The sequence below is a fragment of the Antechinus flavipes genome, chromosome 3 (assembly GCF_016432865.1).
Source record: "Antechinus flavipes isolate AdamAnt ecotype Samford, QLD, Australia chromosome 3, AdamAnt_v2, whole genome shotgun sequence".
NCBI classification, from domain to species: Eukaryota; Metazoa; Chordata; class Mammalia; order Dasyuromorphia; family Dasyuridae; genus Antechinus; species Antechinus flavipes.
Genome location: NC_067400.1, coordinates 182825275 through 182897363, shown reverse-complemented (window position 1 = coordinate 182897363; position 72089 = coordinate 182825275). Strand labels below are relative to the sequence as shown.

General features: G+C 33.8%; 1 protein-coding gene across 1 annotated transcript; it reads left to right on the top strand.

Moving 5' to 3' along the window:
• Positions 1-40223: 40223 nt before the first annotated feature.
• Positions 40224-66998, top strand: IL1RL1 (interleukin 1 receptor like 1). The gene is made up of 10 exons (XM_051984329.1): positions 40224-40426; positions 41801-42011; positions 50529-50703; positions 50794-50956; positions 54079-54150; positions 56182-56323; positions 56421-56566; positions 61249-61395; positions 64137-64304; positions 66459-66998. The coding sequence occupies exons 1-10, from the start codon at positions 40363-40365 to the stop codon at positions 66806-66808; spliced, it is 1638 nt and encodes a 545-aa protein (XP_051840289.1). The 5' UTR covers positions 40224-40362; the 3' UTR covers positions 66809-66998.
• Positions 66999-72089: the final 5091 nt, after the last annotated feature.

The window sequence follows — 72089 nt, the reverse complement described above, 5'->3', positions numbered from 1 at the left end:
TTAGAGTATCCTCTACCTGGCTTTAAATTCTCTGCTGGTCTACTGCTTTGTAATCAAGGCAGAGCAGTAAGCCTATGGAAGAGTCATCTCTGTAAATTTTCTAACTACAGAGGTTACCTCTGCTGGGTCTGCTCAATATGCTACCCTCTAGTTCTATCCCTGCCTGCACTGGTCTGTTCTTGGCCCCTCAGAACAAACCTTTCCTGGAGATCTTCCAGATTATCTTCGGCTGGTAAGTTGTTGTACTTCTACTCTTCATGAATTTTACCAGTCAAGTGCTATTTTTGAGCCTGAATATAATAATTGGTCGTGAGAGTATGAGAGTAGCTTAGAAAGTCGCATGTGCCTTCTCTGCCATCTTCATCATCAATTATTATAATAGTTTTCCTAATATTAAACCAGCCCTGAATTCCTGGTATAAATCCCACTTGGTCATAGTCTATTATCCTGCTGATAAGTTGCTATAATCTCTTTGCTAATATTTAATTTAAAATATTTGCATCAATATTCATTTGAGAGGTTGTCTATAATTTTCTTTCTCTGTCTTTGTCATTCTTGGTTTAGGTATCAGTGTTATATTTGTGTTATAGAAGGAATTTGACAGTACTCCTTTACCTATTTTTCCAAATTGCTTACATAGTATTGGAATTAATTGTTCTTTAAATGTTTGGTAAAATTCACTTGTGAATCCATCTGGCCCTGGAGATTTTTTCTTAAAGAGTTCCTTGATGACTTGTTCAATTTCTTTTTCTAAAATGGGACTATTTAATTATTGTATTTTCTCTTCTGTTAATCAGGGCAATTTATATCTTTGTGAATATTCACCCATTTCAGTTAAATTGTCAAACTTGCTGCCATAGAGTTGGGCAACATAGCTCCTAATTATTTCTAAATTCTTTTTCATTGGTAAATTCACCCCTTTCATTTTTAATGCTGGTGATTTGATTTTTTTTTCTTTTCTTTTTTCTCATCAAATTAACCAAAGGTTTACTTATTTTGTTAGTTTTTTCATAAAACCAACTCTTTGTTTCGTTCAATATATACTATTTGTTCAATAGTTTTTTTTAGTTTCTATTTTATTAATCTCTCCTTTGAGTTTCAAAATTTCTAATTTGGTATTTAATTGGGGGTATTAATTTGTTCTTTTTCTAGCTTTTAATTGCATGCCCAATTTAATTGATCTCTTCTTTCTCTATTTCATTTATGGAGCTATTTAGAGATATAAAATTTCTCCTAAAAACTGCTTTGGCTGCATGCCGTAGGTTGTACTATGTTGTTTCATTATTGTCATTTTCTGAGACAAAATTATGGATTGTTTCTGTGATATGTTGTGTGACCCACTCATTTTTTAGAATTAGACTAAAAGTCAAATGGAAATTAAATAATCTCTTTCCCTGGCCCTTTATTGAATATAATTTTTATTGTCTTGTGGTTTGAAAAGGAAGCATTTACTATTTCTGCCTTTCTGCATGCGATTGTGAGGTTTTTATGCCCTAATACAGTCAATTTTTGTGTAGGTGCCATGTACTGCCAAGAGAAAGATTTATTCCTTTCTGTCCCTATTCAGTTTTTTCCAGAGGTCTATCATATCTAGCTTTTCTGGGATCCTAATAATCGCCCTAGTTTCTTTCTTGTTTATTTTGTGGTTAGATTTATCTTGATTCTGAGAGGGGAAAGTTGAGGTCCCCCCACTAGAATAGTTCTATTAACTATTCTTCCTGTAAATGACTTAAAATCTTCTCTAGGAATTTGCTTGCTTTACCACTTGATGCATAGACATTTAGTATTGTTACAACTTCAATATTTATGTTATCTTTTATCAAGATGGATTTTTCATACTTATCTCTTTTAATAAGATCTATTTTTACTTTTGTTTTAGCTGAGATCAGAATTGCCACCCCTACTTTTTTTTTTTACTTCATCTGAAGCATAATAAATTGTATTCCAAGCTTTTACCTTTACTCTGTATGTCTGTTTCTGTCAAATGTGTTTTTTGTAAACAGTATATTGTAGGATACTGCTTTTTAATCTACTCTGCTATTTGCTTCCATTTTATGGGAGAGTTCATCCCATTCACATTAACAGTTATGATTACTAGCTCTGTATTTCCCTCCATCCCATTTTCTCTCCTATATATTCTTTGGTTCTCTCTTTTCACTCTTGTCTTCTATCAACCCTTTCCCCCTTCTCTTACCTTCTTTTGTAATGTTTCTGCCCTCTTTCTGTCTTGTCCCTTCCTTTTCTTTTCCTCTTTTTCTTCCTATTTCTTTATAGTGTTAGATAAATTTCTACACCCAACTGAATGATTAAATTATTCCCTCTTAAAGCCCAAACTGATGAGATCAAGCTTCAGAAAATTCTCATCTCCTTCCTTTCTTTCCCTGGATTGTAATAGGTTTTTTGCACCTCTTCATGGGAACTAATTATATTATAGTATATAATAGTATATACTATATACTATACATATATATGTATGTATATATTTATATTATAACCATTATACCTCCCTTCTTTTTTTTTTTTCAGTCCAGACTGTTTCCCATCCCTTAATGTGTTTTTCTTCAATGTCATCACATAAGAGACCATTCACAACCACACCCTCAGGCCATGTGATGCCCCCCCCCCATCCTGCCCCAGTGACAGATACAGTTCCCAAGACATTGTTTTCCTATTTAGGGATATAAATAGTTTAACCTTTATATATATATATAAAGAGAGAGAGAGAGAGAGAGAGAGAGAGAGAGAGATACACATATAGATATAAATATATATATATATATTTTTTTCCCTCTGTTTATCTTTTCATGGTTCTTTTGCATCCTGTGTTTGGAGATTAAGTTTTCTATTTGGTTCTTTTTTTTTTTTAATAGAAATGATTGAAAGTTTCTTACTTCATTGAATCTCCATCTCCTTCTCTGAAAGATGATGCTAAGTCTTACTGGGTAGTTAATTCTTTTGTAACCTCAGGTCTTTTGACTTCCAGAAAATGATATTCCAGGCTTTCCAATCCTTTACTATAGAAGCTGCCAGATCCCAGGTAATCCTGACTATTACTCCTTGATAGTTGAATTATTTGTCTGACAGCTTACAGTATTTTTCCTCTAAGACTATAGTTTTGGAGTTGTGGGATATTTTTCCAGAGGTGATTGATAGATTCTTTCAATGAGCCTTTTCCCCTATGTTTCTAGAAAATTGGGGTAGTTTTCCTTACTGATCTCTTGTAGAATGCTATCCAGGCTCTTTTTTTGGTCATGGCCTTCAGGTAGGCCAATAATTTTAAAATTGTCTCTTCTGGATTTATTTTCAAAGTCAGCTGTTTTGCTAATGAGGTATTTCACATTTTCTTCTATTTTCATTCTTTTTTGTTTGATTCTTGCTATCTTACAAAATCATCAGCTTCCATCTGGACTGTTCTAGTTTTTAATGTGTGATTTTCTTCAATTATCTTTTGTATTTCTTTTTTCCATTTGGTTTATTCTACTGTTTAAGGAGTTGTTTTCTTTAGTTTTTTTTTTTTTTTCTTTCCTTTTACTCTCTCATGTATACCTCTCATTTCTTTTCTCATTTTTTCTTTTACCTCTCTTATTTTCCTTTTGAAATCTTTTATAAGCATTTCCAAGAAGACTCTTTAGGCTTGCAACCAAATGATCTTGCTCTTTGAGATTTCTTTTGTGGACATTCTGTCCTAATCTGAATTTGTGTTTTGGTCTGCCCTGTCACCATAGTAGCTTTCTATGGGCAAGGTTATTTTTTTGTTTCTTGCTCATTTTCTTTCCTTTTCTTTTGATATTTCCTTTTTTTTTTTTAACTTTTAAGGTGGAGCTCTGCACTGTCCCAAGCTTTCTATGCAGTTCTAAGGGGCCCTTGTGTTGTAGGGGTAGCTTTGCCCAATCTGTTCAGGAAATAGTCTGATTTCCCAGAGTTTGTCTTCTGAGTTGGGACTGGAAGCTGCCCCACTGATGGGCTCCTCTACTGAGCTAGGACTAAGGGTCTTAGTTGATGATTTGCTGTGGTTAAGACCTCTTACCTTTTCCTAAAGTCTATTTGACCTGGGCTGAACACCTTTTTCACCCCAGTCAGACTGACCTTTCTTGAATTTTTTTTCAGTCTATCTTGAGCTGGAGAATGGTTTCATTCCATCAGACTCTGGTTAGAGGCTTGTTTTCATGTAATTTTTGAGGGAAACTTGGAGAGCTCCAGCTACTTTCTGACTTTACTCTGCCATCTTTGCTTCATCTCTTCCTATGCTTTCATACCATTCTTGATACATTTCCTCAACCATCTTGTTCTCAGTCACTAGTTTCTCTGGGTTTGATTTGTCCTTTTTCTCTACTGTGGTGCTTGTCAGGAACCAAAGAATTTGTTTTCAGTTTGATTCCTTGGCCCCCACTCTCTAAAAGTCAAAGTCTAACTAACCCCCCGCTTTAGGTTGTTCAATTTTTCTTCTGTGGAAATCCCAGTGATGTCTCTAAGGTTAAATTTTCCCTATAAAATTTACTTGTGGGCCATTCCATGGCCACTACTCTCTCCTGGTCAGTCCACCACAGCATTCTGCTTTGTGGTGTCTTTCCCTTCCCCCATACTATGTGGTATCTCTCCTAACTCCACTATGCTTTCCAATTCTACTTCTCCTCCTTAAAGCTAACTGACCTTTTAGGGTGCTGAGTCTCTTTTAAAATTTAGCTTGCCAGCAGGATGATTTCAGAAAGGCCTTGAGAAACTTACACAAACTGATGCTGAGTGAAATGAGCAGGACCAGGAGATCATTGTATACTTCAACAATACTATATGATAATCAATTCTGATGGACCTGGCCATCTTCAGCAATGAGATGCACCAAATCAGTTCTAATGGAGCAGTAATGAACAGAACCAGCTATACCCAGCGAAAGAACTCTGGAAGAAAACTAAGAACCATTACATTGAATTCCCAATTGCTATATTTTTGCCTGCCTACATTTTTTATTTCCTTCACAGGCTAATTGTACAATATTTCAGAGTCTGATTCTTTTTGTACAGCAAAATAATGGTTTGGCCATGTATACGTATTGTGTATCTAATTTATACTTTAATATATTTAACATCTATTGGTTACGAAGTGGGGGAAAGAAGAGGAAAAATTGGAATAAAAGATTTGGCAATTGTCAATGCTGTAAAATTACCCATACATATAACTTGTAAATAAAAAGCTATTAAAAATTAAAAAAAAAAAAAAAAAAAAGATTTAGCCTGCCAGCTAAGGGCTTGCCCCAACTTCATGGAGTACTCCCTTTTTCACTGGGAAATTATGAGTTCCACTGAGGATCTTGTCTTTTCCATTGTTAATTGTTAAAAGTCTTTTCCTTGCTAACTATATGCTCTCTTAAATCTATTTATTTTGACCATGGCCTGGAATCTAAGTAGCCTATTTGGTATACAAATTGAGGTTCTGTACTCCCAACTCCCATCTGAGGCCATCTATCACCTTAACCATTTATGTCCCAAGTAATTAGAATAGGTAACCTTTCAGAAATAAAAATGCCTATCAATAAATTCAGCAACAACAAAATTGCTAAAAGAAATAGATATATGCATTTAGCAACAGATAGATGACTAAGCCAAATACTCACTTATTTACTTATTTAGGATATAATGGCCACATATTTTCAGATGGAAAACTTACATACTTGAATTCTGCTCATAGATACTACTGAATACTTGCCTTGATTATAGAAATTTGCTATATAAGGAAAACACAGCGACCTGATTATAATCAAAAACTGGTCCTTCAGGCCTCAGCCTAAGAGCACATACATGACAGGATAAAGTATCCTTAGTTAATTGTAACAATTTCACCTTATTGCCAGACTCAGGAAAAATCAAGTGGGTTCTTATTCAAAGGAACACCACTGGGAAACTGAGTCAGAAGGATCTCACCTTAAGTGGAAAACTAGGTTGTCCTTCAAACTCTTGTCCAGGTCCTTTTATCCTTTAATGTGGAAGCTGCTAGAGTCTGAGTCATCCTTATTGTGGCTCCCGGGTATTTGAATTTTTTTTCTGGCTGCTTGAAATATTTTTTCATTAATCTGATAATTCTGAAATTTAGCCACAATATTCCTTGTGGTTTTTATTTTGGGGTCTCTTTCAGAAGGCATTCAATGAATTCTTTCAATGGTTATTTAACTTCTGATTCTATAACATCTGGGAAGTTCTCTTTGATGATTTCTGAAAATAGTGTTTAAACTTTTTTTCATCATGATTTTCAAGGAACCCAATAATTCTTAGATTATCTCTCTCAGATCTATTTTCCAGATCTGTTGTTTTTCCAAGTAGATATTTAACCTTTTTTCCTATTTTTCATTTTTTTCTTTAGTTTTGCTTGATTGATTCTTGATGTCTCATCGAATCATTCATTTCCATTTGTTCAGTTCTGATTTTTAATGAGTTATTTTCTTCATTTACTTTTTTTTAACTTCTTTTTGTATATGTCCAATTGAGTTTTTAAATGAGTTGTTCTATGGAATTTTTTTCCATTTCACAAATTTTTTTAAATGTGTTATTTTCTTTTTCTAATTCACAAATCCTACTTTCCTAGGAGTTCTTTACCTTTTCCATTTCACATTTCAGGGACTTGTTTTCTTTTTCAAATATTTCTTTTAATGAGTTATATGCCTTTTACATACTCTCTTGCAGACCTTCTCTTTCCTTTCCCCATTTTTCTTCTAGCTCTCTTTTAAGATCTTTTTAAATTTCTTCTAGGAGAGCCTTGTGAGGTGGGGATCAAGTTATATCCCCTTTGGGGTTTTGTCTGTAGACTGCTATTAGTCTCCTCAGGGTTGGAAATCTGTTCTTTTTCAGCATAGAAGCTATCTATAGTCAGAGCTTGCTTTGCTTTTTTGCTCATTTTTTAAAAAACCCTTGGGGTCTGCCTTTAGGGCAAGAAAGTTCCAAGCTTCCTCTACAGAACAGGGACAGATGGACAGTGGCTGTCCTGTGAACAGGCTGCGACATGCTATGGAAGAACAGCTGCCCTGGGAAGAGTAACTGCCCTGGGAAGAGCGACTGCCCTGGGAAGAGTGGCTGTGTTGCAGAAGAGCTGCCACACTGCAATTGTGCTAAGTCACTCCCAGTGCTGGGTGAGTGGCCAGGTCCTGTGAAACTCTGGCATTTTGGGTTATACTCTACCTTTTGCGTTTGTGCAACTGCTCTGCTGATCTACTGCTTTGCAACCAAAGCAGAGCCAACTTGTGGTAGAGACCTCCCTGCAAATTCTCTGCACCCCACCCCTGGTCTGCTCAGCATGTGCTAACTCTCCATGTTCTGCCTCCCTGCCTTCACTGGCCTCTTCCCACCTGATCAAGACAGACCTTTTCTGGTGATCTTCCAAATTACCTTCTACTGGTAATTTGTTGTACTCCCAATATTATTCCCAATATTTGTGGATTCTACCAGTCAAGCACTATTTCAGAGGCTGAATTTTGTAATCAGTAGTGAGGGTAGTGGGGGAGCTCAGAATGAAGCATGTGTCCTCTCTGCCATCTTGGCTCTGCCTCGGTAGATGGATTTTAAATTCAACATTAACAAATCATTTTACTTTAAGATGCTCAATAACTAATCTATATCAAAACATGTTCAGGTATTAACCATGTTTGAAGGGACAAAGGACCATTGATCTCAGAATCATAGAACTCATATAGAACATAGAATATCCTAATTTCACATTAAATAACCCTATCACAATTAATATTAATAATTTATTCATTCTAAAAAATATCAATTCAACTTCCTCCAATTGAGGACTTTTTATAAACCTTTCTAGAAATATGAATTACAAGTACAATATTAATGCTGTTAAAATTCCTCTAAGCACAATTAATCTTCCCTCCCACCAAAACATTCCTATTGCAAAGTTAATTTTAGAGGTTATACATTGTTTTTAACAGTACATTCTTGAAGTTCCTCCATAGGTCCTTTAAGTCTGGTATTCTCAGCCTCCAGACTGTTCTTCCACTCTTCTTTTTCCAGGTCTTAGTAAGTGCCTACTGTTCTGCAAATTGTAAACTCCAAAGGCGTTGTCTGGGTCAGCAATCCTTGGTTTCTAAGGGCTAAAAAGGGATGAGGACACTGCCAGTACATAACTCCTTAAAAATTTATCCTTGGTTTGAAGAGGGTCTTTCCCTTTCTCCTTCCAAATAAAATTAATTAATCTCAAATGGGGAAAATTCCAGGTCACTTTCTGGGAACAGTTATAAATCTTTAAAAAAAAAAAAAAAGCAATATACAAACATTTGGCTTAAGGCAATTTAGTCTCTAACATCAATTTATTAATCCATTTCTTAAAAATCTGATTCATTCTTTACACTTTCCCTGAGGAGGGCAAATGCCCAGGTGTGCAGAATTGCCACTCAGTTTGCAATCCCTCTTCATTTTTTTTTTATAAAACTATGGAAATAAAACATGTTTCTTTATTAGAATCAATAATCTCTACCAAAGAAAAATCAAAGGGAAATAAGAAAATCTTTACTGACTCAAACTGCCTATAATTTTCTAATAAAAAAGGGAAATAAGAGACCTTAATAAACTTTATAAACCACTTAAATTGTTCCAGTCCCAATCCCAGTCACCAAGGTGGCTCACCAGTTCTTGAGGATGGGAAAGCCTCTTAGAGATCTAACTACTTAGAGTCTTCTCCCCTCCCCCGCCCCACACCTGTTCTTGCCCTTACCTGAGCTGTGCACAATTTACCTGAATGATTTCTAACTTTTCTCAGCTGGTTTTATCTGCTTTGTTTAATTAGTTCTCTATATTTGCTAGTCTACTTCCATTTTTGCTTTCTCTGAGTATCTCTCTTCAGTTTACCAGTCAGAGTGGGAGTTCCCAAGTCAAGTCCAAAGACCACCAAAAAACTCTCTGGAGGATGTCTGCCCAAGGATTTAGTATGGAAGAGACCCCTCACAAACAGGAACTATCCCAGATGCGTCCCCAAACTGTGTAGAACAATAGCGACCACAAAAACAAACAGAGACTCTCAGGGTAAGAAAAGCAAAAAAAGGGGTTGATTACAATCTGGGGGGAAGGAGCAACTACTAACAGAAAAGATGTCAGTTAAAGGAGTATAAAACACTAAGTGAAAAACCCAAGATTAAGTAGAACAGAAGCCTTCCCCTTCTCATTGACCTTTGCTCCCATTGTCTTAGGGAGTCCAGGTTTATGCTCTAAACACAGAAATCTATCCCAGAAACAAAAGAATAAATTGCTTTTAGAAGTACTTAAATTCTAATCAAGAGGTGGTGGTGTGTGGAAAGGTGAAGAACTTATAGATTAAGCATATATTGATCAGAGACTGTTAACTAAAGTAGATCAGGCCTATAAGCCCCAGTCATGTGATTTTAAATGAGACCTGGACTGCATTCCATTGTCCAAAGAAGGAATTAAGTGGCCGAAGCTGAATATCACCTTTTTCACTGCATTCCACTGACCAAATAGGGGGATAAAGGTTTATGTAACCAATCACAGCCTGTAAAAGGTGGGATTTTGGGGGTTCTTTGTCTGAAATGTATAAAAGTTGTAAGCATCTTCAAGTGAATGACTCTCCTCCTGTGGGTATCTTTGCTGTCCTTTCGGGCCCACAGGCCAGGAGACGGTCCGCTTCTCGAGATTCTAATAAATTCTTTCTGTACATCATTTGGAGTGACTCCTAAGTAGTCAATTTGGGTAGGTGCAATTGCCCCAAACAGTGGAGGGAACTTCATTAAGACAAGCACGTACAGCTTTTCAAATATAACTTAACTTGTTATTGCAGTCTCAAGTCATAATTAGGGCAAAGGTTGAAGCCACATCCTTATGAGAGTTTTCACTCAGTTTATCTCATATGCTCCATTCTTCTTCTTTCCCCTATTCTTTTTCTTTCTTCTTTTAAGATAATTAAAACATAATAAAACCCCTTTAAGCTGTTCAATTTGACTCACTCTAGGACTCATGATGACAGAATTCTGGAGATATTTGCAAAATTTATTCCTCCATTAGAATATAAATTCTTCTTTATAAATATTTTCTAATTGCTCTTTTACATTTACCATTTTATACTTCTCAACTCCTATGTTTATATTTCAAAGTTTCTTTTCACTAAAAACATCAGGAATATTTGGAAGTCCTCAATTTTGTTGAAGATCCACTTTTTCCTTTGTAGAATCATATTCAGTTTTACTGAGTTGTAGTCTTTGAAAATATCTTACTCCATGTCTCTGCTCCATTATAATGGTAGATGCTAAATCATGTGTGATCTGTGATGTGAACTGCCAAATCCTGTTCATATAGAATAATGAGAAATTAGTTTATTGTTAATTCATCCATTCGGTCTCCAATCTAGTTAGTATCTTTAAAGATAGTCACCACAACTTTTGAGACAACTTTGATAACTTAGCTTCCCAAGCCTATTACCATAAGTTAAGAAGTTAAGCTGTCCCAGACTATTTTGATTGGCATATATTTAGGGAGGTCTGAGACTACCACCTAGCACCCTGACCCTCCCTTATCAGTTTGTACCTTTGTAACCCCTATGGTTAAGTTTTCCCTTTAAAAGATCTGCTTATGATGACGATTTCTGCTAAGTTCTCTTCAGGACTAAGTCCATTATGAAATATTCTCTTTCTCTCCCTCATAGTATCTTCCTTTTATAATGGTACCATTCTCCTTACTCTAGCTAATTCTGGTCTAACCTACCAGGCAATGACTTTCTCCCAAGTCATGGAGCATTTCCTTTCTCCTGGTTAATTGTGAGTCCTCCTGGAGAACTTGCCTTTTTCCTTTGCTAAGTAATGGGATGAGAAAATGGCAAGGCTTGAGAAAAACCTAAGACTAGCTGGCCTTCGGAGTGGCACAAACAATGCTGGCCAATAGCGTTATTCAATACTGATTCTGTTAATCAATAAGTTGTAGAACTCAATGATGGCAACTACCCCACCCCTATCATTCCTCAATTGTACCTTTAGATCATAATATTGGCATAACAACTTAATCTCTGTTTCTCTTTTCCATAAAGTTGTCTCCCTGATTCTAATTCTTTGCTAGATTCCCTTGGAACTTTAGCCTACTTCAACTGGTATCACAATTATCTGGATTATGTTAGATTCTCCTAAAATAAGCCTGCTGTCAAGAAGAAGCAGCATCATTTCTTCTTGCTTCTGCCCCTTTGCTAAACTCCTTTGGAACTTTAGCCTGCTGACAAGCAACATAATAAATCTTTGCCCCTTAACTTGGAGACTTAGTGTGTGAATTCTTTCACCAAATCCATGACACTGATAGGGAGGCCCTAATCTTGCTGGGGGTCTTCTCACCATAACTATATGTTTTCCCAACTCTATTTCATATGTAGCATTTCTGGTGTCTATTGTATGCTTTCATTTTTTATCTAACCCCTTTTGTCAAAGAGAATGGCCAATGTGAATTTGTCATGTTTATTTTAAATTAGGTATTGCTATTTCACCACATCAATTTAGTTCCTTGGCATTTTCTGGCCCCTTGTAGTATTTTTTCTTGGACCTGGAAGCACTGGATTTCACTTTGGATAATCTTGGGTGTTTCTATTTTTGAAATTCCTTTCAGGAGGTGATCAAATCTTTCTATTTTCACTTTGTCCTCTTATTCTGATCTATATGGGTAGTTTTCTTTCATGACTTCTTGAAATAGGATATCCAAACTTTGAAATGAAGTCATTACCTTCTGGCAGCCTATTGATTTTAAGTTATTTTTCATGATCTGTTTTCTAGATCAGTTGGCTTTTGATGTGCAATATTTTATATACTCCATATTTTTCAGTGTTTTGACTTTGTCTTAATATTTCTTCTTGTTTAATAGAATTATTGATTTCTATTTCATCTACCCTAAGTTTCAGAGAATTTGTAGGTTAAGACATTGTAAATCTTATGCTAAGCTCTTATTTATCTTTCCCAGTTTCCATTCCACAGTTCACATTTCTTTTCTAAGTATTTCTTCTAGTGCTGCTTCTAGTTCATTTATAGTATTATTTGATTTTATTAGATATTTAATAAATGTTTGCTGGTTGATTGATATTGACAGTATATCTCACAAATCCTACTCGATTGTGCCTTTTCCCTCCCTCCCATTTTAAAACATTTTTATTTAAAGTTTTGAGTTCTGAATTTAATATGTCTCTTATTTCCTTCTCCTCTCCTTCTCTAAATTGGCAAGCTATCAGATATAGGTTATACATGTGCAATTATGTAAAATGTTTACAAATTATTCATTTTGTACAAGAAGAATCAAATGAAAAGAAAAAAATTGAAAAAATGGCATGCTTTACTCTGTTTTCAAATATCAGTTCTTTTCTCTAAATGAATGGAATGCTTAATCAATACTCCTTTGATATTGTCTTGGATGATGGTATTGCTGAGAATAGTTAAGTCACTGACAATTCTTCATTGCATAATATTGTTGTTTCTGTGTATAACATTGTCCTGGTTCTGTTCACTTCACTATATATCAGTTCATATAAGTTTTTCCAGGTTTTTCTGAAATCATCCTGCTTGTCATTTCTTATAGCACAATAATATTCCATTATAAACATTTACTGCAGCTTGTTTAGCCATTTCCCAATTGATGGGCATCCCTTCAAATTTCAATTCTTAGTCACCACGAAAAGAAATGCTATAAATATTTTTGTATAAATAGATCTTTCCCCCCCTTTTTTTTTGCATATCTGTAGAATATAGACCTAACAGTGATATTGCTGGATCAAAGAGTATACAGTTAATATAGCTTTTGGAGCATATTTCCAAATTGTTCTCCAAAAAAGTTGGATTACTCCACAGCTCCACCAATACTGATTCTGTTAATCAATAAGCTGTAGAATTCAATGATGGCAACTACCCCACCCCTATCATTCCTCAATTGTATCTTTAAATCATAATATTGACATAACAACTTAATCTCTGTTTCTCTTTCCCATAAAGTTGTCCATGTGTTCCAGTTTTCCCACATCCACTTCAACATCCAACCTCTCCCTTAAAAAAAAAAAATAAATATATAACATTTTCTCCAGTTACATTCAAAACTAAAAAATAATTTACATTTGTTTTTAAAATTTTTGAGTTCTAGGTTCTCTCCCTTATCTCTACCAACAGTTAAAAAAAAAAAAGTGAAGTTATGCAAAACATTTCCATAAAAGTCAAGTTGTGAAAGAAAACATATATCTCCCACCCTAATGAAAATAAAAAACTATCAAAAAATCAAGTTAAAAAGAAAAAAAGAGATAGAGAAAGGAAGATTCGATCTGTATTCAGACACTATCAGTTTCTTCTCTGGGTATGGATAAGATTTTTCATTGTAAGTCCTTCAGAGTAGTTGTAGATGATTGTATTACTGGGAATAGCAAAGTCATTTACAACTGAGCATCCCAAAACATTGCTATTATTTTGCATACGGTGCATTTCACTTTGCTTGAGTTCATGGAGGATTTTCTAGATTTTTTTTTCCTTCTGAGAGAATCCTGTTCATCATTTCCCGTAGAACAATAATATTATATTGCAAACACATACCATAGTTTATTGAGCCCATTCCCCAATTGATAGGTATCTTCTCAATTTCCTTTTTTTTTTTTTTTGCCCTGAGAAGAGAGCTGTTATGAATTTTTTTTAGTACATATAGATAATTTTCCTTTTTTTTTTTTTTCCCATGAATTTCTTTTGGGATTCATGTCTAGTAGTGGTGTTGTTAGGTCAAAGGATATGCATGAATTTATAACTCTCTAGGCAAACAAATAATATCTTTTGATCATTTATCAATTGGGATATGGCTCTTATTCTTTATAAATTTGATGCAGTTTCCTCTATGTTTGAGAAATGAGGTCTTATGAGAAAAATTGCTTCGATTTTTTTTTTAACAATTACTATCCCTAACTAGACAGTGCGCCCCTTCTATTGCTCCATTTATTCTCTCTCCTTTCACCCTGTCTCTTTTCAAAAGTGTTTGAAATCACTCCTTGCCCCAATATGTCCTTTCTTTTATCACCCTCCCCTCCTTCCCATATCCCATTTTCATCTTATTTTCCTACAGGGAAAGATAGATCTCTATATCGCTTTTGAGTATGCATTTTATTTTCTCTTTGAGCCAGTTCTGATGAGAGTAAAATTAACTCATTCGTCCTTTCCTCCTCCTATTCCCCTCCAATGTAAAAGTTTTTTCTTGCCTCTTTTTTTTTTATGGCAGATAATTGGTACCATTCCACTTCTCCCTTTTCCTTTCTTCCAGTCCATTGCTCTCTCATCCCTTAATTTCATCATTTTTTAAAAAGATATTATCCCTTCATATTCAACTGATATTTGTGCTCTCTTTCTATATATACTCCATCTAACTGCCATAATAATAAGAAAGTTCTAATGAGTTACAAGTATCATCCTCCCATGTAGGAATGTAAATGAATCTTATTAAGTCACTTCATTATATCATTTTCCAGATAAGCTCCTTATGCTTCTCCAGACTCCTGTATTTGAAAATCAAATTTTCCATTTAGCTTTGTTTTTTCATCACAAATGTTTGAAAATTCCCTATTTTATGAATGACCACTTTTTTCCTCTCATGAATTATACTCAGTTTTGCTGAATAGGTAATTCTGGATTATAATCCTAGCTCCAATGCTCTCTGGAATATCATAATATAATCTCCAATATTTTAATACAGAAGTTTCTAAATCTTATGTTATCCTGACTGTGACTCCATCATATCTGAATTGTTTCTTTTTGGATGCTTGCAATATTTTCTACTTGACCTGGGAGTTTTCATTTTGGGATTTCTTTCAGAAGGTGATTGTCAGATTCTTTCAATTTCTATTTTTACCTTCTGCTTCTGGAATAAGAGAACAGTTTTCTTTGATAATTTCTTGAAAGATGATGTCCAGGTTCTTTTTATAATCATGACTTTCAGGTAGAGTAATAATTTTTAAATTATCTCTCTATTTTCTATTTTTCCAAGTCAGTTGTTTTTCCAACACTGACGAGTGAGTTTTCACATTTTTTCCTTTTTTAAAATTGTTTTGGTTTTGCTTTATTGTATCTTGATTTCCATTTGCTCAATTCTATTTTTTTCAGGTAGTCCAATAATTCTTAAATTGTCTCTCCTGGATCTATTTTCCAGGTCAGTTGATTTTCCAGTGAGGAATTTTATATTTTCTTCTACTTTTTTCATTTTTTAAAAGTTCTGATGGGACTAATTCTTGATGTTTCATTGAGTCATTTATTTCCATTTGTTCAATTCTAATGTTTAGTGAATTATTTTCTTCAGTTAGCTTTTTTACCTCCTTTTGCATTTGGCCAATTGAACTTTTAAATGAGTTGTTTTGTTCACTGGATTTTTTTTCCCATTTCACCAATTCTATTTTTTGGGAATTATTTTCTTTTTCCATTTCACCAAATCTATTTTTCAAGGACTTGTTTTCTTCAGACAATTTCTGTGTTTCCTTTTCTAATCTCTCCTGCAAAGCTCTCATTTCCTTTCCTCATTTTTCCCCTAACTCTCTTTTAAGGTCCTTTATGAATTCTTTTAAGAGAACCTTTTGAGTTGGAGATCAACTCATATCACAGTTTGAGGGCTTTTGCCTTTAGCGTTCTCAGAACTTAAGATCTATGGTCAGAACTCTTTTTGCTCTTTTGCTTATTTTTAAAGGTTGAGATCTGCTCCTAATGGCAAAGGGGAGATTGCCCCAAATTTCCTCTACAGGGTAAGAGGGGTTTTACATTGCCCTAGGGGCAGTGCTGCCTGCTTCCTTTCCTTGCTAGATGGGCATGGCCAAGTCCTGCTTGTTTTGCTGAGGCTCAGGGGCTCACTATTTGCCTTCTGTAGTTGCACTGAAAGTCTGCTGATCCACTGGCTTCTGAACCAGGACAGAGTAGCCAATGCTGCTGTACTTTGGCTGAGTCTCCCACTAGATTCTCCATGCAGAATCTCTCCACCCTAGGCCTCCCTGTACTGGGCCATGTCCCCACCTGCCTGATTGAGACAGATATTCCTTGAAGTCTTTCTGAGATATCTTATGCTGGAAATTTGTTATACTCCAAATATCTGTGGGTTCTGTCATTCCAAAATTTGTTCAGAGGCCTTATCTGGGGTTGATTCTGAGGGAAGCCAGGAAGAACTCAGGAAAAGTTCTGTCTATTCTCTGCCATCTTCTCAATTCTGTTCTTCAAGGAATTATTTTTCTCAAGTGAGATTTTATAACTCCTTTCCCAATTGGCCAATTTTGCTTTTTAAGGCATTCTTTTCCTCATTAGCTATTTGTATTTCCTTTTGCACCACTCTCAATTCTTTTCTTAGTTTTTCCTCTATCTCTCTTACTTGATTTTAAAATCTCTTTTGAGTTCTTCCATGGCCTGAATCCAATTCTTATTTTTCTTGGAGGCTTTGGATGTAGGACCTTTGACTTTGTTATCATCTTCTGAGACTGTGTTTTGATCTTCTTTACCACCATAATAACGTTCAATGGTCAGAAACTTTTTTTGTTGTCATTTTCCCAGCCTATTATTGGCTTTTAACTCTTTGTTAAAGTAGGGTTCTGTTTCTAGGGTAGAGGGTATACTGTCCCAAGCTTCAGAGATTTTGTGCAGCTGTTTTTGGAAAGCTTTCCAAAAAGATCACTTTATTTCCAACCCTGGAGCTATTAGGAGCATTCCACCCCACAATAGCTATAAGATCTAGTGTGCTTAAGCAACAGAGTCTTGCTTTGCTAACTTTGGGGCCACTGGGGTTAGGGCCAGGGATATGCTGGCACAGCCTGTGCTAAGACTGCACATCAGACTCTCACTCTGTTGCCACAGACCTTCTCTGCTGACCTTCCAAATTTTTCCTGGTGTCTCCAACTTTCCTGGAGAGTCTGCATGGAGAATAAGCACTGCTGCTAATTTAGAAGTCCTACTTCACTGACACTGGGGTCAAGGCCAGGGCTGAGTCTGGACCAGGACCAGGATTTGACTGCACTGGCATGCCCTGAGCTGGGATTGCACTCTGAGCTTCCATCCTGGTTCCACAGACCTTTTCTGTTGACCTTTTAGATCCTCTTTGCTATCTTTGGGCTAAAAGTCTGGAATCCAATAGACTGCCATTGATTTAGAAGTTGGGATGGGACCAATTCAGGGACCAGAACTAGGGCTGAGGCTGAGTCCCAGGCTGTGCAGCTGAGGCCGACACTAGGACTATATTCTGGACTCCCATTCTAGTTTCATAGACCTTTTCTGCTGATCTTCTAAGTTGCTTTCAGTTGGAAAATATTTTATTTTATCTTTTTTAGTGTTCTGATGCTCTAAAATTTGCTTAGTCATTGTTTAAAGGAATTTGGAGAAGTTTAGGGGAGAGGTTGGGCAATTTTCTGCCTTCAACCATCTTGGCTCTGCCTCATAATCTTTCCTTTTTTTGTCATATTAGTCACTTTATCTTAGAGTTGTTTTAATTTGTATTTCTCTGTCAATAATGATTTAGAAATTTTTTTCCACATAACTATAAATAGTTTTTAATTTTTTCAGTTGAAAACTGCCTGTTCGTATCCTTTAACCATTCATCAATTGAGGAATGACTTGTATTATAAATTTGACTCAAAACTGAGGACTTTAACAGAGATACTTGTAATCCCCAACATCCCTCCCCAGTTTTCTGCTTTCCTTATAATTTTAATTGCATTGGTTTTGTTTGTGCAAAAACATTTAAATTTCATGTAATTAAAATGGTCTATTTTAAATTTTGAAATGCTCTCTGTATCTTCTTTGGTTCTAAATTGTAGAGGGCCAGTATTGAACACTATTGACTCATCATCTCTCTAACAACTGTAAAGACATACTTAATAAATTTAGGATAATCTTGATGGAAAATGCATGCAACAGGAAGAAAGCATATTAACTATACAATGAATCAAACACATGCTTGGTAAATTTAGGATAATCGACAGGAATAAGGCATTTTAACTATACAATGAATCAAAGACATGCTTGAGATAAACATCTTAGGATGATAATTTATGCTATTCACTACTCTGTATTGATAAATATCACAACTATTTACAATTCTGTTGATGCTGAGGAGTACCACAATTATGCTATTTACAATTCTGTATTGATAAGCATTTTGGTATTAATAGTTATTCTGTACTTCTTTTATGAAGTCATTAGTTTTCTTTTCATAAATTTGTATTGTTCTCAATTATTTCCCCAATTTTATTTAATACAGTTATTTGATTGATTTTTGTTCTGTAAAGATCTCTTTTTTAAAAAAAATATTCTTCTAGGAATTCTTGGGGTTAGATTTTCAATTAAATGTTTTCATATTACTGTCATCTTCTGAGTTTGGGACCTAAGTTTTTATCACCTTAATAACTTTTTATTGTCAGGTTCTTTTTCTTGTTGTTTGCTAATTTTTCCAGTCTATTTCTTGATTTTGGTCGTTTTGTTGGAGTTGGTCCCTGCTTAACCCGAGGTAGGTTATTGGAGTCACTGCAGGCTCTTTTCCCTTGCTGTTTCCATAGCTACTTCTGGAGATCGGTAAATTTTTGGTGTTTTTGAGATAATGTTGATGAGGTTTGTCACAGGGCAGAGAGTGGTGGGAATCCCTTCTGATCGGCGCAGGTTCAACATGAAAGAATGCACAAACCCAACAAGTTAGACTGGCAAAAAAAAAAAGTTTATTGGCACTGAGAAATCAGCTTTTGCTAGGAGGCTGACTTCCTTAATGGCAAAGTTCCAACAGAAGTAAAGACTCCTCTAGCAGAGGAGTCCTGGCAGATATATAAAGAGGGGTTAACGCTGAGAAGAGAATGTCTTCTCAGTGGACAAGGGGTCCTCACAGGCACAAGGAGAGGTCCCTTGGCCTGGCACAGTCCTGCTTTTGGGCCTCTCTGTAAAGAAATGAGCTGCAAGTTGCCCTTTTTTATAAGGAATCTGAAACGGAGGTTTCAATTGAATGAGATTCCTTCAATGTTGTCTTTGACCTCAGGCCTAAATGAGACCACTTACTGGCAGTGCTTTTGAGCCAATTTTCAGCTCAATAGGGGTTGACAGAAATCTAGATCTCCAGCTAAATGAGATTACTTAGGTTTGAGCTAAGTAAGGAATGAGCTAAGTAAAGTAACCACTTTATCTTGATTCCTTGGAACAGGTTTCTCCCTAAGGAGAGTTTCTCAAGTGTTCCTCCCAAAGTCAGAGGACAGCTTCAGGGATCCCCCCTTCCATGTCATCCATGGAGAAGTTGGGTCATTACTCTCCTGGCCTGTCTCTGGTCCTTTCCCAGATAGGGCTTCTGTTCTTTTATGACTGTAACTCTTTTCCTCTCTGGAACTATGATTCTCACACAGGGCTCCTGGTCTCCTGTGACTTTATACATTCCTCTTTGCACTAGAACTGCAACCCCAAACTAGGTAATAAACAATGGAGTTGCCAAATGGTACCTGGTTTTGCAACCTAGTGCTAGTATGGGATCCCCTGAAATTTCTTTGACCAGCTGTTTAATCCTTTTATCAACTTTGGAGGTGAGAGATCCATGTTTCATTGCTGCCTTCAACTTCAAGGTCCATAACTGATGTTGCATTCCCAGTTAGCTTCCACTCTAGTGCCACAAATCTCTCCTGTCCTTTTAAGTTGTAAAATGTCTCACTTCAACTTTTTTTGGTTATACTGCTTTAACATTAGATTTGATGCATTATTTTTTAATTGTTTAGAGAACAATACTGGAACATTTAAGCTAGAATTCTTCCTTTACCTTTTTGACTTAACTGTTTCAATGTAAGCACTTAAAGGAAAAAAAAAGTACTTTCCTTGCAAAAATCCTGAGAGGTGGGGGACAGGTATACAAGTACTATTATTTCTATTTCATGGATGAGGACACTGAGGCTCAGGAAGATTAAGTCACTTGTTGCAGTTCCCACAATTAATGTGTACTGCAATTGAGTCAAGATCAAATCTAAATGGAGGACCAGTATTGTTTATACTGTATTTCACTGCTTCCCCTCAAATTACCTGAAGGCTAGATATGAGCCTGGAGGAAGATAACCAATATAGTGAATGAGAAAACCATCACCCAAAAATATGTCAGTAGGTTGAAACATTGGGGTGAATCTTATTAAATTAAATTCACAGGAAAGAAATATAAAGTCTTGCCTTTAGATTTAAAAAAAATTGGCACTTACAAATGTGGGAAATGGAACTTTAATAGTAGTTCATGTGAAAAACAAAAATAAAAACAGATGGGTATAGTCGGCTACAAATTCAATAATGAAGCAGGTTATGATGTAGCTACCAGAAAATGTAATATCATCTCTAATATATTAAAAGAAATATGTTACAGTATGGTGTGTTAGTAATCAGTTTCCTCATCTTTATAATAAAGGCATTAGACTGCATGATCTTAAGATCCTTGAAATCCCACTATTGGAAATTCCTCCAAAAGTCTGTGGTTTTTTGAGTCTAGTGCTTAGAGCAAGGGAAAGTGCCTTGTACTGGTTAGATGGCTTCTGCAATAACAAGTTCAGTTTCAAGCATCATAGGTCATTACAAGAATGTCATTGGCATATCAGGCAGGCAAAGAAGATAGTTTGGATGTTAGGAATGATGGTGAATCAAAACCATTTCCTATGAGGAAAGATTGAAAGCACTGTGGATGTGTAACCTAAAATAAAATTTTAAAAACATGTCAGCTATTTATAAACATTTGACGAACTGGTTTCTGAAAAAGGGATTATAATTGTTCTGTATAACTCCAAAGATAAAATTAGCACCAATGTGTGGAAGTTACAGGGAGGTAGACTGTGACTCAATTTAACAAGGTACTAATCAATTTGAGCTTTTTAAAATATTAGTACAATAGGCTCTCTCATGAGGTAATGAAATGACCATCATTAAAGTATTCAAGCGGAGGATTGCTGATCCCTGGATAGAGATATCATCAAGGAATTTGTACTAAATAACTCAGATTCTTTCTTTATAGTTTTCTTTCTTTCCTTTAAGATTAGTCACATGAAACTTTTCCTGATATTTTCAATTGCTATTGATTGCTCTTCCTCCAACCTTTCTTGTATTTAACTACTTTACATACGCTAATATCAACTAACTTGCTATTTATTCTTATTTATCTATCCATCTGTACTTATTATCTCCATCTTTAGGAGAAGGGAGAGGGAAAAAAATTATTAAACACTTTCTATATATGGGATATTGTGTTAAGCATTTAAATACTATTACATTTGTTTCTTTAATGATAGTCCTGACATGTAGATTCTATTTATTATCTCTATGATGAGGAAAATGAGGTACACAGAAATTAAGTGGCTTTACCAGACTCATATAATTAATAAGTGTTTGAGATTGGATTTGAATTCAGGTTTTCCTGAGTCCTGGTCAAGTAGTCAGTCTGCTGTGTCACCTAGCTGCCTGTAGATTGAATTGGAATTAGACTATAACCTCCTTATATATAGATTTTGCTTCATTCCTTGTCCTTGTGCCCATGATCGTCCTGGCATTTAGTAAGAACATAATAAATATTAATTGATTGATTTTATAAAAATCAAGAGATACCCAAGTCTTGCTTATTTGACATTCTATTTGCAACCTATTTTATTTCCATAGTGTAATGATAATTGACATTTACAGTGATAATGCTGGGGGATACAAAGTCTCTATAAATATGAGCTGAATTCAATGTAACCTAAGTTGCTAGGCAATGGCCCCGCTAGATTGCATCTGAGAAGTTATCTTCTTTCCTTTCCTATTCTCCTCACAGCTCCTAATCCAGTTACTGATAAGTGTGGTTATGCTAAAGTTTATATTTGAAGTGATCTTTGATAACACTTCTAGAAGTTTTATCGTACACAGAGTTCTCTAAAGTGGAAAATGCATTTTCGTGAACAATCTCTCAAAGAGAGAAGAAAAGTGGGTGTTGATAATGTCAGAGTTTGAACTTATCAGCAAGAAGGATCCTGTGTCTTAACTGATAAGAAAAATGTTAGCATTAATATATGGTGAATGTTCCTTGACTTAGAGAAACTGGACTTTAGAACAATTAAGTTTTGTTGCAAAAAAAGGTAGTCAAAGCAACTGATGTTTTGGTTATTGGTAAGTATGTTTTGGGGTAGTATAATTCCTCTCTATTGTTTCTTTCTTTCTTTTTTTTTTTTTTTAGAATTGAATGGAATATAGTTAGAAAATGAAACATCTCTTGCAGATAAAGAAATAATATTTGCAGTCTATAAAAGGCCATGTGGCTTAGGGAATGAAACTTGATCTTAGAGCCACAAAAATATGGGTTCAATCTCAGTTACTTATGTAACCTTGAGAAGAAGTGTTAATTTTATTGGTAAGGAAGTCTTTTACCAGGGGTTAACTGTACTTATAAAATCATAATTTCAGTGCAAAAAAATCTATTTATGCCTATGAAAAATCTGGGTGTGATGGAATTAATATTGGCATCATTTACCAATGAAAACAACAACAAAGCAACCCAGATGTTTGAATGGAGAATGTCTTTGAAGTATTTCATTGATGAGGAACTCTGGTCTGACTCAGTCAGCAGTCTATCCAATGTGCCATTTAGATGCATTTGTAGTGGTGTAGGTGTAGAGAGTAGCAGGAGTAGTTACCTGGGGTTTGGATGAAGAGCTTTGCTCCCTTGGATAGGCCATTCAGAAAACAAAAAACAAACAAACAAAAAAGATTTCGGATATAAGGTCAACACCCTCCGCAGAAACATGCAAGTTGAGAAAGCAACAAGACATCTCCCCAGAGTGGTCAAATTTCACAGATATTAGGAGGGGGAAGCCTTTATGTCTAATATTTTGACATTTGGCAAAGAGTCTGTTTTATGTCCTCCCAAACGTACAACAGGCATATCTGTGATATCACAAAACCTATCTCAGGCTGCATGTTTTAAAGTTGCTTCTTAGGTTTCTCAAGCATTTGGATTCCACTTCATGTTAGCTGTGTAAATGGAGGGAAGGCATTTTACTTCTTTTACTCTTGTCTTTGTATTCCCAGCACCTACCAATGAGTACTCTCATTGACCAAAAGATTGGTTTTCTTCTCAACAAAAAATGAGTTGGATTAGATGACGTCTCCCTTGCCTTTTATGAAAGAACATAGTAATACTCTAGCCAAAGATTGCGTGTAAACTTGAAAGTGAAGGAAATAGAGATTCTACTGGGAGAAACAATCTTGCCTTAGCAATAATGTTCTTTTTTTTGCACTTATTCCAAGCTAAATGGAATTTTGGGTTAGGATATTGCCAGAAATTCAAGATCTTAGAACCTTGCAGTAATAGAGGTATGAATTTCTTTGACCATATGTATTCCTTATGTGTATATCTCACAAGTTATCATCTTTTAAGTTTTTGCCCATTATTTCCACTGTGTATTTGTGGGAAGGTGTGGACTATGGAGGGAATCTATTTTTTTTTTATTTTTTAATAGCTTTTTATTTATAAGTTATATGCATGGGTAATTTTACAGCATTGACAATTGCCAAACCTTTTGTTCCAATTTTTCCCCTCCTTCCACCCACCTCCTCCCCTAGATGGCAGGGTGACCAGTAGATGTTAAATATATTAAAGTATAAATTAGATACACAATAAGTATACATGACCAAACTATTATTTTGCTGTACAAAAAGAATCAGATTCTGAAATAGTGTACAATTAGCCTGTGAAGGAAATCCAAAATGCCGGCAGGCAAAAATAGAGGGATTGGGAAGTCAGTGTAATAGTTCTTAGTCATCTCTCAGAGTTCTTACGCTGGGCGTAGCTGGTTCAGTTCATTACTGCTCCATTGGAACTGATTTGGTTCATCTCATTGCTGAGGATGGCCAGGTCCATCAGAATTGATCATCATATTGTATTGTTGTTGAAGTATATAATGATCTCATGGCTCTGCTTGTTTCACTCAGCATCAGTTTGTGTAAGTCTCTCTAGGCCTTTCTGAAATCATCCTGCTGGTCATTTCTTACTGAACAATAATATTCTATAATATTCATATACCACAATTTATTCAGCCATTCCCCAATTGATGGGCATCTACTCAGTTTTATGGAGGGAGTTTATACCTACTTTTGTTTTATATTATCTTAGTGAATGTGTTTGCTTTGAGTTAATTCTGTTTTCTAGATAATTTAAAGTATTAATTATGAAGATTCGTGTTATGTCTGCAGGCCCAGGGTGTACTTTTGAATCTGAGATACCAACTATACTTTAAGCAAATCCTCATGTGCAAGTTTGAGAAGAAACTCTGAGAGAGAGAGTTACAAAGACAAGAAAACATCTGCATGGAGACAGTCTGCTTCTGGCCTTGTAACTCCAGTTTTATGAGGAAGTTGTGATAGCTATTCTATGCCTTCAGGTTTGTGAAATAGGTTTGTGGATGGGGTAAGTCCTACCAATCTTCCAACTAGCAGACAATCAATGAGGGGAGAAGTTAGCTTCCAAATCTCTACCCATAACTGCTTTTGAAGAGACTAGGATGCCCCAGACTCTAAATCTCACAAATGACTGTGATGCAAATTGTGTCCCTTTGACTATTGGGGGGAGGAGGGAGGGAATGGGGGTAAAATTCTGAGAAACTCTCCTCTGGGAGAGGACTGCCTCAGGGAATCAAGTTAAGTGGTTTTATTAAGATTAGCCCAGGACCACTCTCAGTAGCTCCAACTTAAGTGGTCTCATTCAGTTGGAGATGTCTACCTGATGTTTCTAGTGAGTGGCCACTAGCCAGGTGACCACTCCCAGTAGCTCCAACTCTCAGTTACTGAGTGGCTTGAAATTTCCAAAATAAGTACTCCCTTTTCAACTAGAAATCTAGGCCTGGGGGCATTGATAATAGAAGCCTCAGTCTTAGACTTCTTAAAATAAGACAATTTTAAACTCCAAATCTTTGCAGAAGTCTGAAGTAGGATTATGCTTTGCCAAGAGACTTCTCTTCTTGGCACAGCTGCCTAGCAGGACTCTTGCCAGCTATGAAGACATTTTCTTCTCAGTAATAATCTTTTGTTATTTCTCTGACAGGACCTCTTGCCACTGAGAAGTCAGTCTTCCTAGCAAAGCTGGCTTCTCAGTGCCAATAAACTTCCCTTTTGCCATTCAGACTTTTCAAGTTTGTGAATTTTTTCTTGTTGGACCTGTGTTTCCAACCAGAGGGGATTCTCACATCAGTTCTCTACCACTAGACTCTCATCAACTGGACATTGATCTTATTAGAGGCCATGAGTAAGCAGTAAATATATTGAGAATGCTTAAAAGTTTCTAGGAAAAGCAAGAGATAGGTGAAGTGTGTTGTGGTTCCTTTAAGAAACTAGTCCTTTCCGATTGATATATTCCTTTCTGATTCCCAACCCTTCCTAGCTGATGCATTATTAATTCAGGAAGCTAGGACCTTTGATTCACAAATCCTGGTCAAAAGCATCCTTTTGAATTCCAATAGGAGATTGGGGCTGGTCCCAGCCCCCATCGAATCTGAGCCAACTTGGCTGTCCCAGCCCCCATTCTAATGATCTGCTCAAGTTTCCCAACCCCCACCAAGCAAATTCTAGCCCTAGCTGAAACCCAAGAGGAGCCAACTTGGGACTCCACCCACAGGCCTCTTTAGCTAAATCTTACATTATAAAAGGAGCCAAACTAAAATCCTCTCTTTGCAGAGGGTCCAAACATGCCAGCACCATGCCTGGCACCCCAAGGACTCTCTGCCCACTGGAATACTGTTTCCAGTGCTCTCCTCTCTTTACTTAACACCTTTTACTAACTAGACTTGAACCTTACTTCCAATCTCAATAATAAATCTCTTTTATCAATCTAGGTTTTTAAATCTGTAAATTTCTTTACAAGGGGCTCTTGCACCACCATTAGACCTCATTTAACTTTTTACCCTTGTGCCGAATTGTGAGAGGTTGCAGGGGAGCGCCATTTGATTCCTGAACCCTGAACTTGCCACTAGACTTATTTAACTCCCTGAACACCAGAAACCCTAATTTCATTTGGATATCCCAAATCTAAACCTCATCAATGGGGAGTGAAGTCTGAATGCTAATACTTATTTGGTTGTGACTATAAAGTAGTTAAATAGGGCTGCAAAGTGGTACAGTAGATAGAGAACCATCGTCCATGGGGTCATAAAGACTCAGACATAAACAACAACAACAAATTAATTAATAAGTACAGTCACTAAAATTTTAATGGATCTAGAAGAAGCAAGGACGTTTAAACTATATGATAGTTGTCTTAGTATATTTGATAGGTTTCTTTGGCTTTCTGGGTGTGATTTAAAAAAAAAAAAAAAAACTAAAACCTCTAGATGTCAAATTATGTTTGTGTGCTCTTCTCTATTAAGGTTGGTTAGTGTAACTGAATGAAAATGCAACACAAAAGAAAATATTTGGAATTTTTCTTCAGTGGGTGAAGGGAGGAACCATAAACATCTATCAGATAATGCATGGATAAATAAGAGAAGGGCTACCACCTACTAGGAAACAGAGAAACAGAGTTTGATATTTTCCTGGAGCAATCTCTGGTGTTGGGTGGGACACAACCCAACATTGTATGTAAGCTGGTCTGTGCCTGGTTCTTAATTTTGTTTATTTTTTAATTTAATATTCTTTTTAATGAATAAAAAACCAATATTCTTTCTTTATATTTTCTTCCCTTCTCTAGTTAAAAATTCTTTTTGGCCATGTTCAAAAAAATTATGTTTCATTCTATACCTCAAGTTCATAACCCCTTTGTCAAGAGTTAGGTATCATGCCTCTTCTCAGGTTCCCTGAAATTTCTGGTAATTGCATTGACTAGAGTTCTTTTTTCTTTTTTGCTGAGGCAATTGGGGTTAAGTGACTTGCCCAAGGTCACAAAGCTAGGAAGTATGAAATGTCTGAGGTCAAACTTGAACTCAGGTCTTTCTGATTTCATGGCTGGTGCTCTATCCACTGCACGACCTAACTGCCCCATTGATTAGAATTCTTAAGACTTTCAAAATTATTTGTATAATATTGTGGTTATTGTATAAATGACTCTTCTAATTTTGCTCACTTTGCCTTGCACCACTTCTTATACATCTTCTCAGATTTTGTTAAAACCATCTCTTTCATGATTTCTTATGGCACAATAGTATTCCATTATTTTTTAGCCATTCTCCAAATGATAGGCACCTCTTTAGTTTCCAGTTCTTTATTAGTATGAAAAGATTTGTTATAAATATTTTAATACATAAAATTGTTCTTTTTCTCTTTCTTTGATTTTTCTGAAGTTATTAGCCTAATAGTGTTTTTCTGGATCAAAGAGTAAGCACAATTTAATGACTTTTGAGACACAGTTTCAAATTACTTTCCAAAACAGCAATACTATAATATAGTTTCATAGTATCACAGTTCCATCAACAATGCATGAATATGCCTATTTTATAACAGTCTCTCCAGTAGTTATCATTTTCCTTCTTTTGGGTTAACTCTATTTCATTGATGAGGGGAGCCCCGAAACTCTCTTTCACTCTCTCTCAGACTTTGGCAGGAATGTTTGAGAAACTCCCTCAGAAAAGCTCTCCCCTGAGAGGCCCGTCCCAGGGAATCAAGATAAAGTGGTTTCATTCTGTTATCTGGGTGGGACTAGTTGAGTCCAGGACCACTCTCACTTAGTCCAAGCTGGGATTTCGACCTCTATTGAGTTGGAAATTAGTCCAGAACCACTCATTCAAATGGAAAATTTTTATTCCATTCCAAAAATCTCTGTCTGATTTCAACTCAAACTGATCCCCCAACCCCCAACCTCTAGCCAAAGTTTCAGTTATAAAAAAAGGCAAATTAGGGCTTATTCCTTGCAGAGGACCTAAAAGCAGGAATCATACTAGGTCAAGGGACCTCCCTTGTCATAGCTACCTGTGAGAGACTCTCTGCCCACTGAAAAGACATTCTCTTTTTAGTGTTAACCTCTCTTTGTCTCTCTCACACATTTCCCTAACAGGACTATGACCCTCCTTACCTCTCTGTCGAGACATCTCTGCTAGATCTTTATCTCTCTGCCAGGACCTTGCCACTTGGAAGTCAGTCTTCCTAGCAAAGGCTAACTTCCCAGTGCCAAATTCCAATAAACTACTTTTTGCCAGTCTAACTTTTCAGGTTCATAAATTCTGTCCTGCTCCGAATCTCATCAGTTTTGGTTTCCTGACCTTGAATCGAGGGGAGCCAAACCTCATCAGCATGAGTGTGAGATTGCTCACCTCTGAGTTACTTTAGTTGCATTTAGTGTTTTGGAGTATTTTTTCTTATGCCTATTGATATCTTGAATTTCTTCCTTATATAACAATCTATATTTTATACTACATTGTATGAACAATTATCAATGGATGAACCTGTTTCATATTGTTGAATAGGACTAAGAAAATGGCCAACTGTACCACTTAATTGTGAAATATAGATGAGGAAAATGAGCTTCAAAAAGTTTTGATTGATTAAGACTGAGATCATACTAGATAGTACAGATGCAACAAGGTTACAATAAGGCTTCAACCTGGTATTTTGGCATCAAATCCAGGGTTTAAGGATTTGGATTTTCTTCTCCTCTGTTCATTTCATATGTTGTTGTTTGTTTAATTTGCATATGGTTTTGTTTGAGGGAAAGTAATTATTTTTAATTTAAAAAAGGAAACAGTAATTAAAGGAGAAAAGAATATCTTATATAAGGGAGTAGTCTACAGAATCAAATTTAGTTGAGATTTCAAAGATGATAACTGAAAAGAAGTATTGTTTTTAGTAATTAACATATAATCAGTGACATTAGAGAGAGCAGTTTCAGTAGATTAGCAGTAGTGGAAATCAGACTGTAAAAATTCATGAAAAAGTGGGTGGGGAGGAAGTGAAGACATCCAAACTAGATAATTTTTTCAAGAAGTTTAGAAGTGAAGAGGAAGGAGATGGGTTGGTAGTTTCTTAGGTTAGAAAACCAAGAGAAGGGTTTTGTTGGGGGGCGGGAGTGGGAAGACTTGGAGGTTTTGATCATGTTTGTGGCATAGGAAAAGAAACCAATAGAGAAATAATATTGGAAGTGCTTAAGGGAAAAGAGATGACTGCTTGAGTTAGAAAGATAAAATCAGGATCAAGGGTCAAGGCAGAACAATTGGTCTTAGTGTATTGTTTAAATAGAGAGAAAGAAGATAGAATAGATAATGACATGGAAAATTTTTGAGGAATAAAGGAAAGGAATTTACACTGGAAAACCTCGAGTTTCTCAATGAAAGAGGAAACCAAAGCATCTACTGTAAGTATGGGGATTGTGGTGTGGTTGTGGTTTTAAAAGTGAGGAAAATGTTTGAAATTGTTGCTGTGCAAAATCATAAGGGGACCTGATATAACAGTGTAGAAGAATTGTCACACAATAACTAAAAAAAACCCACGGAGATTTCATACTATGAATTTATAGTGATTGAGATCAGTTTGATTTAATAAGTCCTTCTAGTGATGCTCTGTAAACTGTCAGTAAAGGTTAGTCATCAGGTAGTTCCAAATGATAGGAACTAGGATGCTGAAGGCCCTCCAAAGCCTTTGATGAGTTCTGGGCTAAGAAACTAGGACTGTTTAGCTTGGAGAAGAGATGATTTGGGGAAACAATGATAACTATCTTCAAGTATTTAAAGGGCTTTTACATGAAAGAGGAATAGACTTCTTTTACATGTCAACAGAAGTCAAAATTAGAAACAATGGGTGGAAATTTCAATTTAGGTTTGATGTAAGGGGAAAACTGTCTAACATTTAGAGTTATCTAAAAGTAGAATGGACTTCCTCAAAAGTTCCTAGGATCATAAATTTAGAGTAGAGAAAAACCTAAAGAACCATATAGTTAGACTTCCTCATTTAATTTTTTTTTATTACAAACTTTGCCAACATCAACAAGCATGAACATTTCAATATACAGAAAACAAAAAATAAATGTATATATATGAAATGGTGTACTTCTTTTATATAGATATAACTTTTTTAAAGTATAAATGCAATATGGTTATAATAAGTCTGAGCTGCTATGTGTTCCTTTCTGTACTTCCTTCTACTGTCTTCTGTACCCTTTTTTTTTAATGTTTCACTGCCATTTTAAAATTATTTTGGGAGGTATCTCTATCATTATTCACCAATTCTCCATTGCTCTATTGTCCAATGAAAACAGAAGTCCTCTCCTGATTATACATATGATCAGAGTAAGGAAAAATACATCAAGACATAACATGATGGAAAATATGGCTCATTCTAGTCCATCACCTGTCAATAGGAAATAGAAATATACATTAATCAGTATTCTGATTGGTCACTGAATTGATTAGAATTCTAATATCATTCTCTGAATGATAACTAGCTCTGTTAGTTTACATTATTATATTCCTGTGGTCATTTTGTAAATAATTTTCTCAAGTCTGATCAGTCTTGTAGTAGTCTTCATGATGTTGAACTTTATCCATTGGCAAAGAATACTAGAGTTGTTTCCTATTTCTTTGTCCATTGTGTCTCCATTTTATAGATGAAAGACTAAGACAAATAGGTACTGAGTAATTTTTCCAGGATCACACAGCTTGTAAATGCTGAGGCTGGATTTGAATCCAGAACTTTCTGTTTCCAGGCTTGGTGCCTTATCCATTTATTATACAACTTAGCTGCAATATACTCTGCCTCAATTCATGCAAGTCTTCTCAAATTTCTCTGAATCTGTTATATTTGTCACAGAGCAGTAGTATTCCATTTTATTCTCCTAGTTTTTACTTCAGCACTATTATAAATATGTTTGTATACATGGGTTCTTTCCCTCTTTCTTTGACCCTTTTTTGTGGGGTGAAGGAATGCCTAGCAGTAGGTTTAAAGGGTATGCACATGCGCATGCTTAAATTTTTTTATGTAGACCAAATTTTTTAAGACCAAATCACCAATCTACCAACAATGCATTTGTGTAGCTGTCCTTTCATAGACCCTCCTCTAATAATTGTTCTTTTTTTTGTCTTTGTCAATATTACAAATATGAAATTGAAACTTGGGGTTGTTTTAATTTTAAGTTTTCTCATTAGTGATTTAGAGAATTTTTCTCATGTTAATTTTTATCAGTTGCATTTCTTCATTTCAGAACTTCCTGTTTATTCCTGCCTGTTTGGTCATTGATCTAATGAGGAAGAGTTCTTTTTATTATTATTATTTTTTTTGTATCATTTTCCTTTATATCTTGGATATCAGACTTCTATCAGATAAATTTGTAAAGATTTTACCCCAGTTAACTATTTTCAGATCAATTCTTACTCATTGATTTGTTTGTGCAAAAGGTTTCCAATTTTATGTAATTCAAAGTTTTTTTGCCTTCTATAATATCTTTTATTTAGTTTGGAATCCTCTCCTTTATCATATTTGAGAAAGCGGTGTCCTTCATTTATTCTCTAACTTGTTTTTTCTATAATGTTTTATATTTAGATCAGGTGTCTCTCTGAAGATTATTATGACATGTGACATGAGATGTTGGTCTATAATTTTGGCCATTAATTTCCAATTTTTGGAGCAGATTGGGAATTGTTGAATATGGAATTCTAACTTCAATCATTTTGGTATCCTTGGGTTTACTATACTGCTGTTTGATTATTTTTTCTTTACCTGATCTTTTTCATTGGTCAATTTTTTTCTAACCACACTAAATAGTTTTGAAAAGTACTGCTTTATAATATAGTTATATACTATATTTTGGAGATTTTTGACCTGGTATTTCTCTAAATAAGTTTTGCTAATTTTTATTTAGTTTTATAAATTAACCTGTAAGTAATTTGATTGATATGGTATTAAACCCATAAATTTATTTAGATAGTATTATCATTTTTATTATAGTAATATAGTTCAATCATGAATAGTTAATATCTCTTCAATTAAAGACTTAATTTCTGTGTTTTATAATTGTGTTTGTATAAGTTCTGAGTGAGTAGAAAATGAATTTTCAAATTTATCCGGCTCAGAACCAGCCAAGATTAAAAAGTGGAGCAGATTAAAGTTTTTGTGCTGATTAGAATTGGGATTAGACCCAGGAGTAGTCACCCTCCTTTGGATGAAATGGGGAGATTCAGTTTAAAAAAAAGTTATTCTTTAGAGAATTTAGGGTCTTTCCTAACTATGAGGTTATATGATTCTCTTATCCTTTGATTTCAGGCATTCCTAGATCTAAAAGGTTGTTATGGTAATGCAAGATTTTGAAAAAATTAGGGAAAAGAGTGGTAAATGATTGAGGGAATGGGAAACATTCAAAAAATTTTTTCAAAGGTCTTGATTTGAAGTTGAAACCTATGGGCTTGAAAATTAAGAAAATATATCTTAATGAATAGTGAATTAAAGGACCTGCAGGCCCTAAATTCAATTTAAAAAAAAGTTATTGAGCTCAAATTATGTATTAAGCACTGGGGATCCAAAGGTGACAATAAAACGGTGAAGAGCTTAAATATCTTCTTTACTCTATTTTTCCTCCAGTCAATTGAATTTGTTGGTAGGTTCAGAAAGAGAAAGATTTCTTTCTGATTCCACATATGAAAGTGGGATCCTCGCAGGGGTCCTCAAACTTTTTAAATAGGGGGCCAGTTCACTGTCCCTCAGACTGTTGGAGGGCCAGACTATAGTAAAAACAAAAACTTTGTTTTGTGGACTTTTAAATAAAGAAACTTCATAGCCCTGGGTGAGGGGGATAATTGTCCTCAGCTGCCGCATCTGGCCTGAGGGTGGTAGTTTGAGGACCCCTGCACTGGGTGAAAACCCAGGTTCTGGAATCTCTTACAACTTTTCCCAGGTTTAATGTGAACTGTTTGGGATCAGTCAATAAACAAATTAAGCACCTTCTGCAAGGCAGATAGCATGCTAAGTGCTGGGAAAACAAAGAAAGGTAAAAGACAGCATTGGCTCACAGACTAGTGGGGGAAGATAATATGCAAAATTTTATCCAAGTGAGTTATTAAGGAAGAATGGTAAAGGGTTCTTACAGAAAGTATATCCCAAACTTGGGAGTACAGGCTGTGAAAATACAAGGAGTCTAGGGATGGTATACTTTATAGGAGGAACAGCAAAGTGTTCTCTCTCATCTAAACTCAAAGGATTAGATAAGATCCAAAGATGACAATTAAAAATGATCTGAGGAGCTTAAAATATCTTCTAACTCTGCATCTACTGTGATATATGTTGTATTTCTTCTATGATCCACACCCAAGAAAAGATTTCAAGATTAATCTGTCCTTTGTAAAATTACTGAAGTACTTTTTAGAAAGATGTTTCTTTTGGAGGTGGGGTGGGGATAAGGGTGGTGGAAAAGTGAGTTGTAATGTACAGATTAGTTTCCAGGTATTATCTCCTCCCATCAATGAACCACTAATTCTTGAATGATCAAATGTCATCAAAAGTTATTTATATAGCCATTTCTGAGTATTCTCTTCGAGGCTGACTTTACAAAACATTACTTTGCAATTTCCCAAGTCTTTTACATTTCAACATTTTTGTATTACCAACAGAATTTTAATCTGTATCTACTTCTATTATCAGATATCTACATTTCAACAACATATACAAAAATATTTACCAAGGGGAAAAAACTCCTTAAAAATAGAATTGGCCAAATGGAAAAGAAAATTTAAAAACTCGTTGAAGAAAATAATTCCTTAAAAGTTAGAATTAAATAAGTGGAAATTAATGGCTTTTTGACACATCAAGATAAAATAAAACAAAATTAAAAAGTAAAAAAAAAAAAAAGTAGAATTGGAAAAACAAATAGCTATAGAAGTAAAGTAAGAATTATTAAAGAAAATTGTACTGATATATTAGAACTAGAGGGCAAAATATAAATTGAAAAAATTAACTAATCACCACCTGTAAGAAATCCTAAAATTAAAACTCCCAGGAATATTAAAGCCAAATTCCAAAGCTTACACATCAAGGGAAAAATACTACAAGTAACCAAAAAAAGAAAAAAAAAACCCTCAAATATCATGGTGCTATAATCAAGATTTTACAAGATTTAGCAGCTCCCACATTAAAGAACTAGAGGATTTGGAATATGATACACAAGAAAGCAAAGGAGTTAGAATTATGAACAAGAATCACCTATCCTTCAAAATTGAATATAATCTTTCAAGGGGGAAATATATATATTTAATAAAATAGAGAATTTTTAAGCCCCCATCATTTCTTATTGGACAATGGAATACCATCACCTTTATATACTCCAACTTGTCTTTGGGAATACCCCAATTAATAAAAATCCTCTCAATTTCCAATTTTTTTGCCACCACAAAAGGAACTGCCATAAATATTTTTGTCCACATGGGTCCTTTTCCCTTTTTGATGATTTCTTTGGGAAATACACTTAGTAATGGTATTGCTGGATCCAAAGGTATGCACAGTTTTATAACCCTTTGGGCAGGGTTCCAAAATGCTTTCTAGAGAGGTTGAATCTGTTCACAACTCCACCAATACCGTATTTTTGTTCAGTTTTCCCACATCTTCTCCAACCTTTCCTTTTCTGTCATACTAATCAATCTGATAGGTATGAAGTGGTACTTCAGAGTTGTTTTAATTTGTATTTCTCTAATCAAAGTTGATTTAAAGCATTTTATATGATTTTAGATAATTTTAATTTCTTCATCTGAAAATTGCCTGTTTATATCCTTTGACCATTTAACAATTGGGAAATGACTTCTACTCATAAATTTGATTCATTTCTTTACATTTTTTAGAAATGAGGCCTTTAACTGGCTTTAAAAATTGTCTCCCAGCTTCCTGATGGTTGTATTGGTTTGTTGGTTTGTAAATCTTTCTAATTTATTGTAATCAAAATTATTCATTTCTATTTTTGTTGTCTCTTGTTTGATTATAAATTCTATTCCTCTCCATATGTCTGATAGGTAAAGAATTCCTTGCTTTCCTAATTTACTTATGGTATCACTCTTTATGTCTAAATCAGATATCCATTTCAACATTATCTTGATATAGGGTATTAGTGTCTACTTTCTGCCATATTATTTTCCAAAACAATTTAAAATTCCCCAACAATTTAAAATATATATTTATTTAAAATTTAAAGGCAAAATATTAAAAAAAATTGCCATTTACACAGCAGAACATGAGAGCATTCAAAATATAAAACAGTAAATTTCCATTTCAAGAAAACCTAAATAATAATACTATACTATAGTGTGTCCATGTTTTTATTGCTTCCTTGTAGATTTTCTTTTGTTCTCTGCTGTGCACTGTTTACTTTATTCTTTTTTCTCCTCCTCTTCCCTCAACCTCCTCAAAGAAGGCTAAAACAAGTGTGGAGATTTTATAATCTCTACATTTAATTCATATACACACATATATATGTACATGCGTATACATATTATGTGTGTATATGCATATATAATTTACATATATATACACATATACATTCATAGACATCTTTGTATAGTACTTTGCCAAATCTGGGGCTCCCATATGCCTAGTTTAGCATATTGTCTTGGTACTTAGTGGGTGCTTAACAAATATTTGTTCATTTGATTTTAATTTAACTGCAACATTAGAATGCTTAGATTTTAATTTGCACTCATGTTTGAAATACTTTTCCATAGACTTGGATGCCATCTTTCCTTCACACAGTAAAAGAAGGAAGTTAGGGGAATTTATGCACATGGATCTTTCTTCTCATGGAAAAATTATCTTATTTCATCATTTCTCAGACCTGATTAACAAATCAAAGAAAGAGAAGTCAGCTCATCCTGTAACTTGGTATATTGGATAGTGTTTTGGTCTTTGAGTCAAAAAGTTTGAAACATATTTTGGCATTTACTAGCTATATAACAGTGGGCAAGTCATTTAATCTCTCTCACCTTCCTTTTCCTAATCTGTAAAATGTGGGCCACAATAGCACTTTCTTCACTGAGTTCTTAAGAAGATCAAATAAGATAATATAAGAAATTTTGCCTTATTATTATTAATGAAAATTATTATTTATAAGAAATTACTTAATCATTGTGGGGGGAGGTCTATGAAATGCTCCTCCTTTTTCTCATCTGTACACAGTGTTTAAATTGTCTTGTTTTGGTTACTTTGTAAATTTATTGTTATCTGGGATTCCACAGAGATAGGAGTGGTACAAAGTCAAATAATACATTGGAATTAGGCTTTAACTTAGTTACGAAGTGTAATGGAAGCTAACTTTCACTTCATCTATACATTTTCCTGTATGGATGACACAGGGAAAATTATGGTAGCTAATGACATTTTTATAAACAAAAACATGAGTACCAAGTTCAGTCTTGAAGAGAATAGAAGTCACAAAAAGGACAACATTTTGTCTCAGAGAAATCAGTGTGGATAAAAAGAGTTTGACCCAATTTAACTTGAGGATGGAGGATGAAGTGGGAATATTTATAGGTTATTGGTAAAATAATGAAAGATAAATGTATAATGGAAGTAAAGATAATTTTCAGTGCTATCTTTTTAAATTTATTTTTTAAAATAAGAAAATTTTGTTGTTGTCTTTTGTATTTTTATACAACAATTTTGTTGTATTTTTTTAGATTTTCTAACTTTCAAATTAAGAGGCAGTTAGGTTTCATAATGGATAAAATACCAGATCTGGAATCAGGAAAATTTGAGTGCAAATCTAGCCACAGACACATACTAGCTGTGTGACCCTGGGCAATCTAAAAAATAAATCTATATCAACAAGATTTTCTTATGTTAAAAAATAAATTGAAAAAGAAAACGAAATTGAGGAGAACAAAGATAGGAAGAGCCGCTAGATTGGATCAAGTGAATGTAAAGGAGATTAGAACTGGAGGTGATATAGTTGTCAAGGTATTAGTGAAGCAAACGGTCTCTGAAAGAGCTTGACACAATTGTTGTGGGGAGAAAAGTCCTGAAATCTAAAATCTTTTTACTACCAAAAATAAAAAAATAAAAAAGAAACTAAGGGAACATTAATTAATACCTAGTGCATAATTTCATGTCTAACCAAGATTATGAAAATCATAAGTACTCAGAGAGAGCAACATTGTGCTTAATGGAATATTTGTAGAACTGAATAAGTTGACAGACATCTCCTTTCTTTACTCACTGCCTACCTGAGTTTCTGCCTTTCTAAAGGCAGTTCTGTGTCATCAGACGGCCTTAGACTTGCATTTACATAAGGGTAATCTTTCTTTATTATCTTGTCTAACCCTCTTGTTTTATAGATTAAGAAACTGATATCTAGAAATTGGCCCAAAGTCAATCAAACAGAAAGAAAGTAGCTGAAAACAGCATTTGACACAAAATTTCCCATTCTAAATATCATGGATTATTACTACACAATTATGGAGAAATTTATTCTTAAATAACAGTACCAGATGGCCTGCAGAATTCTCTGAGATGGGATAGCTAACATATTCATTCTTTGCAATCTATTCTTAATTTATAATCAGTGACTTCTGTTCAATTTATTGAATTGTAGGCCTGAACTTGACTTCTTTGAATAAATCATCCAATGGTTTTAGTAAATGTTTATGTGAATTTGAAAATCATCTACTATATGTTAAAGTCTTTTGACTTTTTTATGTGCAATTCTTTTAAACATATTTCCATTTTTGTCATGTTGTACAAGAAAAATCAGACCAAAAAAGGAAAAGCTACAAGAAAGAAAAAAACAAAGAAAACAAAAAGGTGAAAATACAGTGCTTTGATCCACATTCAGTCTCCATATCTCTCTCTTTGGATGGGAATAGCTTTTTTCCATCCCAATTTTATTATAATTCTCTTTGTACAATGTTCTCTTGGTTCTGTTCGCTTCAATTAGCATTAGTTTGTGTAAGTCTTTTCAGGCTTCTCTGAAATCAACCTACTCATCATTTCTTATAGAACAATGAAAGTTCATTACATTTATCTAACAAAATTTATTTTTGACTTTTGTTTGTATCTGAATTTAATATGTAAAAAGGTATGTGTGTCTAAAGAGAAATCTATTTTTCATTCCAGATAAAGGGAAAAATTATGTACTAGGCCTTTGGATAGTCTCCAGATCAGTTTCTCCCAGCTTGAGCCAGAAATTCAAAAAAGGAATAAATTGCCAAGATAAGCAAATATTATTTAAGGCAATTGACTAAGCTTGACTAGAATCAGGACTATTTGATAATTTACTAAAACAAATTCTTCCTCTAGATATTGAAATTATATTTTAAGTGTTTAAATAATTTATAGAGAAAGAATTACAGTGTCAGTGTTTTTTCTTCATGTTAGAGTACATCACTGATTTTGACTTAAAATAAACTTTAGTGGCAGGGTTGATAGGTGGGTGAATTGAAATGACCTGAGCAGAAAGCTTTTATTTGGTCATCTTTTACTTAAATATTTAGCAAAGGTCTAATGGCTTAAAAGAAGAGCCATAACATTTGGAATCTTTCCCTAGCTGGATGAATTGTTACCAGTATATTCACTTTGATCTTTTAAGTTGGGTGAGTACAAAATAATTGTCTGTTTATAATGTAAATCTAATTAAGAGGAAAAGTGATTTTAGCAAATAAACTCAAGGGAAAAAATAGAAAATTTTCAAGTATTACTATCGTATTTAAAATTGTTTATTTGTATTTCTATCCTTTGAATTGCAACCTCTAATACTTTCATCTTACAATTTATACAATTTAAAAGAAAAAAAGTACATTTCTCACAGTTTCTTCCTGACAAATGTGTGAATAGCAAAAGCAGCTACTCTGAAGTTTGGTGAATAGAAGCAATCCAAATGACTTTTGACACAAACTAGTTTGAATGACTACTAAGGTAAGAGTGTTTAATTGCTTTCCATACCTTTTTACTTGCTTTTAGACCTCAGAAATGTGTGTGTGTGTGTGTGTTAGAGATGAAGACTAATGTATTCTAAAATCTTGATTTGAAGTATAAAGAAGACTGAACTTGTAGGAGGAATTTTCTCAGGAGAGAATATATGTTTAAAATTCAGTACAAAATGTTAATTTGCTAGTTGGGGACTATGGGAAATCACTTAACTTTTTTTGAGTCTTAGTTCCATCATCTGTAAAATGGAGCTAAAAACAACTGTAATACCCATGTCATACAGTTCTTTTGTGATAAGGCAATGTATGTAAATTGCTTTCTAATTTTTACAACTTAAATATGTCAACTATTTGGAATCACATAATATACAATTTGCCTGAATAATTTCTAATAGTTTCCACTTGACTTTGAAAATTTTTTAGCTGTAAAATATTTGATAAAAGTTGAGTTGAAGGATGGGAGAGTTATTATTTTATCCTTTATACCATCAGAAAGCCTGGGTTCAAATCCTATTTTTCTGCTCATATGACATTGGACCTGAAATCTAGAATTTCTTTTTCTTCTGCAAAATGACCATTTTAATCTCAGCAGTACCTATATCACAGGGTTGTTGTGAGGATGAGATGAAATAATGTATATAAAATATCTTTAGAAGTGTAAAATGTTTTAATTCTTTAATACCCTGTCAATACTTTCAGAATCCCAAGTAGATATTGAAACTGTAAAATGAAGTAACTGGTTATTGAAATTCATTAATAGTCAGAAAGATCATGCGATAAAAGAATCATAGATTTAGAGCTGGTCAAAGGGTCCAATTCTCTCATTGTGCAAATGAGGAAAAAGAGTGCAAGAGATGTGAAGCAATTTGCTCAGGGTCCCCCAGTTAGTCCAGGTAAGAGGCAGGTTTTGAACCTAGATCTGTGAGACTGAAAGTCTGGCACAATATCCATTATAAAATGTTGCTTTGTTGGGACAGTAGGGATAATTCTGGGTAGCTAAGATAATGTTGGGGATATAATAAATGCTCAATTAACAAACATTTATTAAGAGTCTTCTCTGTGTAAAACACCAATAATAAGCTTTTTATATATAAAGAAAGGCAAAAGATAGTCTCTCCTCTCAAGAAGCTCACAGTCGAATGGAGGAGTCCACATGCAAACAGTTTTGGACAAACAAGACATGAACAGAATAATAGAAAAATAAATAAGAAAAGAAAGGCACTAGCATTAAGAGGGAACAGGAAAATATTCTTGTAGAAGATAGAAATATAGCTGGAACTTGAAGGAAGACAGGAGGTGGATATGAGAAAGAGAATTCTAGGCATAGGAAACAACTAGTGAAAATGTACAGAGCCAGGTGGTGAAATCATTCATTTATTCTTTTGAAGCTCAATGTGGCTATAAACCATGTTTGATAACTATTGTCTTTCTTTCTCAGTGATGTGTGTGTGTGTGTGTGTATGTGTGTGTGTGCATGCGCGTGCAAATGTTGTTTTTTTTGTTGTTGTTCTGTAGGCCTTTATCTAGTGGTTGACCATATTTGCTACCAGTTTATTCCAGTGTTCATTATTTAATTGAATTGTATTAAACTGAAAAAAAATGGAGTTTTGGCACCTCCTGGTTTTATCAGCTCTCTTTATAGAGTCCAGAGCAGCAAAGCGGGGTAAGATTCTGTTTTTCTATTGATTTAAAAAAAAAAAGTTTAATTAAAAAAACCCCTCTAATTTACTTTAAATAAATTTCAGATATTTTTACTTTATGTTAGAGTATTTGTTAGAACTAAGTTGCCAAAGCAAAGATTCTTTTGTGCTATGCTAATTTTTTTTTCAGTCCTGTTTCTTTGGAACAAGAGACTCATTTGAATGTGGACTTTAGTCCTAGCTGCCATTTATGACTAGGCAAATCAGTCAAGTAAATCATTCAAACTTTCTGTGCCTCACTTTTTCTATCTGTAATATGAGAGAACAACTCTCTTTTAAAGGTCTTCAGCTCTGAAATATTTGAGTTTTTGACAAAAGAACCTGCTTTTACATAAACAAGCAATTTTTTCCATTGAATTATTACAATGAATCTAGTTCCAAATTAAAGTATCACAACTCTAGGGCCACTTGGGATCTCAGAAGCCCTCTAGACTAACACTCTAACTTTTCAGATGGGAAAGGAAAAAGGCAATTTTTTTTAAAGTGCCTACTCTCTGCCCATTTTAAAGTACTTTACAAGTATTATGTCTTTGATCTTTATCAACCCTTTGAGATAGGTATTATTATTAACTTCTTTTTAACATTTGAAGGAATTGAAGCACACAGAAGTGAAATGACTTGTCCAGAGTCACACGAGTAGTGAGTGTCTTAGTCCAGATTTGAACTTAGATCTTGCTGATTCCAGATTCAGTGAAACATTCTCTCTGCCACCTACTTATTTCTGAGATTCAGAGTACTTAAGTCATTCAAAGTTCCATACATAGTAAACATAAGAGAATGAATTTGACCTGAGTCTTCTGACTCCAAAAGCCTATGATTATTACTTCTTATACTGTACTAGGTAACATGTTACCCTAACTAAATGATTATGTACCTTGCCATTCTTTAGCATAAAGCATGCTGGATCAAAAACTAGGATTTTCATTTCTGATACAGTTGTGAATACAAATTCTAGCAGGAAATATTTTTCAAGGTTATACTCAGTGGAGGCAACTAGATGACACAGAGTGCTGGGCTTGGATTTAGGAAGATTCATCTCTCTAAATTCAACTCTAGCCTTAGGTATTTAATAGCTTGGTTACCCTGGATAAGTCACTTAACTCTGTTGGCCTCAGGTTTTTTTATCTGTAAAAATAAACTGGAGAAGGAAATAGCAAACTACTCCACTGTCTTTGCCAAGAAAACCCCAAATGTGGTCTTAAAGAGTTGAAAGTAACTAAAAAGATTCCACAAAATCAATGTACACAGTGCAGTGTCTCTGTGTATGTGTGTGTCTGTGTGTATATGAATATGTGTGGGTGTGTGATTTCAGTTTAATTTGTCTTTCTTATTTGCAGGTAAACCTTATAATGCAATGGAAAATGAGGCTTTAATTGTACTCTGTCCAAGAACAAAAAAACCTGGATCCCAAGTTTACTGGACTCATTTCAAATCGAAAAAAAACATTACTACCAACAAAGAAAATCGGATATATTCCTCAGGGGTCCAACTCAAATTTCTACCAACTTCATTGAATGACTCTGGAATATATAATTGCACTATAAAGAGGTATGTAGAGCAAAGAGGAAAGTAAAATAAAAATTCTCAAGCAGCCAATCTATGAATGTCATTTTGATGTGTGTGTTGGTAAGATTCTCTCTGATGAGAGACAGCAGAAATAATTGCATTCAATTGCAATTGCAATTGAGATCCTGCCTTAAAGCCAAAAAGACCTGAGTTCAAATCCTATACCTGATGTGTATTGTCTGCATGATTCTGAGCAAATCAACAAATCTCTCAGTGCTTGAAACAACTCTTTTACTATGCAAAGAAGTGACTGTGTGGCATTGGCACAGAGATTTTCTTCATCTGGTAAGACTTATCTTCCTGAATTCAAATGTGACTTGATACACTTACTAAATGTGTGACTCTGGGCAAGTCACTTTATCTTGCTTGCCTCAGTTTTTTTATGTGTAAAATAAGATGGAGACGGAAATGGCAAATTATTCCAGTATCTTTGCCAAGAAAAACCAAAAGATGAATCCAACATGATTGACAAACAACCCAATTACAATTCAATATACTAGTGAAATTACAGCAGTCTCTAACCCTAACAACCTCTCATTCTTCTGGTTATTTCTTTAAGTCATTCCTTCTTTTTTGTCTCACTTAAACTATCTTCTGAATCTAAAATTATTATAATATAAAAATATAGTTCTGATAGGAAATAGTTTTTAATCTGAATTTGAATGAAACTGTAGAAAAAGGATCTATACCGATGACTGAGGGGTCTTAGAGAAATAGCATAGCTTTAAATTTGGAGAATAAGAATGAAAAAAACAGAAAATTCTGAGGGACAAAAAGATAAAACCAGTAAACTTGAAGCAGATAAAACAGAATATTTAGAATGACTAAATTAATACATTAAAATTGATTAAGTTCAATGATGCTACATGAGAAAGATTCCATTACACTATTTTTTTTAATTCCTTTGTCATATCTGAAAATATAAGCATATTCACCTTGTAGAGAAAAAGGCATAGGATGTTATCCTTAGATAATAAAAGGAATTCTTATTCTTTAAAGATTTAGAAGAATTTTCTTTGCTAATCTACTAGAGCCCATTGACCAAAATGTGGCAATTCTTTAAAGATCTCAAATTTCAATTTTTTGTTTTGTTAATATTGTGAAATATTGCTCTATTTCTTTTATTTTAAAAATTATTTCTTTTATTTTTAATTTATAGAATAAAAAAGCATTTGTTATAACATATTATAAGAAAAAATGATTACACATAAACCTGCAAATCTATTATACACAATTTACTATTCTTTTTTTTTTTTTAAATAACTTTTTATTGATAGAACATATGCCAGGGTAATTTTTTACAGCATTATCCCTTGCATTCACTTCTGTTCCGATTTTTCCCCTCCCTCCCTCCACCCCCTCCCCCAGATGGCAAGCAGTCCTTTACATGTTGAATAGGTTACAGTATATCCTAGATACAATATATGTGTGCAGAACCGAACAGTTTTCTTGTTGCACAGGGAGAATTGAATTCAGAAGGTAGAAATAACCCGGGAAGAAAAACAAAAATGCAAGCAGTTTATATTCATTTCCCAGTGTTCTTTCTTTGGGTGTAGCTGCTTCTGTCCATCTTTGATCAATTAAAGCTCTCTTTATCGAAGAGATCCACTTCCATCAGAATACATCCTCAAACAGTATCATTATTGAGGTATATAATGATCTCCTGGTTCTGCTCATTTCACTTAGCATCAATTCATATAAGTCTTGCCAGTCTTCTCTGTATTCATCCTGCTGGTCATTCCTTACAGAACAATAATATTCCATAACATTCATATACCACAATTTACTCAACCATTCTCCAATTGATGGACATCCTTTCATTTTCCAGTTTCTAGCCACTACAAAAAAGGGCTGCCACAAACATTTTGGCACATACAAGTCCCTTTCCTTTCTTTAGTATCTCTTTGGGGTATAAGCCCAGTAGAAACACTGCTGGATCAAAGAGTATGCACATTTTGATAACTCACAATTTACTATTCTTTATAAATAATAATAATCATGTAAATTTCTTTTTTTCTCCTTTTTTTCCCTCTTTCCTCTATGCCTAGAGATGGCTTCCATTAGATACAAATATCTATGTATATTTATATCTGTGTGTGTGTGTTAATTCATTCTATACATAATTCCCTTGAAATTCTTTTTGGGGTAGATTTATTTTATTTTTTTTAAACTATAGATTTTATTAGCATAAAGTTGGCCTACTGATTCCTGATAATTCTTAATTTATTTTATATTTGATGTAAGCTCTGATTTCAAGTTCTGATTATTTGATTTTTCTCTTTTCTTTTATAAAAATAAAATCTTCCAATTGTTTGTTTCATTGATATATTTTTTGAACTTTCCACTCAGACTTTCCTTAGTTTTATTGCTTTTGTTTATTAATTCAATTGCTCTGTTAATTTCTATCTTATTATTATTTCTTCTAATCTTAATATTTTCCCCCTTTCTGCTTTCATTTGGATATTTTCTTAGTTTTCTAACTTGAGTAGATACATTGAAGAAAATTTACCTTTGACTAGATCTTTATCTCTATTCAGTTGCTCAGTTGCAAACACTTCTTAATTGCTTTCCATGCTTCCAATATTTCCTCTTTCCAATTCAAACTCAGAATAGCTGCTCAAACTGATCATGAAGCATTTTTTAATAGTTGCCTATTGCTCTCACCATCGTGTTTATCATTCATTAGTCAGAGTTCACAACTGGCTTTAAGCCATGATCTTTACTGATATAGTAACATTTACTATAGGATATTTACTCCAATAATCAAAACCCCTATTTTCTCTTAGATATGTAATTAGTGGAGATATTGAACATGTCTAGAAAGGCCCACCATGCTGAAGACATATGGAAGGATAATTTATATCTCCAATACCTCAAGGCCATTGATTTTTTCTCATGCTATTCTCAAATTGTTGCTCAATGTTCACAGAATCTCTCTTGGATTAGTAAATCTTGTGGGTTCCTAGACTATGTACATATGAAGATGTACATGGCATCTTCAATGGATTTATTTGTGTAACTCCTACCAGGGCACAAGATGTGTACTTTGTTAGGCATGGGATTCAGTGACTTAGTAATGGTCTCCACTGTCTTGGGATCCTGGTCTGCTATGTGTGTTTATGTGGCATGGATATAATTTTAGTTAAGATAGATTATGAAAAACATGCCAATAATCTGCTAGAATTTAAGGGAAATTAATAGAATTGTGGAAAAAGCCAGAACTTTTAGCGAAGAAGAATCAGCAGAAAGCCTCCTGTTTGGTTCCCTCAGATTTCTGAGCTCTGCTTTTCATCCCTTGAAAAGCAAGCTTCTGCCCCAAGTGCTAGATTTTCTCTCCTCACCCATATTTGAGCCTGAGATGTTCCCTCTTTTAAATTCTGACAACCCACTGTAGGCACAAGGCAAGAAAGGGATATTCAAAAATAAACTATGCTTAAGGCCAAGTCTTTGTCAACCTTGAGCTAGTTTCTAATCATTTTATATGCAAAATCTTATACCCAGCTACAAAAGGGCTACTTGGGGTTTGGCATTGTTAATGTGGTTAGGACACTCAATTTTATTAGAAGTCCCCTAATAATTCCCTTTCTATAGAATTTTTCTTTATCTAATGCTCTGATCAATAAAGCATTGATGAATTTTATTAATTTTGATATGCTTTTGATCATATTCTTTATACTAGCTTTACTGGGGCAGCTAGGGGGCACAGTAAATAGAACACCCTTGAAATCAGGAAAACCTGAGCTCAAATCTGATCTCAGACACTTGACACTTCCTTGTTGTGTGACCCTAGGAAAGTCACTTAACCCCAATTGCCTCAGCAAATATATATATATATATATATATATATATATATATATATATATATACACTAACTTTACTATGTTATGATCTATTTGATTTGATTTCTAAATTTGCCTATTACTTACAGCATAATTCATTTTGTGATTAATTAATTTCCTCTTATATTTGGGCCAAAATGTATATATATTCCTTTTACATTGTATTATCTTCATATATTTATGAAATCTAGTTAATCATATATTTCAAGTTTTTGTTTCAGCATGTTTATCATATTCGGTGATGAGAATAGTAAACATTCCTACAATTATTAATTTTCAACCTTTTTATTTTTTAGGAAAAATAAGCTTTTTTAAAAATACATTTAACTATTATTCAAAATTAATATGCTTTCTAAGGTACCTTTGAATATGAAATGATTTCTATCTTTAAAAAATTGTCAGATATCTTCCCTGCATTTGTGTATTTTCTTGAGTAAAGTGTAATGTGATAAGTTTTAGTCCATAAGAATAATTTGAATCTATGTATATCTTGATGTCTTTTGGCATTAAATATATTTTTAAATTTTTTATTAATATTTTATTTTTCTAAATACATGCAAAGTTTTCAACATTCACTTAGAAAAACCTTGTGTTCTCAATTTTTCTCAAGACAGCAAGCAATCCAACATAGGTTAAAAATAATTATTTTAAATATATTTCTATATTAATCATACCACACAAGAAAAATCAAATCAAATGAGGAAAAAAATTAGAAAGGAAAAAAACCCCAAGAAAAAAAAATATCATCAAAAAGTGAAAATATTATGCTTTGATCCACATTCAGTCTTCATGGTTCTTTCTCTGGATATGGATGGCACTTTCCATCCCAAGTCTATTGGAATTGTCTTAAAACACCACATTATTAAGAAGACTCAAATCCATAATAATTGATCATCATATAATCTTTTTGTTACTGTGCTCTCTAGGTTTTACTCTCTCTTCACTTAGCACAATTTCATTTAAGTCTTTCCAGGCTTTTTTGAAATTAGCTTCTCATCCTTTCTCACAGAACAATATCCCATTACATTCACATACCATAGCATATTCAGCCATTCCCCATTTTGCATTTAATGGTCAGGTTTTTACACCTGAATATATGGTTGATTTTTGTGTATATGTCTGAGAAAATGGTATATTTCTTTCTATCCTCATTAAAATTTCTACAAATATCTATCATACCTAATTTTTCTAAAATTCTATTCATATCCATAACTTCTTTCTTATTTATTTTGTGGTTAGATTTATCTAGTTCTGAAAAAGGGAAGTTGATATTTCCCTCTAGTATAGTTTTCTGTCTATTTCTTTTTACAACTTAATTTGCTTCTCCTTTAGGAATCTGGATGCTATATCATATGGTGCATGTATGTTGAATACTGATATTACTCCATTATCTATGGTACTTTAATATGGTGTATTATCTATGGTACTACTTTAGCAAGAGTAGTTTACTTCCTTATTTCTTTTAATTAGCTCTATTTTTGTTTTGTTTGATCTGAAATCAGGATGGCTACTCCTGCTTTTTTTCCTTCAGCTGAAGCATAATATATTCTGCTCTAGCTTTTTACTTTTACTCCGTATGTACCTCTCTGCTTTAAATGTGCTTCTTGTAAACAACATATTGAAAGATTCTGGATTTTAATCCCCTCTGCTATCTGCTTCCATTTTGTGGTAGAGTTCATCCCATTCACATTCACAGTTAAGATTACTAACTCTGTTTTCTCCCTATCCTAATTTCCCCCCAACTATTTTTCTCTCTTCTTTCATCCTTTACCTCCTCACTAGTATTTTGCTTCTGATCGTTACCTACTTCAATCTCTTCTCCCATTTTTCAACTCCCTCCCTTCTTATCCCTTTCCCCTTCTAATTTTGCCCTCCTATTAGCTTCCCCCTTTCCCTTCCCCTTTTTCCTCCTACTACCCTATAAGAAATTTCTATACTAAACCAAGTATGTTATTCCCTTTTTGAGCCAAATCTGTGAAATTAAGGTTCAAATAATGGTAATTCCCCTCTCTTCTTTCCCTCAACTATAATAGGTTTTTTGTACCTCTTCATGTGATGTAATTTACCCCCATTTTACCTTCCTTTGTATCATCACATTAAAATCAAATTATGCCTACATCCTCTAAGTGTACCCCTTCTAATTTCCCTGACAAAGCTACAGTTCTCAAGAGTTACTCATGTAGGGATGTAAACATGTTAAATTCTAAAAATATATATATATATATATTTTTTTCTTCCATTTACCTTTTTATGCTCCTCTTAAGTCTTGTATTTTGAAGAGCAAATTTTCTGTTGAACTCTGGTCTTTTCATCAGAAATGATTGAAAATCCTCCATTTCATTATATAACCATTTCCCCCCCCCCAAAAGATAATGCTCAATTTTGCTGGTTAGTTGATTCATGGTTCTAATCTAAGTTCCTTCACCTTCTGAAATATCATATTCCAGACCCTCCAATACTTTAATGTGGAAACTGGTAATCCTGATTGTGGCTCCTCAATATTTGAATTGTTTCTTTCTGGCTGCTTGTAATATTTTCTCCTTGACTTGGTAATTCTATAATTTAGCTACTATATTCTTTGGAGTTTTCATTTTGGTATCTCTTTTAGGAGGTGATCAGTGGACTCTTTCACTATATCAAGGCAATTTTCCTTAATGATTTTTTGAAAGATGTTGTCCAGGCTTTTTTTTTTTCTTCATCATGGCTTTCATTTAGAACAATAATTCTTAGACTATCTTTCCTGGATCTATTTTCCAGGCCAGTTTTTCCAATGACATATTTTACATTTTTTTCTATTTTTTCATTTTCTAAAAAATTTGTTTGATATGATATCTCATTGAATCATTTACTTCCATTGATCTAATTCTATTTTTTAGTGAGTTATTTTCTTGATAGTTTTTTTTTTTTTTTAACATTCCTTTGTATCTGACCAATTGTACTGTTCAATTATTCAGGGTTTTTTTTGTCCATTTCACCAATTTTATCTTTTTTTAAGAGTTGTTTTCTTCAGTCAATTTCTGTGCTTCCTTTTCCAAGATGTTGGCTTCATACATACACACACACACACACACACACACACACACACACACTCCCTGCAAACTTTCATAACTCTCCTGCATACTCTCATTTCTTTTCCCCATTTTTCTTCTATCCATCTTTTAAGATCTTTTTAAAACTCTTCCAAGAGAGCTTTTTGAATTGGAGACCAGTTCATATCCTCTTTTGAGGCTTTACCTGAAAGCATTTTGCCTCTGCTATCCTGTTTTGGGTTAGTCTTCTGATCTTTCCTAATAGTTTTTTTTTTTTTTAATAGTTAGACCTCTTCTTGCTTTTTTGCTCATTTTTTTTAAATAAGGGAAATGATTTTAGGTTGGAAGCCTAATCCAGTGAGTGGTGGGTTTGTTGTCTTTCTTTTCTTTTTTTTTTTTTTTGCTCATTTTTAAAAGTGGAATTCTGCTCATAAGGCCCAGCGAGATTGTCTGAGTTTTCTCTACCGGGTGACAGGGATTTCTCACTGTCTGTACTGGGGAGGACTGGTCAATTCCTATTTGTTATGCTGGGATTCAGGGACTCACAACTTACCTTCTGTAGTTGTGTTGTGGATCTCACTGCTGGTCTGCTTATCTACTGGACTTCTGAACCAGCACAAAGTAGACAACCCTGCAATATTTTGGCTAGGAGTCTTCTGCTAGATTCCCTGCTCTATGTTTCCCCAGGCCACATCTGTGATGTGCTGCATTCCCCCTACCCAACTGAGATAGACCTTTCCTGAAGTACTTCCTAGATATCTTAAGCTGGAAAACTATAATACTCTGAATTTTTGTGGATTTTGCCACTCCAAAATCCATTCAAAGATTTGTTCTAGTGTTGAAGCTGGGGATAGTTTAGGCAATGTTTTTTTCTAATCTCTGGCATCTTGGCTTTACCCTCCTGTATCTTGGCTTTACTCCCCTGTATTAAATATATTTTTTAAGGGAACATATTTGTTCAGTTTTATAGATTCATTAACTTGTGATTTTTACAAAGGAGTTTAATCCTTACATAACTTTAGAATTGTTAAATTTACCTTCTACTTTCTTTTGTCAAATTGTAATCCATTTAAAAAAAAACAAAAAAACTCACTATTTTTATTCCTTGACTATGACACTTAATTTCTTGAACCATTTCTGATGATGTTGATTATCCTCTTTCACTATACCAGTATTATTTTTCCTATTTCTTTCTTCCCATAAGACACAAATATTCTATATATTTATAATATTAATATTATGTATTCATAATATTAATATATATGTATTATGTATGTATGTATATAAAAGTATATGTGTTGAATGTGTTCATTGTGTCTTAGGTAAATTTTCAATGTCTTGAAATAATTTTTGGCAATTTTATTTTTTTAAATTTCTTTTAAAACTTTCAATTGCCTTTTTTTAAAGGGGAAATTACAAAGAGGTAGATTTTATTGCATCTTTCTTTTTCATCTTCCTAGGAGTCTCATAGGCACTATTTTTTTCCCCAAGAAAAGGATTCTTCTATATCAGTTTTCATAAAGTATAAAAATAATGAACAATAATTAGAGTTAGATTTATTTCCTTTCAGAATTACTCAGTGGCTACATGGTTTTAAAAATATGTGAATTTTATTCCTTTTGTTTTAACAGCCCCAAAGTCTCTTTTGGTGGATATGTTAATATTACAATCTATCCCAAACCGCATGATTGTGCTATCCCACGAGACCTTTTATACATGCCAGAAAAAGGAACATATATAAAGTCAATAATTCATTGTCCTACAATTGAACGTTATGATGAAATAGTTCGTGTGGACTGGTTTAAAGTAAGTGAAAAACAACAATGATATTGATGCTAGATAATTAATTTAGAGCATTAAGGATAGATGGATATTGAATACAATTTTATTTTTCAGAATTGTAAAGCCCTCAAAGGAGAAGGTTACTATGCAAATAAAGATTACCTGATAATTAAAAATCCAACTGCTGCTGACGCAGGCATTTATACATGTAAATTCATTTACAGTGAAAATGGAATCAATTATAATGTGACTGCATCTAAGCCATTTATATTTCAAGGTAAATTGCTGTATGACAATGAAGTTTTTGATGAAAACAAAGTAATAATTCTTTAAAAAAAAATTACACTCTTTTAAATTCTCTCCCTCCATCCTATGTCATGTTCTTTGATAATCTCTAATGATAATAGTAAGGATGGGTATCTTCAAATCACAATTATTCTTTTTGCCATAATACTTGATTTTGTAAAGAAAAATGGTTTTGTTAATAGTACATTTTTTCTTATATATAAGTGCTTTAAAACTGTGTTATAATAGTGGAGTGAGAACATCAACTCACCATATAATGTTCCCATTACCTAAACACAATTGAAAATCCTGAAAATCAGGACCATAAATTCATAGGATCCTAGAGTTAGATCTAGAAGAAACCTTAAAGGTAATTGAGCCTCCCATTCAATCGGGCATCTCATTTTGCATATTAGAAAACTGAGCCTAATAAAGTCTAAATAGCTTATTTAATAAGTCTCACACAGGGAGTAAATGATGGGACCAGTACTTGGCATTTGGTCTTTTGATTCCAAATCCATTACAATTCTATTTTGGCCATAGTGCAGAATGTATTAAGGGAAATAGTGTAAAAAACAAAAGTAGATTGGTTAAATTGTAGAGGTCATGAATGTCTGGCTAAGGAATTTATGTTTTATCTTGTAACTTGTTTTGCAAGCAATAGCAAACCACTAAAAATATTTAACAATCATGGTTATAGCTATACATTAAGAAGATTCTCTGGAAGCTGCATGAAGTATGATTTGGAGAGAACAGAGAGAAAATAAGAGAATAATACGAGTGGGGGGAGTGGTTAGTAACTCAACTATGGTAATAGCTGTGAGAATAGAAGAAAAAAAAAAGTGGTGGTACTGTCAATATGACAACATTAGGTTGGGTGGGAATGTAAGGAAATCATAAAAATGAAGAATGGCTCTGAGATTTGGAATCTGAATGATGGGTGATTTAGTAGAGGAATAGATCTGATGAAAAATATAATGAATTCAGTTTTGAATTTAGTAGTGTTCTGTACATTCAGGTGGAGATATCCATCATATAGCTGGAAATTTTAAACTAGGGGTGAGAGAAGTGATCAGAGCTGGAAATAGAGATTTGTATATCATCTGATAGTAGGGATCTATAGTCTTAGAAACATGAAGTTCCAAAGCACAAATGTTTAGAGATCAAGGCCAAGAAGAAAGACTGATGGAACCTTTATCTCAGACACTTAACCCTGTTTGCTTCAGTTCCCTCATCTGTGAAATGAGTTGTAAAAGGAAATGACAACCCATTCCAGGAGGAAGAAAATCTAGCAATGAAGATTTAGAAGGGGATCAAAAGAGATGAAAACTAGTCCAATGCTGTATCCCTAGATTCCAGTGAAAAGATATTAAAAATGGGAAGGGGACTAGAAACAATATTAAATGCTTTAATTAAGCTTAAAAAAAAAAGCAAAAGCAAAAATGAGGACTAATAAAAGCTTCATTTGGCTTTAGTAATAAGGACATTTTTAATGACTTTAAAAAGAGAAGTTTCATTGTAGGGATAGGAATGAGAACCCAAATACCCTGAGTGGGTATGATTAAAAACATTGAAATTGAATATAAAGATTTCTTCCTAGAAGTTTGACAGAGAAAGGTATGAGAGATGTGATGATTACATGAAAGTACATGGAAGTCAAGGAAAGGTTATATCTGAAGATGAAGTACAATTAGGTAGTGCAGTGAATAGTGTGCCAGCCCTAGAGTCCAGAGGACCTGAGTTCAAATCTAGCTGTATGACTTTAGGCAAGTCTTGTAACCCTGTTTGCTAACCTAGTTTCTCATCTGTAAAATGAAGTAGAAAAGTAAAATGAATAGAAAATTATTTCAGTATTTTTGCAAAGGAAACTCTAAATGGGGACATGAAGAGTTGACATAACTAAAATAAGTCAATAAGTGACTGTCAAAATGAATTTTATTTTTTAAATCTCTAATTCTTAAATATATACTCTATGGATTTTCAAGAGAAATGAGGAAAAGGTCACTCGGTGAAACAAAATACAATGTATCATGACTTCTGGGGAAGCCAAGATTCACTAATATAGTCTGGTTTATAAAATTAGATCATGTCACTTGATATATTTGACATTTATTTAAATGGAGGCAGTATAGTTTAATGGTTCAAGGGCTGGTCTTAGAAAAGAGGGAAGAGAAGTAACAAGCACTTATTACAGAACAACTGTGGGAGGAAAATGGTATTAACTCTATTTTACAACTGAGGAAACTGAGGTAAGCAGAAGTTAAATAACTTAGCCAGTTTGTCTGAGACCAGGTTTGAGCTAGTCTTCTTAATTCCAGGCCCATTGCTTCACCCATTATACCACCTCGCTGTTTTGGTATTAAAAAGACTTGCTTTCAAGTTCCAAATATGAGACCTATTGTCAGTATGTCCTTGAGTAAGTTAATTTTTCAGAGCTTCAGATAACTCTTCTAAAACTCCAAGTTGCTGAGTTGTAAATTTGTATCTGTAGATCACAGAATTTGAAGATGAAAAGGCCCTTAGAAATCATCTAATTCAATTTTGCTCCTAAGAAAAATGAATCCTAGAGAGGTGGAATACCTTGGTTATGGTCAAATAGCTAGAAGTGGGAGAGCTAGGGAGTTCCATTCTAGAAATTCCCTAGAAGGCTGAAATCACAGATAGACCAAACCAAACCAAATTAACCAATAAACACACAAACAAAACAAACAAACAAACAAACAAACCAAAAAAAAATCTTAAAATTTCTTTAAGCCAGACCATAAAATTTTCATTAATGCCTTTGTACTTAGTCTTTATAGCTTTTTATATTTAGGTCTAGACTTCACAGGATTAGCACCTAAGTTTGTATAATTTGAAAGGTATTGACAACAAGGTTTCTTATAATGAAAGGAATAACTTTTCCTCTCCAGGAATCAAATAGATTAATGGGACACTGTAAGCAGTTCAGAAGACAGACTGATTCCTAATTGTGATTGGGCTTCTTTCGTTTGGTTCCCTTAGTTTTCTCTGATTCCATTGAGGAACATTCTGCAAATAAATGATAATTCAGAATCTGAGCTTCAAGTTCCTGACACAATTAACACTCAAATTCTCTTTTCCTTTACTTTTAAGGTGAAAGTAATTATTCTATGCTTCCAGAAATTACTTATCCTGTGAATCATGATGTAATAGAAGTAGAGCTTGGTAAGAATTTCTTCAAATGCCAATATTGCAGAATGGAAAGTTGGGGACTTCCAAGTACATGTTAAATTATTAATAGCTATTCTTTGAGTCTGGCCTTTCACCAACTTCTGAATCAATCAAGTATTAGCATCAACCAGGCCTATATCTCTTCATTGTTTCTATCAAGAGATATCAAAAGCTTTTCAAAAATGTACATAATTATATTCATGGCATTCCCATGATCTACTCATTTAAATAATCCTGTCAGAATCTCAGAAGATTGAAAGTCCCCTGTAGTTTTCTCTTAAAATAAAGGGAAATGTTCTTTGTGAATGCATTTTTAAATATTGCTTTTCTGGATTAAAAATAAAGAAAAAAAATTAAAACTTAATGAGTCTTCCACAAGATTAAAAGCTAGGTTAAATTGAATTCTCTGACTCTCGGAGATTTATAGAAGGAAATTTCTGAGAATAGAGCTTCATGAGACCCTCTGGTACAATCCCTATGACATTAACACTGTCTTACTAAAGTAGCTGCTTTTGAAGATCTGAAGTAAAATAGCAATCTGAAAAAGGCTCTTTAAAAATGTCAATAATATCGTAATTTAAACTTGATAAAGTTTTATGTCTCTTTGACTTTACCAATTTCTCTTAAGGATATATGAAGAAGGGTGGTAAAAGCAAAATTTCAGCCTTACCTGTTATTGAGAAGAATGAGAGGAAGATGGAACTAGAAGATGGATAGATGAAGGGAAGGGAGAATAGGAATATAAGACAGAAGAAAAGAGATACATATTTTTTTAAAGAAGTAGTTTATACTTTTGTACTCAGAAATTTTCAAGTGGCAGGTGATTTTAGATATTACTGCGATCAATACTTTTATCTTTCAAATGAGGAAACTGAGACTCAGGGAAGTAAAGTGATCTGTCTAATGTTACAAAAGGGAGTTATTAGCAAATGCAGGATTAGGAACAGTTCTTCTGATTCTTGGTTCAGTGCTTTTTACACTGTCCCAAACTGATTTTTTTATATAGAAAAAGTTTAAAACAAGTATATTCTTAGTGGGGTTATGAATTGTTCCAGTCATTGTGACAAGCAATTTGGAACCATGACCTCAAAGTCAGTAAATTGTGAACATCTTTTGACCTAGGAATACCATAACTAAGCCTATACCCCAAAGAGATTTTTTTAAAAAGAGAACAAGAAACCATATATAAAAACAAACAAACAAACATTTATAACAGCCTTTCTTGTGCCATCAAAGAAATGAAAACTAAGGGAGTATCCTTCAGTTAGTAAATGGCTAAAAAATTTAAGGTATATGAATTGAAAGAATTTGTGCAATAACATTGTTGTCAATAATTTCAAAATTGTTATTGTCAAAAGACAATGTGCAATGGCCTTCCATGATTCCAGAGTACCAGCACTGAAGAATATTAGTCACGTTTAGACAGAGAGGTGATAGAATCAATATACAAAATAAGATTCACATTTTTGGACATAGTCATAGAAATTTGTTTTGTTTGATTATGTAAATTTTATATATTTTTTATTTTCCCCTAATTACATGTTAAAATAATTTTAAACATTTCAAAAAATGTTTTGAATTCCAAATTCAATCCCCTCCTTGTTCTCCTGCTGTTATTGCATACAATACTCTTCTGGTTCTACTCATTTCATTTTGCATCATTTCATGTAAGCCTGAGACAATTCTGCTTGTCCTTTCTTATAATAGAAAAATATTCCTTCACAATTATATACTATTGCTTATTTAACCATTCTCTAATTGATATACATTTCTTCAATTTCCAATTCTTAGCCGCCACAGAAAATATTGGTATGAATATTTTTGTACAAATAGTTGACCATGAATATTTGTTAATATGAGTTCGGTTTTTCTCCCTACTTTCTATAAGGAAGGGGAAAGTGGAAGAGAGAGAAAATAAAAATTCATTTAATTAATGGGAATTCATTCATTCAGTTTAATAAGAAAAAGAAAGAGAAAGAATACATCAGTGATTTTTAAAAATTTTTTTTTTTAATTTCTGTCTAGGAACCAATGTGAGTTTGGTGTGTAGAGTTTGTTTGGGAAAAGGCATGCAAATAATAGAGCAAGTTGCATGGTGTATTAAAAAGAAGAACATTATTAACTGCATCAAAAATCCCCGATTTCGTGAGGAAAATGAAGCATCAAAGTAATATTAGTTGGACTTAAATATATATATTTTGTTGCCTTTCATGAATTTTGCAACCTATAGAATAACTACTAAAGGTAATAATTTGGTTTCTTAGGTCTAATGAAAACTTGAATTGTAAAACTGTCACTTTAAGAATAGCTAATGTGAAGAGAGAAGATCTTTCCTTGGAATTTTATTGTTGGGCTTTGAATGAACATGGATTCAAAGAACACAGCATAAGAATCAGAATGAAAAAGACAAGTAAGAAGTAAAGGCTATTTTTGATCTGTCTGTGAAAATGTTGGTGATATATTTGGATGTTTTTGTCATATATTTCTGTTTCTACTTTTGTCAGACCTTGATCAACTAGGTTGGCTTAATTATTTCCTGCAAACTGTGCAAACTGTGAGCATTTTCTTGATGTAGGATGGATGTCATACAATTGGTGTCATTGCTCTCTGAGAGTATGGCTTTCCCATAACCCAGGGTAAGGGACAATATTTTGTGGGTCTTCCTCTTCTAGCTCAGAAACTTTTTCCACTTTTTTTGGCCCTTCAGATCTTGCATCATATTTTTCTTTTCCTAGACTCCAATACTCTTATTGGCCCTATAATTCATTATATAGGTCAGGTAGCTTACTTATAATGTATACATTTATTATTATAATTTATATATTTTTATTATTTATATATAAATATAATTTATTATTATACATAATAATATAATTATTATAATTTAGCCAACACATGATGTGTCTATGTACACACACACACACACACACACACACCACACTTTTTGATTGTTTCTGAAATTCATAAATCTGTTCTTACTAACTTTGGGAAGCAGTATATTACAGTGGAAGGAATGTTAGTAAACCTAGGTTCAAATCTGTATCTCTAACATTTAATAGCTATATAACTTTAGATATTTAACCTCTCTGGGTCTCAGTTTCTTCATTTGTAAAATCGGGGTAGGGGAATCTAATAAGATAGCTAGGCAAATAGTGGCATAGTAGATAGAATATTGGACTTGGAATCAGGAAGACTCATCTTCCCGAGTTCAAATCTGGTTTCAGATATTTACTAACTATGTAACCTTGGGAAATCACTTAACCTTGTTTGCCTCAATTTTGTCATCATTAAAATGAATTGAAGAAGGAAATGACAACCCATTTCAATATCTTTGCCAATAAAATCCCCAATGGGGTTATTAAAAAGTTGAGCATGATTGAAAAATGGCTGAACTGAAAAAAATGATAACTTCTGAGGTCTGCTTTGGATTTATATCCTATAATATTAGCATATGATTTTAATGAAAACACTTTATGATCAAAGAAGTGAAAGATCCATGTTTTTGTTCAATTTCAGAAGGTAATAGGTGCAGTACCCATTTTATGATAGAAAAATTCCTGATGCAAGAGTCAAAAGATCTGGGTTTGAATCCCAGCTCAATTGTTAGCTCTCTAAGTGTGAGCAAAAATCATTTTGTCACTAGCTTACTTATCTATAAAATGGGGGTGGGGGAGGTTGAATTAAATGACCTTGAAAGTTCTTAATAACTCTAAAATTATGATCTTATTGAATTATACTTGTACCTAACAGTTCCTTGGTTAATGGGAACAAAAAATGTTTATTGAATTAGAACAAAAAATATTTATTGAATTAAATTACCCAAATTAGTGAATGTTATTTATCTTTATTAGATTCTATTTATGCTTACTATATAGATCATACACTTAGACAAGGGATGGGGCGGGAAAGATGGATCTAGCCCAGAAATTTCTTTAGCAAAGGGAACTCTTTCTGAGGAAATCCTGAGGAAATTCTACCAATGTAAATCAACATTTGTAATATACTTTAAAATACTGGATAGTTTCCTGATAAACTGAGAAGTTAAATTGTTTGATTAGAATTACACAACTATGTGTTAGAGATTGGAATTAAACCCAGTTCTTTCTGAGTCTTAGGATAGTTCTCTCTTTACTACCTCAGGACACCTATTTCTTAATTTTTTGTGTACATTTATATGATTACATGTAAGTACTATGATTTTTCATACTTCTTACTGTTATTATGTATAGCTTAATAATTTACTTATTTTATTAGTGGAATTAATATTTCATGCAAATTAGAAAAATAAATTATTGATTATTAACAGCCTCTATAGGATTTTGCTCTCCTTTATCAGGTTTTAGCATGGTAATACAGTATGAATTTTATTTGAAAATATGAAACCAAATATTTTTCAACAAATTTCTTCCTAATATGGTAGGCCTTCATTTATTGATCTATTCATTCATTCATTCATTCGTTCGTTCATTTGTTTGTTTTGTCTGAACCTGTAATTTCCTTGATGTAAGACAGTAGAGTCAGACTGAAGAAGAAAGGGGAGATACTAAATAATTACAAAGAAAGTAAATAAGTATCCCTGGAGGCTGCATATTGACTTAGAAAACCACAAATTGTGTTCTATTATTTATTTTGTGGAACCACATTTATTTTGAAAACCACAAGTTATGTTCTATTGTTTTTTTTATTTATTTTGTTAAATATTTCCCAATTACATTTTAATTTCATTGGAGGACTAGTGAGGAAGTAGCACGATGCAACTTGTGATTCATGTGTTTGTTCCTCTAAAGTAGGGAGCTTTCAATGAAGAATCGATGGAGACAATGCTTTCTCTGCCATATATAATTTTAGAGAAATGCTTGAGGTACAGAGAGGATAAGTGACTTGTCTAGAGTCACACAACCAATGTGAGAGGCAACTTGATTGTGATAGAGAGAGGTGACCTCTGAAGAGTAATTCTGCTATTTCTGTGTTGTAGTTTTTCCAATAGGAAAAGTTTCATACATAACCTGAGCATAAGACAGTCACCATCACTTAACTATCATCTTCCCCATTTTCATTATGGAGGGCTGATAAGATTTCTTAGTTTAATCACTTGATCTGAATTTGAGGATATCCTGTTTATTCCATTCAATATCTAATACAATAAATACTAAATGGCAACTATTATCTTTTAAGAAAGGAGTAAGATTGAAGCCTGGAATAGGTCATTGGACCATCAATCATATCTGGAGTTATTTTTGACTCTTTATTCTTCCTCCCTTCTTTTTTTCCTTCCTCCTCATTCTCCCTCCCTCCCTCCTTTCTATTCTCCATCCTTTCCTCCCTTACTCCCTTCTTCTCTCCTTTATTTCCTTCTTCCTTCGTCCTTCCTTTTTTTCCTTCTTTTCTTCTTTTCTTTCTTCTTTCCTTCCTGTCATGCCATTTCACTACTCAAAAATCTTCAGTTACTTCTTTTTGCTTACTGACATTTAAGGACCTCCAGAATTTGACATCATCCTACCTATCTCATATTATTATTCTCCATGCACTAAAATTTCCAGCCAACCTGAACTGTCTTCATTACAATCTCTATATTTTTCCACTTATATACCATTGCTTATTGCTACACCTTTTCCCTTTTTGTCTTTTATACCTCTACTTTTTCTTTCAAGTTTCTTTTCTATGCAACACTCAGAGTGCCTGAACCAATTTAAAATATTAGCTTGGACTCCAGTCCACCTTGAATATTATTGCCAGCGTCATCCTTATCAAGTAATGTTGAATTGTTTATACCAATCTTAAAGAAATGACCTAAGATGCTTGGAAGAGAATCAAATGCAGAAGAAAATGGACTCAAATGTTAATTATCATTTATTAAGAGGTTTAATTAGGAATAAGTAATAAGATGAACTTTGTATGTCTCATCAGGATCATTAAGTAATATTTGAAAATATAGCTTTTGGTTTTTGATTAAAAATTTATTTTGAACAGTATCATAATAATTAATGAACTAATTGTTCTTTGGTCAATGCTTTCTTACTTCTTTCTATTACTCACTACGCTCAAAAAGCAAGCAATCAATCAAAATAACAAAAAACTTCCTAAGAAAAAAAACAAATCAAACTTCAATGACAATCTAGATCACAGGGATCCTCAAACTTTTTAAATAGGAGGCCAGTTCACTGTCCCTCAGATTGTTGGAGGGCCGGACTATAGTAAAAACAAAAACTTTGTTTTGTGGGCCTTTAAATAAAGAAACTTCATAGCCCTGGGTGAGGGGGATAAACGTCCTCAGCTGCTGCACCTGGCCCACGACCGTAGTTTGAGGACCCCTGATAGAGGATGAAATGTGAATGACTAGCCTGGCATTCCTGGTCTTTTATACTCTGACCATATCCTACTTTTCTAAACTTATTTTCGCGAAGAAAACCTTCATTGTTGCCAAACTAAGTTACTCCTTATTCTCCAAATATATCTCATACATTTCTGTCTTTCTACTTTTACCTATTTCATTATTTCCTAATTGAATGTCCTTAATTCTGTCATTCTGAAGTCTAGCCATCCTTCAAAGCCCATCTCAAGTCTTATATTAAGAGGCAATAAATTGTCCTGGGAAAGTATTATACAAGAATCAGATAAGACCTGAGTTTGAATCTTGCCTCTAAAGGAGTCAGTTATATCTGGGTTTGTTTTGGTTTTTGGCCCTTTCCCCCAACTATAAAATGGGGAAAATAACAACTATAGTATCTACCTTATAGGATTTTTGTGAGGCTTATATGTTTAATATGTTTAAATAGCTTTGCAAATTTTAATGTGCATAAAATGTCATTGTCCTTATAAGCTTTTCCTGAACATTCTGGACTTCCCTAATTCATTTTCCTTTTTTGTTTTCCTTTGCTTTTTTGTCTCTTTGTTGTTATTGAGTTGTTTCAACAGCACCTGACTCTTTGTGACACTATTTGGGATTTTCTTGGTAAAGTGAAGACCAACTTTTGATAGAAAAAAAAATTTTTTTTAATATGACACTATTTATCATCCTACCTTGCTCTAATGATAATTACATTTTTTTCTTCCTTCTTCATCTCTTCTTTTCTCATTATTTTTTCATAATAGCTGGTCAACGAAGCACCTACTACATGCTTGCAGGATTTAGTACTTTGTTAATCCTAATTATTACATTAACAGTAATATTAAAAATATTCTGGATTGATTTTATACTGCTGTGGCGAGAGGTAGCTAGACCTTATAAATCCAGGGATGGTAAGTATTAAATTTAAAATTTCTCTTTTTTAAAGAAAGTTTTCATAGATGCTACATATTTCATAGGTGTCATACATATTATTTTCAGATTCTTACTCTATGGCTCCTTTATTAACTCAATTAAAATAGTATACTATTAATATTTTTAATCATGAATATACTGCCAATAACTTAAGCTGAGCTATTGACTCAGAGGTCAATAGCCAAGCTGAGAGTATTATCCAAATCTTTAATCTGTTTTGGAATTATGTTGTTTTTTTTTTTTTTTTTAATTTGCTACTGAGGCTCTTATTTGCAAAAACTCACCCAATTTCAGAGCTATTTGAGAAATTGTGAAACATTAATGTTTGTAATTAACCTCCCAGGGTGTGTTGTGTGAACATAAATATGTTCAAAATGCTTTGTGTGCCTTGAAGCTTATATAAATACTAGTTAGTTTTAATATTAACAAAATATGAGATTAAAAATGAATACTGATTCTCTTTGGGTGCTTGTCGCCCAAATGTGAACAGAGGTCAGTGAGTTAACAGAGCTCAGTAAATTGGCAGATTTAATGTATCTATTAACAGTGATTTTATATATGTCCACATATATGAGTGTATAAGCATACATACCCATTTGCAACTCAATGGAGCAGAGGATAGACTTCAGACTTGGAATCAAGAAGACCTGATTTCAAATCCTGCAACACATATACTGGCTAAAATGACTCTGACATCACATAACTTCTCTTATTCTTATTTGTAAAATGAAAACATTCCTCATTTGTAAAATGAAGACAATCATAGTATTTACTGTACAAAACTGTTATGAGGATCAAATTAAATAATATACAAAAAATACTTCAAAAGCCTCCAGACATTATGCAAATTCTAGCTATAATACTCATTTAGAAATTCACCATATCTGATTTGGAAAGGACCTAAGAGACAATCTATTTTCAAACAATTCCTACCCCCACACCACCAAACAAACAAAACACCACTTCAAGCCTACAGGATAAAATCCAGCCCCTAGGATGACATTCTTGGTTTTTCATAATAGATTTTACTTTTGGATAACTGCAATTGTTGTGATATAAGCTAAAATCTCTCTCAACAATTTTCTCATTGATCCTCTTTCCTTATCAAATAGAACAAATTGTATTCTATTTTTAAGCCATAGTCTTTCAAGTATTCGAGGACAGAAATCCTATCCCTTTGAAGTCTGTTTTTCTTTAAACTAAATATACCCCAATTCCTACAATTGATCTTTGTTGTGCCCCCTACATTGTTGTTGTGCAGTCTTGTGCAGTCTGTCTTGTGTGGGACCGGTGCAAGAACCTCTTTCCCAAATCAATTAATCAGAGACATTTTCAGGTACAAAGAGAAAGCATTTATTTAGTCTCTCTAGGGAGAGGTCCACACACACACCTGGGAGTCATCCCAGCTCCCACCCTGAGCTCCTGAACCTGGCCAGCCTCCTCCTTGTCCAGGATTTAAAAGGCAAAAGACCCAAGCCTTTTCATTGGATAGACCAAAACAAAGTAACCATCCTTGACCAATGTTGTCTGCTTCCTGTGGGTCACTGCACTTCTTGAAGGTCTGACCTTTAAAGACCAAGTGACTCCTTGCAACCCAGGGTTCAAGACTGGGAATAGGGATCATGTGATTTTTTGAAACCTGAGGCCCAAGCCCTCATCTTCCCGCTCTGGGTATAGGGATCATGTGACTTAGTTTCAATACTGAGAAAACTTCATCCAATCAGTCCCATTCACTCTCATGTCTGACTCTGTGACTCCATGTGAAGTTTTCTTGACGAAGATACTGGAGTAGTTGATTATTTCTTGTTCTAACTCACTTTTACAGATGAGAAACTGAGGCAAACAGAGTTAAATGGCTTGCCTAGCTAGGGTCACATAGCTAGTAAGTGTCTGAGCAAGGATGAACTCAGGAAGATGAGTTTCCCTGACACCAGGCCCAGTACTCTATCATTCTATCCACTGGGCTACTTAGCAAATACAGTTAATTCATTAAGATAAATGTATGTTAGATTCATCCATTTCATCTATTTATTTAGCAAATAATTATTATGTTTCAGGTTATTACCAATTAGCTTCCTCCTCTCTCTTTTATATTTCATGATCATCCTAAATAAGTAGAAAGGTAGAAACTTACATTAGCAAATTTAATTGCTTTCTATGAACTCTATTATGAAATTGGATAATATGATTTTATTGATCAAGAAGACTTCCTATAGAATTTATTTATCCAAAATTTTCATTATTTTCTATTAACAAGAGCAATCAATATTATAATCAAAATTATAATCAATATTATCAATATAATCAATATTAATTGTTGCTACTCTGTTTCTTTTTTGTATCCTCAATTATATCATTACGAATCTGAAATGTTTGTTGGTTGTCTGATTAATGAAAGTCACATCTTTATCCCTTTTTTTTTTTTTTTTTTTGGATTCTTCATAGGCCTAACAAAATTGGGCATATGGTAGACCTCACTGAACTGGCAGTTTTACCATATCTGTTAACAACTTTATGCATGTTTGTGTGTGTGTGTGTGTGTGTATGTGTGTGTATGTGTATATATATTATATAATCATATTTCATATATATACACACATACACACATATATACTTATATATGAAATATGATTATATAATATAAAACATATTTTATATATTCTTGTATATGTCATATAAACATTTAAGCACATTGATAGAACTTTGCTTTTGTTTTCAGATGGAAAGCTATATGATGCTTATGTCATCTATCCCAGAAACTACCAAAAAAGGACTGAGATTGTTAATTCCATGGAATATTTTGTTCACCAGATTCTGCCTGAAGTTCTTGAAAATAAATGTGGATATAGCTTATGTATCTATGGAAGAGACCTTCTGCCTGGAGAAGGTGAGACTTTTAGTATGTTGCAATACTTTCATTATCATAGGTTGTCAAATATAAAAGCTTATTTCATCTTATTCACTCATGATGGATAACTGAGCTCAGAGCTTATTTCTATCCCACAAGTTCTTCTGTACTTTGTTTCCAAAGCTAATAAGTCATAAAGTTTCAGACTTGATTAGTAATGAAAATTCTGAGTTTAGCCTCTCTGGAAACTTAAACTTTGACAATACTTGATTATGCACATAATCTTTTCTGCTCCTTACTCTTTCTACCACAAATACTAGGAGAGCTATAGAATCTCCTAATGTTATCGTGAAGGTTTGTAGTGATGACATAAAACATATATACCCAACACTCTTATATGTATAATCACACATTATATATATACACATACACCCTTATATATATAATCATACATATGTATATATAACCTTATATATAATAACCATATATATATGCACATATATAACTGTTTTTATGATAAGATTGCCAGAAATTACAATAAAGCTTTGATAACTTAAAACTGCACTAAGATTTTAGGTACAATCTGTAAAGGACTGAAACTCGAGTTCATGCACTGAAGTTCGGACAAGCAAGCATTTAAGGCCAGTTATGAATTGGACAATACTCTATTAGCATTTGCTTGGAAAATGGCCTGCCCCATCATTCTGTGCTTGATCTGTTGGTGTATAGAGAGATGAGGAGGAAGGAAAAAAGAGTGGAATAAGAAAGCCAGAGTGACTCCTGACAGGATTCCTGTTGCCATTGCTCGCAGATCCACAAAGAATAAAGATCAAGGACTTTTGCTGATCCTGACTCCATCTAGTATCCAGGATGCTAACATGGTCATCACAACACTTCACATGTGATACTTTTATATTTATACAATCTATGAGTTGGGGATATAATTGTTTCTCCTTTAATCAACCAGTTAGTCATTTGTGTGCTTGGTATTGTACTAGGTGCTAAAGATATGAAAACAAAAAAGAAATAATCCTTGCTCTCAAGGAGCTTACATTCTTATCAATTCTAGGTCTTAGTAAAGAGTGTCATGAGTTGCTGCAGCCATTCTTCTGATAATGATTTTATCTAAATTTTATGAAGCTTATCTTTGGATGACAGGCATATAATCTTATCAGCATCTGGCACTTGTAGCCTTCTTTTCAACTTGGTAGGACCTAATGGACAGCTTGCCCTACAGCATTCAAGAGCCCAAGGTCACCTACTTATCATAAAAAGTTATCCTATTTGGATAGTCCCATTTCCTTCCTTCCTTCCTTTCTCTCTGTCTGTCTCTGTCTCTCTCTGTCTGTCTCTGTCTCTCTCTCTGTCTCTCTCTCTCTCTCTCTCTCTCTCTTTCTCTCTCTCTCTCTCTCTCTTTCTTTTATTTTTAGACAATAGGGGTTAAATGATTTGTCCAGGGTCACATAACTAGTATCTGAAGCCAAGAACTCGGGTCTTCCTGAGTCCAGGGCAAGTGCTCTATTCACAGTGACATCTAGCTGTCCCTTCCCAGTAAGACTTGCGGAGAACAGCATATGGCTGTAATATCAGGATAATTTCAAATATGTAAGCAGAAGCAAGAAAACATTGTATCCAGTAACAGCATAAGAATGACCAAGATTTCCCTCTTTTCTGGTTCCTCAATTAGAAATCAACCAATGAGGGCAATATCTTATCCAGGTTAAGATTTGATCAGACAATAAAAGAAACTCTAAGTTTAGGCTAACAGGCGGATTCCTGCTTATAATGTTTCCTCAGACAGGTCTAGAAAACATTGATTTTCTCTTTTGTCAGACAGATAATATCGAAATTGATGTCTCTGACCAAGCTTTGGGTAATGTAAGACACATATCTCAAAACCTTCTTTAGAATGATCCCACATCTAACTATAATATTAATTTTCTCATTAATTATTAACCAGAGTTGATTGCTACTCTCTTGGAAGAATCAACGATTCTTCCAAAGGCATATAATAAACTGTGAGCCTACTGCTACGAGTCTGGCATTTCAGAGAGTCACTGACTATTTTAGTTAACAAATACTCTAGCCCTATTAATAAATTTATTAAATTATCAGAAATTATGTCTCTTAAACTTTTTAATCAAACAGGCAAAGGAAACACAAGAAACATAATTTCTTTTCTTTGTTTAACAGATGCAGCTAGTGAAATGGTAAAATGTATACAGAAGAGTCGCAGGCAAATTATTATATTAAATCCCCAGGTGGAGCATGGTGAGGAATTTGCCTATGAGCAAGAGATTGCTTTACACTGTGCTCTGATGCAGAATGACTCCAAGGTGATTCTTATTGAAATGGAGACAACTGGTGAGACCAAAGACCTGCAGGATTCTCTCAAGCACATTATTAAACAGCAAGGTACCATTCAATGGAGGGGAGACCATGTAACCAACAAACAGTCATTTAATTCCCACTTCTGGAAGCATCTACGGTACCGGATGCCAGCAAGAAGCAAATCTTTAGATCCACTTCACCGTGGCATATGAAGACCAGGACAGTAATTGTTGGCTTTTCCAAGCTCCTGTTGACTAGAAAAAGTTTGCTTTGGCATCTAATGTGAATTTAGATTTTTTTTTTAATTTTTAGGGAAAGTTGATATTTGATTTAGAGAATGGGGATGATAAAAAAGAGTAAGTAAAGATATTAAAACAATAAATACGAACTCTTCCTCTGATAGCTTTAAGTCTTCTGTCCTACTTTCTAGTCAGTGCTAATGGTTCAAAAAGTTTCCTACTTTCTTTCTGCTTCTGTCCCCTTCTTTTTTTCTTTTGTCATACTTTATGTGGCCTCAGTTTCCTCACCCACGAAGTGGGGGATTAGATCATAGAGATTCTGAGATTCTTTCCAGTTCTCAATGTATGAAAGGGATGGTACAATGAAGAGAAGAGACACAGCTTCAAGACTTCGAACTCAGACTATTTTTGCAGAAAACTGAGAAGTAGTTAAAGTTTTTCACTTTTACTTCTCTATCCTTTCTCACTCTTGAAATAATATCCTCACATAAGATGTCTATTTTAATTTAAATCTAAGTTTGTTTTTGCTTTTTTTTTTTTTTTTTTTTTTGCTACAAAAGGAACTGGTTTTCTTTGGCTTTTGGAGCTATTTCATTGGAAGGAGATACTTTTTGTAAAAAGTTTTGCAAGTTTTAAAAATTTGGATTAAATTTGCAATTAAAACCATTATTCTAAGAAGAAGTTTATAGGCATTAATTAACAGCCAAAGAAGTCTATAACACACAGAAAAAGTTAAAAACTTTGAACTAGATGATGCTGAATAGTGAGGTGGTTTAGTGGATAGGACATTAGATCTGGAGTTAGGATAGACCTGAAATCAAATCCAATCTCAGATATTCACTGTGTGACTCTGGGCAAGTCACTTGATGTCCATTTGCTTTAATCCATTAGAGAAAAAAATAGCAAACCACTCCAGTATCTTTAAAAAACAAACAAAAACAGATCCACACTTAACACCATATACCAAGATAAGATCAAAATGGGTCCATGATTTAGGCATAAAGAACGAGATTATAAATAAATTAGAGGAACATAGGATAGTTTACCTCTCAGACTTGTGGAGAAGGAGGAAATTTGTGACCAAAGATGAACTAGAGACCATTATTGATCACAAAATAGAAAATTTTGATTACATCAAATTAAAAAGCCTTTATACAAACAAAACTAATGCAAACAAGATTATAAGGAAAGCAACAAACTGGGAAAACATTTTCACAGTTAAAGGTTCTGATAAAGGCCTCATTTCCAAAATATATAGAGAATTGACTCTAATTTATAAGAAATCAAGCCATTCTCCAATTGATAAGTGGTCAAAGGATATGAACAGACAATTTTCAGATGATGAAATTGAAACTATTACCACTCATATGAAAGAGTGTTCCAAATCACTATTGATCAGAAAAATGCAAATTAAGACAACTCTGAGATACCACTACACACCTGTCAGATTGGCTAAGATGACAGGAAAAAATAATGAATGTTGGAGGGGATGCGGGAAAACTGGGACACTGATGCATTGTTGGTGAAGTTGTGATAGAATCCAACCATTCTGGAGAGCAATCTGGAATTATGCCCCCAAAGTTATCAAACTGTGCATACCCTTTGAATCTAGCAGTGTTACTTCTGGGCTTATACCCCAAAGAAATACTAAAGAAGTGAAAGGGTCCTGCATGTGCCAAAATGTTTGTGGCAGCCTTGTTTGTAGTGGCTAGAAACTGGAAAATGAATGGATGCCCATCAATTGGAGAATGATTAGGAAAATTGTGGTATATGAACGTTGTGGAATATTATTGTTCTGTAAGAAATGACCAGCAGGATGAATACAGAGAGGCTTGCAGAGACTTACATGAACTGATCCTAAGTGAAATGAGCAGAACCAGGAGATCATTATATACTTCAACAATGATACTGTATGAGGATGTATTCTGATGGAAGTGGATTTCTTTGACAAAGAGAAGATCTAACTCAGTTTCAATGGATCAATGATGGACAGAAGCAGCTACACCCAAAATAAAAACACTGGGAAATGAATGTAAACTGTTTGCATTTTTGTTTTCCTTTCCGGATTATTTTTACCTTCTGAATCCAATTCTCCCTGTGCAACAAGAAAACTGTTCAGTTCTGCACACATATATTGTATCTAGGATATACTGTGACAGATTTAACATGTCTAGGATTGCTTGCCATAGTGGGGGGGGGGGGGGGGAAGGGGGAGAGAATGGGAGGGGAAAAAATAGGAACAGAAGTGAGTGTAAGTGATAATATTGTAAAAAATTACCCAGGCATGGGTTCTGTCAATGAAAAGTTATAATTATTAAAAAAAACAAACAAACAAAAACTTATGAGGTCACAAAGAGTCAGAACTACTGAACAACATGTCTGAGACGTTCTAACATTCTAGGAATCTGTAATTTTAATTCATATAGGACTTATTACTGTACCTGTCCAATCTATTCCAGAGGGTTTTTGAGGGTCAAGTGAAAAAATAGATGTGAACAACTTCTGTCACTCAGATTTTGTCCATATCATATTTCCCATGAAAATTTCTTTGCTCAGTATTTTGTCCCCTCCAGAACCAAGGTACCCTCTAGGTAATTTGCAAAACTAATTTCCTACTCATGTATTAATGGGAAAAGATTCACAGAATTGCTTTAAGGAAATATCTTCATATTAACTGGGCCTCTGAAACTTTTGCTGATTGTCTGATGCATTTTAATTTATGATTTAATTAAATCATAATTATATGGTTTTTAGACTAATGAGAAAGATTTTTTTTGATGCTGCTGCATCAAACAGGGACTTCCACACCCAAATTTTGTCACATCTCATAAGCAATTAGCTGCCATTTAATAAAACTATTCCTGTTGCTACACATCATAGTTTCACTAATCTCATAACTCAGGAGTGGGAAATGTTTAGCCTTCTGCCTATTATATGGCCAGTAAGACAACTGCAGGCAAATCATTGAAAGCTATATACAACAACCTCCTGCATCTTTGAGTTCTACAAACTGATAATTATGTATGGCCCATGAAAGATGTTATAAATTGCCAAATGGCCCTTGGCAGAAAAAAAGGTTGCCTAACGCTGTATAACTCAATTTCTTTTTTTAAATGCAGTTTAAGAAATAGAAAGATTATAGTTTTTCAGAAAGGATCTTATACTTTCCTGAAAAAATTAATATCTTCTCATAAGGCATTCCTTGTATTAAATCAATGTCCTTGATCTCATTTTGACATCACCTCAGGGAATAGCCATGAATTTCTCTACTGTACCTTTAATTTTAATCTCAATCTCTCTGTCCTCCCCCCTTTCTCCTTTCTTTCCTTTCTTTGTCAATGCTTAATTCATATAATAACACTGCTTCCAGTTTATTTTTCCATTTGTATTTTTATAAATTTATGTAATTTTATAAATTTATTTTAGACTTTCATTTATTACAGATATATATATTTCCTCCTTATTTCACTCTATGTCAATTCATATAATTCTTATTTAGCCATTCTCCAATTATGGTAACACTTTGTTTCCAGTTTTTTTCTTCCATATAAATAGTTATTATGAATATTTTTATGCATAGGACCTGTTTTTAACTTCAGTATATACACCTATTAATAGGAACTTTGAATCACTCTTATAGACATCTTACATTTCTTTTTAGTAAAATTCCAAATTGCTTTTCAGAATGGTTGAAACAAGTCTTGCATCTACTATTGTTTATTACTATCATTCCTGTCTTCCAATATTGATTTTTGTCATCTTTTGAAATTTGCTTGTTGAGGTGACAACTCAGAAATAAGTTAGTTGGAATTTGTCTTATTAGTAGTGATTTGATACAAGCTTTGAATTATTTGTTTGCAAATCTTTTGAGAATTATTTATTCATATTGTTAGCCAGTGAGGAATGATTCTTGGTCATATATATTTGTGTTAATCTCTTATAACTATTGGATTTTATATTCCTATTAGAAATATTTGATGGGAAGATTTTGTTCTTGAACTTCTTTTCTTATATTACTTGCATTGATTTTGTACATACAAAAACCTTTGAATTTCGTGTAATGAACATAGCTATTTTATCTTTTATCACTTCTTCATGGTAAAGAATTTACTATCTAACCATAGTTATGTCATATTACCTCTATCAATTTTCCTCTAATTTTTAAGGTGGTACAATCTTTTATTCTTGGGTCAAATATACCATTTGTAGTATATGATATAAGTAGAGTACTTATTTGCTGATGCTGGGGCTAGGGTTGGGGTTGAGGCTACAATGGTACAGCTTGCACTGGGGTTGCCCGCTCAGGGCTCACTCTGGTTCCACAAAGCTTTTCTGTTGATGTTCTAAGTCATCTTTAGTGTCTCTGGGCTGAGCGTTCTAGATACTGCCCGTATTGCTGAGGATTTAGAGATCCCTAGACCTGTTCCAGCTGCTGGGGCTGGGGCTGGAATTGGGGACTGGGCTGAGGCTGCACGCTGGACTCCCACCCTGGAAGCACAGACTTTTTCTGTTGAACTTCTAAGTTGTCTTAGACTGGAAAATGTTTTATTCTGTCTTTTTTGGGTGTTCCAATGCTCTAAAATTTGTTTGCAATCATTATTTTTAAAAATTTGAAGTGGTTTGGGAAAAGATTGGGCAAATTTCTGCCTTTACAACACCACTTTCCAGCTTTTTAACTTTTGACAGCATAGAAAGTCTATAAAGCAGTTTGACATTACTTGTGATTCAATTGTCAAATCTCTTTACCATATATTCATAAGTACTAATTGGACTTGTAATTTTAGTTTGATTTTCATTAAGAAATTTTCTTAAGCCTGCACTAAAGGTTAATTTCCAAAACCATTCAGTGCTCAATAATTGTGATTGAGGGTAGTATTCTTGTTCAGAAAAATTTTGATCTCAGTCAGAAACTTAAAAAATTGTGATAAAGCTTCTCTATCCTCTTATTGTTTTGATATGATGGTTATGCACTGGATATAGTAATAAAATGCTATCTGGCAGGATGCTTCAAGCTATAATCATTGCCACCACACACAGTTCTGTTCTGTAGTAGTTGTGTTACTACACAACTCTGTTATTATGGCATGAAAATAGCCATGGACAATATGCAAATGAATAAGTGTTGTTGTATTACAATAAAATTTTATTTAATAATGTTAAAAACATTCTTAATTCATTGGTTGTACAAAAATAGACGTGAGCTGATTTTGACTGATAGGCTGTAATTTGGTAGTTTTTGCTTTAAAATATCTCA

Coding starts and splice junctions, on each gene's coding strand:
- IL1RL1 (XM_051984329.1), top strand. CDS start 40,363: ATGGAGTTTTGGCACCTCCTGGTTTTATCAGCTCTCTTTATAGAGTCC. Junction 56,567..61,248: donor AATCAGAATGAAAAAGACAA/GTAAGAAGTAAA, acceptor TTTTCATAATAG/CTGGTCAACGAAGCACCTAC. Junction 61,396..64,136: donor ACCTTATAAATCCAGGGATG/GTAAGTATTAAA, acceptor TTTTGTTTTCAG/ATGGAAAGCTATATGATGCT.